Source organism: Saccostrea cucullata, unplaced genomic scaffold, assembly GCF_032062105.1.
Source record: "Saccostrea cucullata isolate Sc308-1 unplaced genomic scaffold, CSIRO_AGI_Scuc_v1 ctg808, whole genome shotgun sequence".
Classification (NCBI taxonomy): domain Eukaryota; kingdom Metazoa; phylum Mollusca; class Bivalvia; order Ostreida; family Ostreidae; genus Saccostrea; species Saccostrea cuccullata.
The window spans coordinates 22,399-94,487 of NW_026917926.1; the positions used below are offsets into that span (position 1 = coordinate 22,399).

A 72,089-nucleotide genomic window follows, 5' to 3' on the forward strand; every position below is an offset into this window, starting at 1 on the left:
TTTGGAAAAAAAAATATTTTTTTTTGGTGGTGGGGGTTGTTTGTTTGGTTTAGTCAAATTGTTGTCAGTGTTTTTTTTTTTTTTTTATCAGGGAAGTTGAATTGTTTTCTCTGCCCCCCCCTTTCTGTACACACCTTTCAAATCAAGTGCTAAGTAAATTGAACTTATTTCTAATGCTTGGTGTTGTTTCTCTTTCAAATCTACACTAACTGACCTGTATCTAAAAGTAGCTGCAGAACTGCAGCTCTCCGAAAAAATGTTTTGACAGACCGCAGAGCTACAGCGCCACCCATTGTAAAAACAGTACATTTATTGAGCACAAAAAGTTGAGCTTAGTTCTAGATTAATTCTTTCTAATTCTTATCTCAAACGTGAAAAAGATTTATAAAAATCCCTTCCTCCTCTGTGAAGTTCGCGTATATTTGCCATTTGCACGAAGTGCATTGGACCAAATTATCTTGCAAACCAAAATTGCAGCGCGGCATAAATGGACGACATTTTATATGATCTCAATTTTGAGGCCAGAAGGGGCTGAAGGGCTATTAACAACAATTATAAGGAATGTTTTGTTGTGGAAACAGTGAAACAGTGAAAGAATATTTTGGAACATGTTAGTAATATTTTGACAAGTAAAAAAACATGGAAAAATATATCGAGAACCAGCGCACTTTTTTGTGCGCAGTAAATGTATACAGTTTTTTTTCAATGGGTGCCACTGAAGTTCTCCGGTCTTTCAAAATATTTTTTTCGGAAAGCTACAGTTCTGCAGCTAATTTGAATGCAGTCCCATGATCTTTCTTTTCTATTCAAATGCAATTGAAATTATTTTTGTTGTTTCGTGTTGTATCTCTAACAAATAAGTTCTAGCTGACTTAAATCTGAGAGTATAAAAATGTCCCTCTACTTCCTGCGAGATCTTTCAGATTACCATGTTCAACTCCCATGAGTACTTTCGGTACTTTGATTAAAATATTGGGCGATTAGACGCTTTTTAAATGCTTTTTAAAATGTGTTTGTCTTTTATATTCTAACTCAGACATTTTAAATATTTTTCATAAATAATACAATGTATTTTATTGCAACTACCAATTAATCAGTACAGTGAATTGTGAAAACCATTTATTTGTCTTTGTTCCATCATGCGAAAAGTCCGGCGAAGGTCTAGGAGATAATTGATTGATTACTCAAGGTGAAGCCCAAGTAATTAAGTGTTATAACTTTTTGAATTGAAAGACGGTAGAATTGTTTGATTTAAGTTTCAGTTAGAGAGAATTTGTGTGTTTAGATTTTCTAATTATCACAACTTTTACTGTGTCGGCAGAATTTTTACTGTGTCGCATGCATGAAATTTGAATCGTTACTGTGTCGGAGAAAATTTTACTGTGTCGGGAGCAACACAGTAAAACAGCTCATGGAGAACCCTGGTGACATTACTTTGGATCAACCCTCGTATGGTAAGATCGAGTTTCTGTTTGAAGTAAAAGGTGCATTTATTAAATCTTGAATTTTTCTATGACACCAGTGAGAGGATTGCATAAATACCGCTGATTCAACCAGTTGTAAAACAGCGTAAACTGACCCAAACCAGATTATACACGAAATTTTGACACGAACTTGAGCCATTCCTAAAATAATTAGGTTTTCCTTTGGAAATCAACCAATCAGAGGCTAAATTACAAACAAAATTAATTAATAAATATATTCTATATCATTAAAGCTGACATGAACTCTTAAAAAGGCATCAGTTTTCATCTTTGCACGACTTACTACATTCCTGTACGCCCTTGTCCGACATATTTGTTCGATTTCGCCATATTTAATCGATGATTTTTGGCCACCTGTACCTGCTATATATAGCCTTGCAGAATTGTTTCACTTGAGTGATTTTCTAGCCTGACTGTCGACATGTACACATCTCCGATAGCATAGTTTTTAGAAGTCCATAAACTGACCAAACACATGCTTGAAAAGTAAAAAATCAACAAAAAATAGATTTGTACGGAGAATTAAATTATTTTTAAATGCATTTGCTGCAATATAGAAAATAATCTAACACGGAATACATACATGTACCCATGCAGGTCGAGAAAACGCGTCAAACGCAGTCATAAAAAAATATTTACCTGATTACTGTTATCGTAATAGGGATGTGCACACGTCGAAAGAATTATCCTATTTTACTTTTATTGAAAAATGCATATCAGAACTCATGTAATCCATTGCTAACTCAACAGTAAAAGATGCTTGGACACATGTGGCCCATGCCGATTATTTTATTTGGTCGGGGAAAATATCAAAGGTTGAAAGCTCAGTGGGGTTGATTGAAAAAAAATGCAAGTATTTTTTTCAAAATACTTCCTGTAACAACATTATTATAAAACAGTTACATTCCTGAAAATGCACATACTTTGTGGTCGGAGTGACACATTTAAAAAAAAATCTCAAAACTGAATTCGGCAGAAATGTCTGTCTTCCAAGTATATTTAGATAATGGTCATGTCAATTATTTTTGTTGTATGCACCCCCCATCCAAAAATCAAATGCCTAAATGTCAATCTGAACAGGGGATGACCTTTGTCCGTATGTGTATATGTTAAAGAATGTATAGATGTACGCATATAAATTTGTATTCTGGTTAATTGCTTTTAAGATTTGAAGTAAATTATTGCCGTACATCAAATTACTTGTTTTAGATTTGAGATTAGTACTAAAATAATCAGTTATAATTGACAAATGAATTTTGCGACGCAAACCAACTGCAGACATTATACATGACTTTGTATAAAATGTATATTAGAACTACATGTAGATAAACAATTCACAATTATAGCTTATGAACATCAGTTATAATACCCCCCCCCTTTCAGCCGCGCAAATACCAAATAACTCTTTCCACTTTTGATAATTTCCCTGACCAAAATCTGATCAGCACGGACTAATTGTATCAACGTCCTAGTGTGTACGGAGTAATGACAGTGTGTTAATATTGAGCTTTTATGGAGTTTATTTCTTTTTTTGTGATGCATATTTCAATAAATGGAATTTAGGGTGTATATCACTTGACTTGTGCACATCTTCGAACCGATGCAGTAACCTTATTTCCAGGTGTGGGTACGTTTACAGCGTTCGAGCGTTTCTCGATATGCATCAATTGCATAGGACCTGCAAATCAAAGATTTTGGTTGTCTTGTTCCATTCAAATGATATAATTTCAAAATGTGTTTGCAAATTTACTGCTTTTATTTCATTTTTATTCTGCATAAATTGGCGCACTGTAAAAATACATACTCATGCATCTAAATTTCTCTTCCAAACTTGCATTTTTTTCTTTTGATTCAAAGCAATAATCATTCAAAAACGTGATAATTATGTTGTTTATTTTGTTTTTGAAATGTCTTGATCACCTCCTGTGTTCTCATATGCTTTACCATCGGAAATGTGCAAAAGTCGATACCCAAACCGAAAAAACATTCAAGTGTAACGAGCGCATTGGGGTATATATCATTACAATGAGACAATGTATCTGAAAGAAATATGGCGGAATACGGGCATAGTTGGTATAAAACAAGTCGTACATAGATGAAAATGTTGCGTTTTTAAGAATTCATGTCAGCTTTAAATCATGTAGTCATTCAAGCTTTATGTATTTCAACTGGATGAAACTTAATGACAATGTGATTTTTCAATGAAGGAAAATGATTTAGAATTATTTTTTTTTCAAAATACCTTCTGCCATTTGATGCATTTAAAGGTTGGATTAACATTCCTTTTTCTGCTCTAAAATTGTTCATGAATAATAAATTTCAGAACGTGTATGACATTTACTTATGAATAAGTTATCGATAGTTCACGCCATCATGACAAATCAACTTGTCCAAATTGCAAACTGAAAGTGCATGTCATTAAGCATATCGTTTAGTGCAAAACTGGAACATTAAATCCCCTAAACTTTCCATAGTTTATCATTGGAGTTCACTTTAAAGAAATATATGATTAAAAATTTATTTATAATGTACTTTACATCATTCAATGTCCTTTTTTCTGACCTCATCCTCAATAGTTTTGAAATCCACCTTCGTTAATATAAACTTAAATGCTGTAAGGTAAGGAGTGACTTTATAATCGATAAGCTGTCATGAAATTTACATTTTACATGCAAAAACACTGAGAAATTGTTTTTTATAATAATTTTTGGGAAAATTTTCTTTACTATTATAAGAAGGAGGCGAAATTGGAATTTATCATATACTTACTACTAACAACTACGCACTACCAGACTATCGGGGTTTTATAAGAGAATATTCTAGTATTATGTCCAATAAAGTCTTAATAGATAAGGTTGGTATACTTTTTATTATTATGACCATTTTTAAAGTATAGATAAAGGATATGTTCCATAATTTAAAACGTGCTGCTGCTTTCTTCAAATCGAGAGCATTACTTACTGTCAGTACTCAAAATACTTCGTAAAAGTCAAAGATATTTCGACATGAGCAAACTAACTCGAAAATTTTAAATTTATGAAATATGCATCCTATATTAAACAGCGGGACTTTTCAGAAAGCAGAAGTAATTAATATCATAGAATTTTAATTTTAGCTAGGATATGCCTTTGTGATATTGATTTTTGTTTTATGACCTACATTCAGCATACAATGTATGCATTTATCACGTGACTGTCTATCGACGAGACCAAACTTAATTAAGTACAAAGTGATTATCGTATGTTATTTAAATAAGAATATGTGTATCTAAGTAATTCAATAAAAACAGTTTTATAAAAATAATTTCAGTTTTAGAAAAAGTTCCCGATTTTTGCACATACACTGATAAGTCTAACATGTCTAAGGAGAAAAAAAGAAAGAATTTATTATTCACTTTATTAGCCTGTGATGTGATAGTAAGTCAATCTCCAAAGAAAAAAAAATATTTGTATGATCTGTCCTTAACTTTAGTGGTTTTGGTCCCATGCCTCAAGCCCAAGGGGATGTGGGCAGGGGAGTACGAAATTGACAATAATCATGTTTATCTTTAGATGTTTATATAGGAGTTTCAACTTTCTCTAGGGGTCGGTTATATGAACGATAACTCACTACTAAAACATGTTTAGAGCAGGATCGGGGTACCTAACTGTTTACATGCAAGGCAGTTTTTAGCATTTCTCAAGTGTTTCTTTGGTCTCAGTAGAATTCTGTGGTTTTAAAATTTAGCACCAATGTTAAACGTATTTACTGTATAGTTGCGGGCACCATTTTACTACATATAATTAAAAGTTTTATTTAAAATAAAAAGTGAAATCTACCCTGAGGCTCCTTCTTAGTTCTAACCTAATTAAATTTTCACTTTCGGTCGTTTCCCTTCGTGCTTAGTAACACAAGTAAGATGATCAACTGCTGCATGTACTTGTAAAAATAAATATATTTATATAGGAAGCGAAAAAGCGCGAACACAAAAAACATGATTTTTCTTCTTCATAATAATCGTCAGAGTTAAAAATATTGAATATAGTCTGTTCCCCATTCATTTGACCCTGTTATTTCAGGTAGAGTGAAGGCATTCTCTTTTTCATGGTCAACACTTTTGTGTACAAAACAATGTAAGGAACCCCTTTGTGTACATAACAATACCAATTCTGAAGCAGCCTATATGTCATTCCTCTAAACGACAACTCATAAATCGGCACTAAGTTTGTCATTTTTCACACCTGAGTTACCTATCCTTTAAACACAACGTTGGAAAAGTCAATTATAAATAATTAAACTTTTTTATGGTGTAATTAAATGTATGCATAAGATATTATCTTTTTTGATAATTTCATGTACCTATAAATCTATCTATGCAATGTTTTTTACCATATGTGCAACTTGAAAAATTAGTTGAAACGCCTAGTTTATACTTAATTGAAATTCGGTTCCAGAGAAAAAGCTACATATATCCCAATATTAGCGAACGACAGACGAAATCTGACGAAAGATCACGAACATAGAGAGATAGTAATAGGTTATCTTAGTCACATATCATAATTATTGTTGAATCTGCATTTTATGTTTTTTTTTTTATTATTATTTTACACAACAACAGGAACAACGATACAGGAAAGGTAACTCCTCTGACATATATATTATATAAAGCTTATGTACTTTTAAGTTCTTATGTACTTTGAAACAGTCGATGGAAACAAGGTCACTGGTATGTAGAATCTTATTCTATACATACAAATTATTTGATATTTATATAGTAAGCTTTGTATGATAGGAAAACTTTGTTACAATTGAAATGGCGTAGGTCAGATTTGATATCTCTGGTGTTTAAAACGATATTAATAGAACATTGCTAGTAACATATGTTTCCTTTTTTTACTTCGTCCGATATTATCTTAATACGTTGTATGTTTTTTTTTTTACCTTGACACGTATGGACCATTTACATTTATATATTTTGAAGAGGTTTTGTTTGATCGTTTTTGTGATGTTTGATCAAATTCTGTATACCCATTATATTGCAATGTAAATGACATATAAAATTCAGACCAGTGTTGCTGTGAAATAGGAATATTTATCTTTAGTTTATCGACGCAAATGTTTGCCTGGTGTCTTATGCACACATTTGATTCACTGTTATCAGTTTTGAACTGTATTTCATAAAACTTATTGGCTGCATTCCTCTTTTCTCGACTAACCTGTTTTTTTTTTGTTTTTTGTTTTTTTTTTAATTTTTTTTTAACAATTTGAATGTATTAAAATGATTTCATTTATTTATATTTATATCTCAAGTAAGTATGTTCATTTTAAATAAAATATTAAATACAAACGAACATAATGCTTAATTAATAAATCTAAAAAATGCGCAAATCAATAAATGAATGAATATAAAGCAAATTATAAGAGAAAGAAATTATGATTTGATTTCCAAATATTTATTACTACATTCAGGATTACATGTAACTTTCCCAATTTTCGATATGTGATCTGTTATAACAATGAAGAAAGAGCCATAGCGCATTTGATAGTCACTTTCGCCTACTTTAGAAGTGATTATTTAAGTACATTATTTAACCAAAATTTGTCATCGTTCAATATTAGTATATACCTGCGTTAAACCAAATCATACAAGAATGATACTCAAATATTAATAGTTACCTCATATGATAGATATAATAATCGTTCGGTATATATGGAGAATATAGTAAATTTCTGTAAACAATGACAAACTGCAGCAAAAGACCACCCTTAACCAGAAAAACAACTTCTGAATAATTTTATTTGGATATGACCGCACTTCATTACATTTAGATTATTTTGGTTAAAGGTAGTCTTCATATTTACAATGTTGAAAATATGAATTTAATTTTCTTCTCAAAATTATCTTAAGATTCGAAAAAAATGTCTTTAATTTATCCTTCCGTATACAACGTGGCGTAGTGGTATGATTTCCAAATTGTAACTATAATAGTGATTGTGAGTTCGAGTCTCACAGTGCGTGATTCATATCTGTGATTTTTTCTCTCTCTCTCTCTCTCTGTCTGTGTATTTTTCCTATGTTCTCTTTTATTAATAATAATACATGTATAGATAATGAAAGAGATACTGGTATATAATATTACATTATACCTTGAAAGTATCTCGGGGAAAACAGTCCTAGACTATTTTAATGACCCAAAGTCATAGCTGCTACTTTGTTTTATTTTTTTAAATTTCTAAAAATATTGTTTAGAATAAGAATACATGTATTGAACAAGTAAAATTATTGTTATGTAACAAACACGCAACTATGAAAATATAACACAAGTCCACAAATGATTACGTTCTTGAATTGAAAAGGTACATGTATGTGTATCTATAAACAGAAACAGGTGATTTCCCTTTAAATACTTGAGTCGGCCGTATCATCGGAAAGGCAGCTATGGCTCTTTGAATGATTCAGTAGAAAACCATTTGTTTGATTTTAAATAATAGTTTGCTCAGTTTTGTCATTCTTTCGTTACACAAAATTTATAATCATTATTTCCATTTTGTTTTTCAAATAAGATAAATTGAAAAAAAATATCTTAATCATCCAGAAGAATTTTTAAATCATTTAATTAAATCTTTTTAACGATTAAAAAAAATCGAAAAATGATTTTTGTAATGTTCAAATATACCGTATAAGTGGAAATTTTAGCGAGACGAAAATTTAGCGATTTATCCTTAAAGGTACTTGGACACAGATTTGAGTCAATATTTTCTCTATAATATTACGACTTATTTATTTTTTAAAATAGCATTTTACGAAAAAATTTATCAAAAATCTTATTTCAATTAAAAGTTATTAAAGCTTTATTATTTCACAAATTTAAACATTGTTCTTAATCCTAGGAAAAGTGGCAATCTTGTTGTGTATTAATGAGAAATATGAAAACTTTCATCGAGAAAAATAATTTTATTCAGAGTAGAAATGTTAGAAAGCAAAACTCCTTCACAAGTATCGTCATTCCGAACTAAGAGTTGCGTACAGAGTTTAACAAATCGAGCACACTCGTGTTATGTACACAGTTTTTGTAAACAGTGCACGAGTTCTATTACTGTTTATGTTTACAATTCACCTGGTGCATTCGATCGTCACAGTCTGCTTTCCACAACTGCACGAGCTGCTAAAATATTGTGTGTTTGTTTTACTTTCGAACATATCTACTCTGAATTTTGTGGATTATAGTATTAATATTTTTCATTTATATACAACTAGTTTGCAACTTTTCCTAAGGATTAAGAATAGAATTAATTTGAAAAAGAGCAAGGATTTGTCAATCAAACCCGCCAAAAAATTAGAAATTTTAATTTTTTTTATATGAAATAAGATTTTTAATTAGTTTTTCTGTGAAATGCTATTAAAATATATAAGTCATAATATTATAGAGAAAATCATAACTTCAAATCTGTCTCTGAGTACCTTTAAAAACAGGTATTTTATTTGAAGTGAGATTTAATTTTAGCGATTTTAAAATTCTCATTAAAGAAGCTATTACAAATAAAACGCAATTAATTTGAAGCGATATTCAGTTTTAGCGACCTCAGCACCCTCGCTCATATTAAAGGGAACGTTTGGTCAGAATTTAAATTTTTATATATAAAACTGTACCTGTCATATCAAAAGAAAAGCTGCATCTAACAACACTGCGCTGCTGATAACAGCAGTTAAATTGGATTATGATAGGTTAATTGGAGCAGCATGGGGAAAATCTTATCATGGCTGCTGCTGACGTAGTGTAGACAGATTTAATGCTAGATGTATAGAGTCAATGCCCTTACCGAAAATATTGCCTTCCTGCAAATATTTGCTGCAAGTATGCAGCAAACATTACTGCAAACTTGCAGCAGATATTGCTGAAAGCTTGCGGCAATGTATCTTAAGAGAGCTTGATTCTGTACAAAGCCTTGGTGTTTGCTGCAAGTTTGCGGCAAGTCTGCAGCAAGCTTGCAGCAAAAGTTTTACCATGCAAATGAGGTTTGCTGCAAGTCTGACCATAACAAGTGTTCTTATCAACTGAAATTTTATTGTTCAAGAAAAAACAAATCCTTATCGTGTAATTTATGTTGAAAAAGTAGGGTTTGTTTTCAAAATAATATTACTATTTTTACACATGTAGGTATACATGTATAAAGTGCCGACAAAGATGCAAAGATACATACATTTATGATGGATTTCTTGAATAACTTTATCTTCATTTTCCTTCTAAGTGGCATGGAGGTAAGTAAACCTTGCACACATAATAGCTATAATAAAAATATCCAATCATAATTTTCAATCATATTAATTTTATGAATAATAGCAATATTTGAACTTTGCTGTTATAATGATTTGTGAGGTATCACAATTAATGAACTCAGTGCTCACAGTACCTCTATTTCAACTTATATTTAGGATTAAATATTTCCAATGGTTGTCTTTAGCAAATGCACAATATATCATGTTTCTTTTGACGGCAAAGTTGTTTCACCAATTTAAATTATTTGACTCATTTTTGTATAGTTTAAACAAATTCAAAAATGATTTTTTGATATCAATTCACGTAATATAAAAATAGTGAGAAATATTCAAATAGGTTTCTACATTCATAGCGTATAATAATACATGTACGCGTCTGTCCTTAAGGTATTCAGTATTATTTCTCAGCAAACGTTTTGATTTTTGCCTTCTTGTATTTTATAACAGCTGTATGGTAGTACATTAGTAGTCTGGGGTACATGTATCAAATATTTTGATGTTATGCCGAAGAGAAAAATACCTTCTGCCAATTTTTCGATTATAGATTTTAATCTACTTTGATAGAGGAGGGTGTTGAGTTCAAATTTAGATGTCGAGTTCTGTGGAGTTTCAAAGCTAACAAGGGTAGTAGTTAAAAAATGTCCAACAGATGAAGAAGGATGGAAGACGGCTTCTAAACAAAAAGACTGTTCATCATACCAAGACAAATGTTCAGGAAATTTAACATATCATTGTGTCATAAATCCCTGGCAGAATTTAACAGTGGAGGTTTGTGCCCCACCTACTCGCATTCGTGCAGGTAAATTTTGCAAAAAAATGAAACTACTTGTTTACTTATTTACTGTAATTTAAAGGTTGAATATAAAAAAATCAGTAAAGTTATTTTTATGCTTTCGAACATCAAAAAGGTTCGTAAATGTTAAGATTTTGATCATTTTCATACATACTCAGACTAAGGAAACTGTAAAATCACGTTTTCGAGGTTTGCAAAAATATCGTTTATTTGTTGGAATCTGAATTCTTGGTTGTAAAATCACTGTCGGGTATCCGCGCCGGTTGTGACATGTTTGGATGCAGTGAAAATGGCGGAGTCAATCAACCGCTTCGACTCATGGAAAGGATTTAGTCTTATTAAATGGAATCTGTAGTATGTGATTTTACAACTAAGAGACAGCCTGTGTTTAAAAGTAATTATTTATCCTGAAGCTCTGCCATTAATCCACGAATTTGATGCAAAGAAACTGTTCCGATGGTGACATGCTATAGAACAACGTAACATGTTTGGATGCCAGTGTTTACAAAACTGTGTACGGTTTGGATGAAGTTCTGATACGGTTTGGATGAGATTCTTTGATATAAATCATACTTAACATTATGGTTTAAAATGTCAATTTTAACACTTTTAAAGGAAGGGGCGGGGTTTCCAGATAATTTGTTTGAAAACTTACCTAGAAACATCTTTAACGAAGAAACAAATGGTAACAAATCAGGACTTTATTAACCATATTTCGAAAAAAGGGGGGGGGGATGACAAACAAATACTATAAAATGATAACTTGACTGTATTGCAACCCCGCAAAAAAAGAGAGTATGTTTACAGGCCTTTCAATGAACAAGTTCCACAGCAAGAGGCTAATTACGGAAAATGGTGTAAGAAGCCGACCCCCCCCCCTTTTTTTAGCCCTTAGTCAAAAACTGATTCCTGTGGGGTTTTTTCATTTCATTCTTTTATTACAAAATCGGACATATTCGGTTTATATGTACAATACATACTATTCTCTGAATATATTGATTCATGAAATAATTATTTACAATAAAATTAATAAATATTATAGTTAAAATATCTAGTACAATGCAAAATAAAAGTTTATAACGAGTATCAATCCTGGCATATTGGCGTTGGAAGCAAAATGGGGGGGGGGGGGGGGGGGGGGGGGGGGGCTAATTGATGGACCAAAAAAAAAAGAATTGGAATTTTCCAATCCCGAAAATCTTATTTCCTGTGTGCGGGGGTGGGTGGGAGGGGGGGGGGTAATTTCTTTCTCTACCATTTTTTCAAACACAATATACTGCTTACCCTTTTTTGATTATATGCCTGTTGAAAGGGGGGGGGGGGTTGTAACCAACGCCCCAATGTTCAATGCATGCCTATTTAATGATACCCCCTCGGATTTAATGCGTATGTAATATAGAGTTCTTTTCTTACTATTCTCATACTTAGAATATAAATTTACATTTGAATGGGCATAGTGAGGGAGAATATAAAATATGTAATCAATGTAGCAAGGTTATTACAAGTTTAAAATCTCTGCAAAGTTGGGTCCGACATTACACGATCTGTCGCTCAATACAACTGTGAGCACCATCTACATGTCCTATACTCGGCACTCAGGGTCATTGAGCAGTGACGGATCTTTTTCGTGCCAGCACCTACTGCGACACGGGACCTCGCCTTATATTGTCTTATCCGAAGGACCGTTCTCTCCCACAGTTGGATTCGAACCCGCGACGTAAGGATTGACTCCTTACCTCGCGACTCGAGAGCAGACACTCTAGCCAGTGCGCCTCGCGGGCGATGCAAGAGCATCAACGAAAGTTCGAAACGTGGGATAATCTGCCTTATAAATGGGACGGGACTGATGACGGGATATGCATTATACGATTTTTTTTCATTTTATTTAACACGTTTTACATTTATTTTATGTCATCAGATATGTAGTATCGTTTTTAAAGAAAAAGGAGATGTGATCGAAAACTTTCCTTTAAATCGTGTGGAGAAAAAGGGATCAACATTTTTATTAAATTAACTGTAAAAACAATGTATGAAGAAGGGAAAGGTGACTTCTTATGTGCCTGTAAAAAAATTTTATGAATTGATACTAATATATATGTTATCATAAACACCATTTCCTTCATGTAAGGGTGTATTAAATAAGCAAACTGGTTCGCATAGCTCTACAGGATTGAGAAATTTGAAACTATAGACCGTCCAAACCGTAACATATAGGTGTTGAATTTGCATCCAAACCAGAACACTCCCATCATCCAAACCGTACTATATTTGTTATGGGTACATAAAATAAAACGGGTTTAAAATACATTTCTTGTATGGGACATAAATTACACTTTTGATATCTTAAATGTAAAATGATTTTTCTTTCTTTTCGCTGCTTCAGATTTTAAATATATTTGATATTATTTTAACAATCACGAATTAAAACTTGCGAAAGGGGTATGAATGTCAAGTGCATCGATAAAAAAGTGCATCAACGAGTTATTTAATGAACTCTATAAACAGAATTGAAACACATCATTTAAATTAACCAGATATCTATAGAATTTCAATAAAAAATTGAGAAAAAAATTCATATTTACCAAAATATAGACCTGGAAAAGGTACACAGTATTCCACGTTTGTACATTTTACGCCATTTTCACCGCATCCAAACATGTCACAACCGGCGCGGATACCCGACAGTGAAAATATTTAGTGGAAATGCATATGTAATTTTACATTTCGTGGTAGTCATAAATTTGTGGGTCTATCCATACTTCGAAAACAACGAAAATTAGTGATTTTACAGTATAATAATTTAATATCATTTTAGGCGTAAATGAACCGCAGAAGGTACATCAATTGCTCTGTGGTTCAAAGTTCATTTTTTTTCAAACCTCGACTGCAACTGACGTAAGTCAATAAAAATAGAGAGCAACTGTTCTTTCTTCAAACGCTTGACACTATATACAATGTATAAGAAGCAATTTTCACGGGTCCTTCGGATGAGACTTTAAAACCAGTCTACGCCCAGTGTAACCAAAAAATTAGTCCTCATTACCGTACAATTGCCCTGATTAACTGTACGAATGCAGAGTTAAAATTAAAGAAGAAGGTATGGTTTTACAATGTAGCTTTATTGCGCCCTAAAAATGTAATGACATCAAAAAGTTTTGAAACTGGCTTAAATATTAGTTACGTATATGACTGTTATAAATCTGGAGCCCGTTTTGCAAAAGGATTTACGACTTAAGACCAAAATTAATTCTTCAAATAACTTCTTAATTAACATTTTATCAAAAATTATTTTAAACTTTTTAAAAGAAATGTGGTAAAATATTTCTACACAGACAATTTTACATAGAATTATTAATTTTTCAAAATTTTACAATCATCTGAATGTTTTGGTCTTAATCGTAAGTTCTTTTGTAAAACGGGCCCCAGGAAAGAATATGGCATGAAGGTTTACCATTCTGCAAATATGACTGACGTCATTAATGTGAAGCATTTCTCCATCTTTAAGAGAAAAAGCCTTAAAATTGCACATTTCAAGGGGGGTTTTCCTTTAGAAAACAGTGTACACAGCCGTCGCCCACGTTAATTTTCTGATATTTTTTGCAAAATTAAATGACAAATAATATATCTCAAGATCTTTGTGGGCAATGCCTGTGGACATTGTTATCTGAAAGAAAATTTCATCGAAAATTTGTTGTCTTCTGCAACTTTTTAAGAAAATACGGGAAAATGCACATGTTTATGATGTCATAATTAGCATTTAAAAAAATGTGAGAAAAATGACTTGTATGATTTTTCTGCATTTAATTTCAACTATTTAAAAAGCATGAGTTTTCAATTTTTACACAAGTTTCATTTTTTAAAAATCACAGGCAAAATTTGTATGGAAACCATACCTTCTTCTTTGACACCCTTTACCGAGATTTTGTGGCGTCTGTATATGAGTTAGAAAATATCACCTTACATGGGACGTAAACAACATTCAATCAATTATATCATTTTTAAGAAGTGCTTTTACTACTTGCGCCATGAATTATATCTTTCTTTTAATTGATCTACGGATTGCCACATGTACATGTATTGCTTAGAATAAGCATTACAGAATAAATGAATTTGCAGCATTTGCGTTCATGGTTGAAAACATTTCAGAAAGGTAAATTTAGATATAATAAGCCGTAAAGACGATAAATTCATTTCTGCTGTTATAAATACATATTTCATGCTTTTTTAAATTGAACTGTTTAAAGTGAAATAAGGAATGATCTATGTCTTTTCTATTCAAAGCTTCACCGCATTTATCTCTTTTTTTCTGTTTGTTTTACGTTTGCAGAAAAGAAATTGTTCCTACCAGAATCAATTTTATTTGAACAAAAAATACACAAAGCATTCAAATATAAAGAAAAAGGGAATGAATGTCAATGTATAGCTCTTGAAAAAAAGGAAATACTTTACATTAGTTTAATATTACTTCCTTTAGACATTTATTCTCATAATTAGCCTTAAGAGCCGTTGTGACTGATACAATGTAATGTTATAAATAACGCAAATGATATTTTAAAGAAATAAAAATGAAAATATCTTACTTTAAAAATAATCATGGGGAAATACTATGAAGTACGAATAATGAGGCGGTTTCAGTTAGAAAAAAAATATTCTAAGGACAAAAGTTTAAAAGTTAAATCATGCACCAATGTGATGGGATAGGGCGATGAAAGGTTGTCACATGTGTATCATATAAGTCAACGAATGCATATTTTAATCAACAAAAAGATTTTGACTTTAATTTATAAATATACCTGTAACAATTACATAATGGGGGTGGGGTGTTATGGACCATTTTGGGGGGCTACAAAATGCAAAAGGACAAACAAAGAAGAGTCAAGGTGTGATTTTTATAATATTTGACATTGCTGAATGTCTCCCAGAGGTATTGGGTATTCTTCGATTTAAATTTGTAAGACTACTTTAATATACAAGTGCAAGACCTGTACTGACAAAATTCAAAATTTTTAGAATAAGAAGATCATTTGATTAAAAACTAGGAGTCAATTGCGTAAAGTTAAAAAAATAAATTTTGTAGATGTTGCAATATTTAGGAATATTGATGTATATTGTAATTTTTATACAGGTCACTGCGCTGAATATAACACAAGAGGAGGAAAAATACAAGAGTACTATCTTCAGAACTGTAGAGCATGTCTAAATGACTATATGTCAACGGAGGCCTATAAGTGTAACATTCTATTAATTTTTTTTATTTACTCTCCCATTAAAACATTTTAAACTAGCTGCGTCGTTTTGCAGTATCTTCTTAATATTTTTATAGTATGAAACTAAATTCTATGTTATGATCAGAGGGGTCAGATATAACGGATCTCTGTGTTGTACCGTCTGCTAGAATAGATCAGTCATTCCACGATGTTAATATATCACGATTTTTCAAAAAGTACATATCGCTATGGTTTAAATTTCACGCTAGAAGATATTAATTTAGATTTTGTCTAAGCATTTAAAAGTTTCTAAAAAAAAAGAACAACAAACTAAAAATAACATTCAGAATGGGTTTAATTTTGCGGAAACATGAAAAATCGGGAACATAGTGAAATTAAAATCATCGTGATTATTTGCACATCTATAGCATACGGTACATGTAATACTTCACTACGTTAAGACCCAAAATTCACATTATTATAACGTGTACCCAGGTTATGTTCTTTGTATATATTTGTATTCTTGCCCTCAACCTTCAATTGCAGGTAATCTGCGTGAACTTATATCAAACGGATTACATGTATTTAAATTAATTCAAAGGAACCCTGGGTATTACAATATTTAACATGTTTCATTAGATGCAGCATTTGACTGATTATGTGGATGCATTTCAAGATTTATATTTTTAAGCTTGCTATTTTGAAGTAAGCAAAGGTCCTACATGAACCGAATTAAAAATTTATTTCAATGCAACAGATGCAACCATTCTGTGGTTTTCGAAATGGTGTACAATATTATACAATGTTAAATGCTGTCCTATTGAGCTTGGCTTCATTTTTGAATGATGCATTAAAAATACACATATTGGACATATTTTGGAATTTCCTTCGTCAAATTTGTTAAATGACAAATGAATAATTGGAGTTATTTCCAACACTGTGAGACTCATCTATATCTTACATGTAAATCTGATGAATGCAGCCTTAAACTATATCAGATATATGGTAGATTTTGTAGGGAACTTTTTAAAAGTAAATCAAGTTTTTATACCATTAGCTATACTTTTATCAGACTTGCATAAATGTTCAAATAGCTCTGTACTTTACAAAGTCTACCTATAATGATATCTTGTATACCTATTTAAGAGGCGTGGTTTATTGAACAGGTCGCTCATAAACACAATGGAAAGATCACGAAGGCTCTTTACCCTATTTGTTCTCAATATATAATGAAAGGTTTCTTAAACATGAAAAAAAAAATAAATATATACAGAAAAAATCTTTCACAATGTCATAAATGCTATACATGCAGATTTTATACTTGTATCTTACCAAATTTTATTTCATTGTTTACTTTTACAGACCAAGAGTGTTACTCACCCGTTTTAAGAATGTATAATAATCAACAGACAGGACAGCAAGCTCAGAAACAGTATAGGTAATCCTCTTATACTCAATACGTCTTAAGAAGTCAAATATATATTTATTTATCGATAAAAAAATAAATTAAAAGAGTGTGGTTTTAATAATAAGATATGAAACAATAAAGGAACAATCACGTCTTTTTTTCTTTCTTGTAACAGGGACATCAGCGTTGGAAGCAGTCTGACTTGCTCGAAAATCAAATATTATGTTCTGTTAGTGATAATATTGTTCATGAAATATATTTGAAATCAATAAGATTTAACAATTAACATGCTTAACACGAAATAAAATTATTTCGAGATGAATAACTTAAAAGTTAACTGTCATTTTATGACCAAATTTTCTTGCACACGATTTCGAGATTTTATTTGATACATTTACAAAGTAAATGTGCTTCACATCCAGGCTGTGATAAAAAACATAGGACATGTATGCATATATAACCTCCTTTCTTTTCCTGCCGTACAATATACAAACAATTAACAGTGAATGTTCCACGTTTCAAAGTCTTTCTTTATTCCTCACTAAGATATTAAAAGTAGTGAAGGAGAAACTTCAAGGGTACTGTGCAACAATGTATTAAAGAAGCAGTGTAAATCATATGTTGATACTTAAGAATTCCCCGGAACTTTTGGACAATTTGAAGCACAAGATTTTTCCAAAATCAACAGCTTAAATACTTAAAACTTGTCAATTTTATACACAATCATTCCGCACGATAAATTTGAATCCAGGCTTTTTGATATCATTGACAGTTGCTTTTTCAATAAAAGAAAAAATTTAAAACCTTATTATTGGTCATTTCCATTTGACATTATTTTTGGTGTTTTAAGAGACCAACAGGCATGTTTACGAAGCTATCTTAAGACTAAAAAATGTCTTAAGATATACTTACGACATTTTTAAAGACTTAGTTGGGTTTTTGAAAGTATCGTAACTTAGGAAAATTCTTAAGAATAATCCTAAAGTAACGACAGTTTTTGACATATCATTAGTCTATCTTAAACTCAAATGGCCGCGTCCAAGTTGTTGCTGGCTCAAAGAAATCATCGTATCAGACGTGACAGAGTATTTAGAGATGCGGGAAGAATTTGAAAGACTGATTACAGTACATCGGGACGATTAAAGACGGTAGTGCTCGAATCAGAAGTCATCTTCTCACAGGACGTTCAGCTGTTAAAATTACCACTGTAAATATATAGATTTCGTTTTATGTTTGATAAAACTATAAATTTTTGTTGATGTGTTTATAAATAAAAACAAATGTAATACAATTTGACTAATAAATGATATTGCGCATTATTAATATATCTCTTCATCTAACATCTCCCAACCCCCTGCAACCTCAACGCTGAATATATCTTTTAAAGATCATGGATTTTTTTGATATATCATGTGGTTTCTACAGATGTTGAATTATTGGACAATCATACAGGTACTGCATTTACACTTGATATAGGGAGGTACATGAAGCATCGATTTTGAAAGGTGGAGCCGTAGAAAAAGAATCCAGCTTGCATAAAAAACCTTGACAAACGAAAAAAAACATATAATTTTCTAGCTCGAAAATTGTATTTCATGCTGTGGAGGAGGGGGGTAGATTCCAACTTCTTTTAGTGCCATATTTTCTCATACACTGCTACATCCCCTTTTTTTACTATACTACACAAAAAAGTGGGGAAGGGGAGGTCTTTCAATGAAGATTTAAATGGTAAAATGTAAAAAGTAAATTTGGACCCCCATAACCCCCATTTAAAATTCCAAGCCTGCATGCATCTTCTTTCCAAGAATGCCCATTGTTAGAATTCTTGTGAAATTCAGTGCCTGACGCAGACGAAGAAAATGAAAGAAAAAGTGAGCTAGCTCACATACCCTACGCTCCCCCAATAGTCGAAGTGCGGAAATTTCTTGAAAAAAGTACAGGAATCGGAATTTCTGGGAAATATGAACATATACACATTGTGTCCTAAATATCTGCAAAGTTTGACGAAATTCTCTGCCGTGGTTTATAAGGAGTTGCGCTGACAAAAATAAACAAGACTGACGGACTGACACTCTGACTGATTGACGGACGGGTAAAAACATTATACTTCACACAACTTGTTGCATGGGATATAATAAGAACTGCTCCTTCGACTCACCCTGGGTGTGTTTTTTTTTTGGTCGAACAACAAATTTTCAATGAATAAGGGCTCCACAAAGAAAATTGGTGCGCTTTTCATCGTTAAAGAATTCTGAATGATCAAATGGCATTCTATTTGATCCTAAATGCAACCAATATTACAGTATGTAGTCGACTTAAGATGATAATTAAAAGATATTATTTATATTTAAAGGTTTTTAAATATTATTTTTTAAAATTTTTACTTTAAAATATGTTCATTGTGATGACATAACGTTTACTATTATATATAGCAAAAAACGACGACTCCTGATTCCTGACAATGCTAAAAAAAATTTGCGTGTTTATATGTCATATTAATTTAAGACGTCTTAGCTTAGGATAATCATAAGATAGCTACGAAAAACACATTAAGATAATCTTACGATAATCTTACGATGATCCTAAGATTTTTCAAAGATATGTTTTACGAAATGTTTTATGAAAAATCTTGGGAAATTTTCGTAAACATGCCTGCTGGTCTTCCAAGAATCTATTAGAATTTCCATGAGTACCAAATGCGCCCCGTTATAAGCAGACCTATTTTTGTATTAATATAAAGTAGATTTGTCTTTTTTTTATCTGTGCATAATTTTATATTAAAAAGAAGAAAACACTTACTGGGGCCTTCAACTCGACATTTAGATAAACCTGTGATGTATGGTTAATTAACATGGGTTATTTCCATTTTTTATACGAATATCAAAATGAGCTTGAGATCAAAGATATCACGAAGTGTGAAACATTTGTTTCATATTTGGATATTTTACTTGAAAATAAGGTTAATCGTAATCTAACAACCAAGCTCTATGATAAATGTAATGACTTTCACTTTCCTATCGTCAACTTCCCTTACATTGTACTTATGTAGCAATATATATTCATCGCCTGAATACGGAGTTTATATATCTCAATTAATTCGATACGCAAGAGCGTGCACTACGTATGAAAAATTTCTAAAATGTAAATTCAAAAAACTGTAAGGTAATTTATTGAAAACAAGTTGATGAAACAAGAATATCAGGAATTTCGTTCAATGTCATCATTTCGTAAGTTCTATGGGTCTATGGTCTAAACAATGACCTTGTCAGCAAATACAATTTATCATGAAGTCAAATGCTGACTGACTTTTTCAAACAAATTGTTTATTCATTATTTATATAATGCATTGACGGCGGATTGTTTTGTTATTTCCCAACCATGAAAAGAAGCATATGGCGGGTGTGACCGGTCGGCAGGGGATGCTTAGTCCTCCACGGCACCTGATTTGATGTTTTGGAGGTCCAAGTTTGTCCACTCCTTGTTTTTTTTTTTTTTTTTTTTTTTTTTTTGACTTTTGATTTTGAAAACTGCGCAGGTACGATAAAGTTTTCCAGAGAATATTGTAGTGTTCTCTGTGCATGCACTTCTCTGAACTAAAAATGCATGACGTCATAATTGAAAATGACTTCAAGTCACTGCCTACTTGAGCTGTAAAGATGGGAAGAGTGTCATAAACTTTACGTATTATTTTTATCTTCATATGAAGATGTAGAATAATACACTAAAACTCGTTTAGTACGAACACGGATAAAGCGAATTCACGGTTTTGGCGAAGTTCTTCTGGCCATGGGTCACCGGCAAAATCCTTAACAAATCTTTGTAAAATTTCACGGTTATAACGAACTCTGATATAACGAATTTAAGGATACAGCGAACTGATTTTGAGTCCCGTTGAGGTTATATATAATGAAATTTACATCCATTATAATGAACTCCCAGAGATTATTTAAAAAAGTGATAAATTAAAGTGACTCTATTTATGTGTAGCATTTGTATATAAAATATATAAAATCCAATTCATAATATAACCATAGTTATCGAAGATTTTTTTTTTTTTGATATTTGCTTTCCTAATATAATTGGTAGTAATACATGAATGAAAACATGCATATTGCGAATTCGCTATTATGGTTATACAAATTCGTTTTACGGATATAACGAATTATGGATATAGCGAATTAAATTCAAAAGTCCTAAGGGCTTCGCTATAACCGAGTTTTACTGTAGTTTGAGATTAACGTGTTTTCATCATTTTTTTTTTTAATTTAATATAACCGAATAATTTAGATAAATTTGATTCATTACTTTTGTTTCAGAGTCAACATGTTCAAACTAAGTACGAAAATGTACGTGTGACATTTACCCTTTTTTTAAACCCGAGGATAGAGACAGAATTTATAATATGTGTATAAAAGAGCCTGGCGCAGGTGATTAATGAGGATTTATTTTTAAAATATCTTTTATGGAAATATGTAAGAAGAGTTTCCCCTCTAACTGAATCCTGCTGTGGAAAAATATATGATGACTTTGCTTTCAAACAGATGATATTCAGCAGAAAATACCCTCAGATTTGTCGGTAAGTTGAAATAAATTATACCAGAGAAATAGTATAACTTTTCCCAAGCACGTTTTGGGTTCACAAGGGTCCCATGAGTTTATTTATGCGACAAAAAGTTATTAATACATGCAGGCACGTAGTGTCGCTCATCGGTTTTGAAAGTGGGGGGCCAACCAGAGGCCAAATTCCTTTTACTTCCTATTTTTTGGCATACAATACTACATTTCCTTCATATCACTATACGGTCGTAAAAAGTTGGGGGGGGGGGGGGCAAACAACCTTTCAGTGGACATTTTCAATAGTAAAGGTAATGCCTATCCCCTCAGGTTAGCCTTCACAGGGAAGAAATTGATCCTTAATGGTTATCAGATCAAATGTACAAAATATACTGTCTCAAAATTAGTTTCTAGTGTATATCCTTCATCATTTTAGCTAAAGTTCAAAAACATATTCTAATATTGAATCAACTATAAAAGCTTTTCTTTATGGGAAATGTATTGTTTCCTTACTTCTTATGACAAGAAAAGGTGTTGATGAACAATTTGTGGGTTTCAAATCGAGCTTAATCGAAGCGGCTGAGAAGCCCCGAGGGAAAGACGCTGGCTCTTTCATATATACACAGGATGTTACCTGAGTTTATTTCCTGTTTGCGTTTTCCTAAAACGAAACAGTTTTTTCCCACGTGTAGCTCAATTTAAATACATGAAATGAAGCATGTTTTGTTGAGGACAGGGTCCTCTCAAATTCTTTCTCTTAAAATCAATGTTTTAATAATTCGACAATTTAAATATACTGCGTGTTTGTTAATCAAATGTTATAACGAAAATACATGTAGCACAAAAATCTGTAATCTGGCGACAAAAAAGGTCCAAGTAATTCAATTAAAAAAAGTGAGGGGCCTGTATTTATTGGGGAGAAAAAAATTTCTTAAAATTTAAACGTATTTGTTGACGGAAGAAAAAGAATAAAATATCGTGTAATGGTATGAAAAAAAATGAGTCAGGCCATTTCTAGGCAGTAGATCGGGAGAGAGGGCAACCAAATATTTCTATAACAAGTGGTCTGATAAGGCTAGTACATGTTCCATCACATACTTACTTAGTAATACTTTTTTTTTTTAGCTTTAGCACTTTTTTGAAAAACAAACATAGTTTTCTCGGGGGGGGGGGGGGGGTTCTCTCACTGTTTTTTTTTTTTTTTTTTTTGCGAAGATAGACATTTATAGCATATGCAATGGACCTTTCTTTGCAAACATTGTGCTCATTTCTAAATTTCAAATATTTTATCAAGCTTCATATGTTCATTGAGGGAGAGCTTACAATGTTGTCGACATAATGTTGTCAACATAATGAGACATAATGTGTTTTTATGTCCAAACATTACTTCATACAATGTGTGGGTCATTGCAAACAATTTATCTATTCATGTGAGGTGCCTAAAGGAATCCTATAACTGCCTATTTTTTTCTATCTAACTGCTAAACAAAATAGACATGTGTACCAACTTTCGAATGTAAGACATGTAATTACAATTTGTTTTTCATGCACCGCATACTGTAAACCAAGTATTATACGCGTGCGATAAATATCCGCGAGTTCCGCGAGTACCCTTTGCTCGCGGATATTTATCGTCGCAAACCAGTTGTTCATTATATTCCCATATCATGATTTATTTAGAGTTTTTTGCCCTTTTTTCAATACCGATCCCGACGGTTCAACAAGTAATCACGGAAGAACTTTACTGTTAGTGTACAAGAAGCAGTTGAAATTTAATTACAAACATCCAGAAAAAATAAAAACGAATGGCAAATCTAAAACTATTTGTCTAAAAATGAATAAGATGTCAATAATAATTTCAGCTTGTGTAAGTATTGTTCATTTATTGTTCCAGACGAGTCAGATATAGCCTGGTTAATTACGGCTAATTATGGCCCAGTCCTGCTCTGTCCAAACCATTTATAATAATTGCCCCTTGGCTATGTAGATCTTAGAAAGCGTCGATTATCCAATTAGTATGAGGCACTTTTACAATTGAGAGTTTTAAATCAATATTTTTTTTAATCTCCTTGATTTTTTTTTCCGATTTTCGTTTTAGGGTTGTGAAAATGCGTGTGAAGTCATTTTACCCATGCACTTTAGGGGTGGATATAAGATTTTAAATGGACACAATGCACAGAATGTCTTGAATAATGCATAAGCAGACCTCACGCTACCATTTTACCTAGTTTATGGACGGATATGAAATATTAATTTGATTCAAAAATACTCGTGGTAATAAAAAAATGTGACCACTCGTTCGCGGAAATAAATCGTCGCGGATTAGTTCTCTAGCGGTCACTCGCGAATAAAAAATGACGCGTATAATAATTGGTTTACAGTATTGTTTAACATTTTATTAATTAAATGCTAAGCATCCTCCTTGCAGTGCCCCATTTGAAAATAACTTCCATTGCCACAGAAAAGAGACCAACCGTAAACACATATGTTTAGGACATTTTTTATCTTTTTTCTAATTGAGTTTTAAAGAAACCAACAAATTATCAAGACTTGTTCCATGAAAAATTATATATACTGTATAGGTGGAAAATAGCTCGCGGTGTTAATATTCGCTATATTCACGGTGTTAATGAATCCGTGAATTCAAGAAGCAGTGAATAAGTTTTCAATAGTTATCGATAAGGGAGGAAACTTTTATTATATACCAATTTCGCGAATTTTAGAAACCGCGACTGTGTCAGAGAAGAGAAAAACGTGAAAATTACAACCCGTGAAATTAATCCCCTGTACAGTAATCATGGTAATAAACACATCTATCCACAGCAGATATATGCACATGCCAACCACGTGCTCAGTGGAATGATATAATCGAAGAAACTCGAGCTGTAAACAGAACAGTTTCTTCCGATTTGCTGGAGTGGGGTTACAATCGCGTTTTTTTCATTAATCAGACGATGCGATGCAACAAATAAAAGTAGTAAGTAATATAACCTAATGATTATTACTTAGTAATTTCTTGTCTTGATGTTATTATAGTCGCATTTATTCTAAAATCAATATTATTCGAACTCTGTGTGACAGAGGAATGGCGGACGAAATAAACACATGGCCTCAGGAAGACCCCCATATGAAAAATTAAATTTTCAAGAATTATGGATAATGACAGGAAAAAAGCGAAAGAAATGGTTGTAGCCATATTATCAATGAATCGAACTAATACCATTTTCAATGCAATTTTCATCTCGTGAATGCTGTAGCTGCGCAGTTCTAACATGATTCATTTCCTCCTAATTAAAACAAACTAAACTTGATTATTTCCTTATTTTGGTCTCTAACAGTAGGTAATGAGTGCATTAGCACTTTGAGTAACTTTGGGCTAGTTCAGTAGAGTATTAAGCGCATTCTTGGTATTTCTTATTTTACACAAGACTAGATCCAATATGGCTTGTACACCCCCCTTAAGACTGCGAAATATTTATTATCCACGACAAAAAAGAAATACTTGAAAATGTGTTTCATAATGGAGTTTTATGAAGAGACTTACTTTTACATTTGACAGCTGACTTTTACATTTTAGTGATTGGAGTTTGTCTCTGTTAAAATTGTAAAAGTCAGTCGTCGATTGTAAAAGTAAGTCTCTTAATAAAACATTGATATTTTTTCTCAATTTCTGCATGATTGTGTAACTTAAAGTAGAGATACAGGGAGCACTGAACACTGCGCTCATTAAAAAAAACCTCGCTTCCTATTTGATGATAATGGCAAAGTCCACATTTTTGCTCTGAGCGACACAAAATAAGTGTCAGATCAAAAAGTAGAATAGGTTGCTCATAATGACATTTTGTAAGTAAAAACTTGTGAAACTATCATTAAGTTTTTTTTCTTAGGTATAGGAGGAGTTGCTAATAAGAGATGGATAACCTTCAATATAAATGGTTGTGCCTTTGTTTTGCTACGGGAAAAGTTGAAATACGTTTCAGATAAAAATGTACGATAGGAGGTTACAATTGCAATATTAAACAAATTTAAGATTCCGTGAAAGTCTCTGATTAAATTTCATTCATTGGTATATGAGGATATGCGCTCGGAGATGACCCAAAACGTAACGGACATTTTTTTTTCAAGTTGGGTCTAATCAAACCCGATTTGATACTCCAATTTCTATAGTGCAATAAATGAAGCTTATTTTAGTTACATTATGATATTAGAAAGGAAGGAAAGATTTTACTGTATCAGACTAGTATTAGAAACTAAGCCCAATTGTTGTTTTTAAAAAAAAGCATCGAGTCTAGCAACTTAACTATTAAGACTAGGGCTACAAAATCCGTGTGATCACCACAAATATATAGATATACAAAGAAGTAAGGCACATAAAGAGTAATTGTTAGGCTCAACACTTGAGACGACAAAAATAACTTCCTATTCAAAACAAGAGTTGTTGTTTATCATCTGCATTAAAAATACGTCTGCAAACCCCAGATTCTACGAGCAACACCCGTTTTCCCACTATTCCTCAAGTACAAGGTGAGTGTTTCGAAATATTATCAAATATACAGTGTGGGGCAATCATGAGGGACTGTAGTCATATCCCCATGTGTGAGTATAATGTAGTTACTCTTTGTTAGTGTAGGACAATTTAAATAATACCTAATCGATAGAGATTTCAACATGTAATTCATATATTGATTTTCATATGGCATCATTTGTGATTTTTGTTTCTAGGATATTATTTTCATAGGGCCCATGGCACATTTTCATTACTACAATACAAGTATTTTACGTCTTTCTTCATGCAAAACTACAGAACTACATTTTTTGTGCTATAATTTATTTTATTCTCTTTTTATATCCGTTTTGCTTTTAGCAAAATAATAATAATAATAATAATAATAATAATAATAATAATAATAAAATCATTCTGTGAATTCATTCTAAAATTAAAAGAAACGAAAAAAAGGCGCAAGAATTCAAAAGAAATTATTTCATTAATTTATAGATTCGTCTTTTTTTATCTAGATCAGTTTCAGATTATTCTCCTTGGAAAGCAGAACATCTGCATGATGTAATCTTTTCCACATGGTCACTGCATGGTAAGGAAAATCAGTGGGCTATTTATAACGATCTAACGAGTGTTGAATTTAATTCTGGCTAATAACTTAACGCAAGAAGCACAAGGAAATATTTATGTAGGCTGCCGAGAGTTAGCTGCAGAACAGTAGCTCTCCGGAAAAAAAGATATTGATTTACAGAAGAGCTACAATTACACCCATTGACAAAACTGTATATTTTTTGCGCACAAAATAGTTCGCACGGTTCTGGATTAATTCTTCCAAAAGTTTTACTTTAATTGCAGAAAAAGCTATGTTTCAATTTTTTTTACTTCTCTATCAAGTACTCTCGCAGTTTTCATCTGTATGTGCGCGTTGGACTGAATTTTCTTACAAACTAAAATGGCAGTATAAATAGGCAAAACTTTCAATTATCTCCCCAGCACTATAATGTCATTGTAAATTTTATACATAGAAAAAAGGGGGATTAATTAAGAAAACAGAACATGGGAAAAAACATTGGCATTTATAGTATACATGTGTCTTCAGTTGACCCCCTACTAAACATAAAGATTCTAAATATACATGAAAATAAATGTGCTACATTGCTGCCTGCTATTATTTATTGTAAAGAAACATAATTATGTATAACCTAAAATATACTATAGAAGGGGTTTTTAACTCCGTCTATATCCTATAATTAAACAAATCAGAAGTATAAATTGTTAACAATCGGCGAGGTTAATACATGTAGATTCGAGTTAGTTTTTCCGATCTCTGACGGGAAGACCCGAGATGATGCGACTGAGGCACATGCTTTGCCTATCATCAAATATAGATTTGACTTCATGAAAACAAAGCACATATAGTGTAACGTATATGCTTTTATACCCTAAAAAATGGGACCTGTCGTTTTGTCTCTGGTAAATGATTTGCAGCTTAAAAATGAATGTCAAGTATAAGGAAAAAGGATTTGAAGAGTGGGCTTTGGATTATACTCATTGAAATATATAGGGATTAATGGCAATTTTTAGAAATTTTTGACGCTGTCTTTTACGTTACATTGTCGTTAAGTGTGCTCTGCGGTTACACAACATGTTAATTTTAAAATGAAGTAAATTGATTTCTGGAAAATCCAATGTAATGAAACTTCACACATCAACAAAACTTTTTTTTACATATTATATTGAGCTTATTTTAAATTTCTACTGAGCAATGTAACGAAGAATGACATCGTCCACAGACTTTTTGAACAACCCTCGTATAAGCTAGCAAACGTTAAAAAATATGGTCATAATTTTGTTATGGATAGTATTATAACATTTCCGTGTAATAAACTCTGCTTTTGGATTAATGTTGAACGCACATGGACTTGACAGGACATTTTTGGTTGTATTAGATAAACAGTCTTAATTGCAAACTATAGTCTTTCCTAATTATGTACACGAAGCTTGTAATACGAGCTTTCATTTATTACAAGGTCAGGTGTATATTTCCGTGCGTCCGACTTGAGTAGTATATTGATGATGTATGTTTGGTAAATGGTAGGTAGGGCAAGTGGAGGGGGTTTTTAGCAATATAAGGTGGGTAGACAGCATAACAAGATTTATACAGTATTGCTAGATTTTTATCAGAGGCAGGATAAAGTTGTTTGGCCATGTTTACAAAGAATTTATTTGGGAACTTAGGAAATAAATTCGTTATCCAGGTCCCATCAAAGGAGTACGGGAATTACCCCCAGATTGTATTCCATAACCCTTTGGCCTCAAGTTGTATGGAATAAAACCCGGGGTAAATTCCCGTACACCATTCATTGAACCTGGATAACTAATAGCGTTCGCTTCTTTGCTAGCCAAAGGTTTTCGGCCCGCTCTGCTACCTAAAAATGTTTATGGAGAGTAGAGTGGACTGAAAACCCTTGGCTAGCGAAGGTGACCTTCTAATAATCCGTAAAATTGTGTTTTTGATGACCATGTGGCAAAACCTATTTGTAGTATTTTTAAAATGTTTTACCTTACATGAAACAATTCAAACAAGGCATAATTTAACCTTTGTATAAACAAAAATCTTTTCTTTTATATATATATATATATATATATTTTTTTTACATTTTTTGTTGTAAAAATGTAATATATCTGAAATATATATAATATCCATGAAAAAGGTATTATCCTTTGATCCATGTATCCAGTTTTTTCCTCGTTCTCATAGAATTCTCCGAATGATATCCAAAACATTCCATCAGTGAACTGCACCGACGAGATAATTAGTTTGAATGTATTTTAAGATTTGCACAGGAAGTTGTGTTTCTGTTTTTGTATTTTTTTGAGTCACACTTATATATATAACATTGATATGGAGTTAAGCTGACTCAAGAACAGTGCCTTTTAATGTAGTTAGTATATCTTGTTGCGCAAACTTTGAATGCATCAAATACTCCCCGGTATCTTTCGATAAACATTGTGTTGAGTAAAGGATGATATTCTGTGATGAACAATTTGTGCCTCCCCTCCTCTCCAAGTAAAGCACTGATGGAGATATATGTTTATTTTAAGAAGGAATGCCATAATATCTATTTACCGTAGTACATTATTTGAAATCATTACAGGAATGATCGTCAAATATTCGGGACAATTTTACGTTTATTTAAACAAAAATTAATCAAATGTCTAACTTGCACGCATACTCCCGGGCATCCAGCATGTGGATTTCGTTTCTGTTTTAAATGAAAAAAATTCTCCAAAATATATGATTTCCCCGTCAGCCACATCCATGAGTCAGTTTATGTGAAGCATGAAAAAATTACCAGCACATTTTTAAACTTACAGTGTATAAGAAAGGAAGGAGGGGGCGGATGGCACTAAAGCAATACTAATGTAACTACAGGTACTGTGAGCAATGAGCTCACTAAATGGTAACCCCTGCCTCCCATATGAATATAATGGCAGTTTACATACTTTTACAGTGAGAAACCCAAAATTTATATCGGATCAGAAAGTTAAATAGGCAAGATGTAATAAAGATTCTGTGAAAGTTTCATCAAACTTCATTAAGTGGTGTGAGCGGAGTTGTGGATAACAGGTGAGTTCCCACAAGCGTAGCAGACGAACGTACACACGGGCGGACATACCGATTACTATATACCTTGCCGCTTCTCACATGTCTCAAGCGGGGGTTATAATTATAGTACGTATAGCGCTGCATCATAAACATGATAAACAAGACCCGGAAAAGTGATGCATTTTTTTTCATTTTTAATACACTGAGAACACTGAGTAGTAATTGACACACATTTCCTGAGTTGGTGAAGCATTTGTATAATTGCTGTACATTCTACATGCAGTTTTTGATGAGGAAAACAGAGCTCCAGATAATTTTTTACCTTAAAGTGTATTTACTCCCTGATTTTCAAATCAATGCAGATTTTGGTTTTCATTAAAATGATTAAAGATTATTTTGTTTATATATACTGTAAATGTTTGACGTTTATTTTGATTTTGAGCTTGTAATCGAAGTTTTGAAGAAAGAAAAAAACGTTAAAATTCGGTTACTGTATTTATTTAAATAAATTTTGAAAATACCAACAAGACTTTTTGCTAAGATTCTTTTTTGACAAGGAAGATTGTACAGTAGGTCAAGCTACCATAGAGTCAGAGAACTTTTCCTTTGTTTAAGATATCGTATCAAGAGTAAACTGAGAGAAAAGAATCTTCGTTAATATGGCAAGTTGAGAGGGATGAAAAATTGGCTATGAACCCATAAGAATAAAACAAAAATTATGCCAAGTGTATAGTCTTTCTACATAAAAATGGATTTTTATCTAAATCTCCCGAAATGGATCGTCGTCGTCATTACTAGAATATTCCTGGTCACTAAAAGGCTTTTAAATCTGTACTTCGTTTTGAGAAAAATCAAACACGGAGTTAACCTCAATTCGTATCGTTAAGTAAGTCGTACCTGTATTCTTCAAATTGTTGTACGCAGTACTTTCGTGATGTGATGCATATCTATGATTGCTAATGCGTAATTGTACGCTCTATTTTAATTTTCAATGCATATCATGTAAAATTTAATGCGTATTTACGCAAATACGCACTTTATCTGGAGCTCTGCGGAAAATGTTTTCTTACTAGCTGTGTCTAAAGAGAGGCAGTTTTTCAGTTTTGAGATAGGATATTTTTTTCTTATTTTAATTTTTTCCTAGAAATAATAGAAATTTATATCATATTCGCGAATTCAAAAGGTGTTTTTATTTTGCTGAATAAATGTATGGGGATGGTGATTTGTTTTGATTTTTGAGAACACAAAAAATGGAATAAAATATCATTATGCATAGCTAAAATTGCATGACTCTTTGATGACTTTGTATTCATATGAATTCAGATAATATATTGAGCTTGATTTAGCAGAAGACAAAATTAAAATCTATTTCCAATGAATTGCAATATGTTCCATCATGTATGTTATCATATGTTTCTTGTTTCATCTTTCTGCAAGGTTTCTACAGTTGTACGCTTCCTTATCTTTTGATTCATGTATGTCAATGTGTAGAAAACAAATAAGTCATGATCAGTAACATAGAAAGACATATCACAAAAACATGAATTGGCTTCTCAAAGTATGGGAAATTCATGTGTCTCCCTGAAGCTTTCGCATTAAGGATTTTTTTCTCTCGTTACATTATTTTTCTGTGATATCTATTGGAGAAAACGTTAGTAAATTGTTGCTTTTATTTGCTGTCATTATTCAGTTTTCATAGTAATGCTTATGTACATATATGTTGCCAATTCTTTTGGATGAATAAAAAATAACAAAATGAATCTTCAGTAAGCAATTGATTTAACTTTTCTTAGGCATGCCAATGGATAACGTCTGGGACGTATATTTTTTAATTTAGGGTTGAATTGAATTGAATTGAATTGAATAAGAATCTCCAGGGCTTCCGGAACCCGTCAGCTTATTCGTAACTGGTAAAATGGACACCTATGGTAACTTGCGAAATATTTTTTTTTGAGGGAAGGCTGAACTTTTATGAAACAATATGTAATTCCACAAGTCATCGAACTACCTTAACAAATCACTTAGATTTTGAAATAATTAATGGTATATTTGTAGCACTGTTGACTCGGTTTCTTATTCGGAACTGGCCAAATAACTGTACTAACGCCAACCCCAAACAAACCCAGATTAAGGGTGCATGTACATGTATCTCTATCTGCAAAGACTGACGTGTAAGCTTTTCTATTTTTTTTTGATTAATCATGACTTATGAGAATAGGAAAAGATAATTTAATTTTCTGCAAAAGTTTAATTCCTGTTGTGGCCTTAGCTTGTCCTAACCTGGAGTTTGTAACTTAAGCCCCTGTCACACAGTCATAATTTCTACCTACGATTCATCACGAATTCCAAAATCACAGCAAATCGGGATTTATCGTAGAGGTAGTCGTAGAATATCTTTCTTAATCATGTTGGATCGCAGCAAATCGCCAAAATCGGCGATTGTTTTGGGCATGTTCAAAACAATCGTGACATAGTACATTTTTTAACTATTCGTAGACAATCGCACATCACCCGCACTGCACTCGTACATATACATGTATCGTAATAAATCTTCGGCATTCATGCGATACTCAAGGAACTTCGTAGTACTTGTGACACTGCGAGTGTCTTGCGAACTACTGCGAGTGTCCTTCGAGTTACTACGAGTGTTTTTTAAATTGATAGGAATCAAGAACGATTTTCCCGCGAATATGGTACGAAAAAGGACATACGATTTATGGCAAGTACTATGCGATTGAACTACGAGTTATTACGATGTACATGTAGACAGACGTTGGCTGATGTAAACACTGTCGAAATCAAAATACTACCTTAAAATAAAACAAAAAAAAGCTAAGAAAAGTGAAATAAACTGAAAATGCATGTGTCACAGAAATCATTAGGACCATTTTCAATAAATTCAATAAAAGATGGAAAATAATCAAAAGCTCAGAATGTAGCTTTTAAACTTTTCAAATAACTTAACTATTATGTTTAATGCTTTTAGACAAATAACCTTTTATTATTTATGCATAAACTTTCATGTATATTTGTAAGATATCGCCATTAATCATAGGATTATCGTGTACAATGTATATAAAGTATAAGTCACATTATCCAACGATGGGGTATACGATAAGAAACCGATGCGTTTTTTTTATGAAAATGGCGTGGTTGCCGGCCGGGCACCACTAGTGATCGGACGGTGACTGGGTCTTTTTTTTGCGAATCGGTGGGGTCATCGGTAGGAAATAATTCGTAGTTAAAATTCAGCGATGCCTCCAACGATGCCTCACATCGCTCCTCATCGGCAACCCATCATTAACACATCTTTCAAGGATCGGCCGATGTATGGCCGAGCATCGTCCAATATCCGTTGAATCTGAGGTCATCGGGGAGTTTAGTGGTGTTCAACAGATAACGACCAATCATCGGTCGATGTTCGACCAAACATTGGCCCGTAGTCGACCGATGTACGAAGAATGTTCACCAATGTATGAGCGATGTAATATACATCGGCCGATTATCCTGGAACATCGTTTTAGGATTAGCAATGCATCGCTGGGCCTTTGTAAGTCTGGCCGGCAACCACGCCATCTTTATCTTAAAACGCATCGGTTGCCCATCGTATACCCCATCGCTGGATAATGTGACTAATACTTTAAGGACTACTTGGCCGATGTGCACCGATGTTGGGGCATCGTTAACACCACGGATTACTACCGATTACCACCGGTCTACGGCTACCGGCCGGGAAATGTGACTTACATGTAGGCATAACGTGACACATCGTAGTCGTTCGTACGAGTATCGTAGGTAACCGCGTTAATATTTCATAATCGTAGAAATATCGTAACCAGTTTGTAACTCTGGCCATCGCCTCAGTTCGTACTTTTAAGATTGTACAAACCTCGTACTTTTTGCACAGCCATCGTAGACAAATTGTTCTAGATCTAGCAGCAAAATAATCCACACGCTCTTTAAAACTCGCAAAACTAACTTGGCGATGAACGACGATTTTTAACTTTTTTTCCCCTTATTTGTGGGCAATCGTAGCATAACAGTTTGACACGGCCTTAAAATAAACTTTAAACTACCTGGTTCATGTATAAATGTACCTTTATATTGAATGACTGATCAAGGCTTTGCTGTTTTTTAGAGGAAAGTATTCAAAAATAAAAATTTATATATTCCTATGAATAATCCTAATTTCCTGCTTTGGTTCTGCACTACCTCCACCCCCCCCCCCCCCCTCCCGATAACATAATTCGAAACAAATATGAAATATCCGAATATCCTCCTCTTGAGAATGTTTCCATATAATTAAATATGTCGGAGAGATTATGCATAACTTTGTTGTTTAAAGGATTTTTGGAAATATACACATACCTTTGATTCCAAGATTCCCGAACTAGCCACCGATCGCTGTAGGGTAAAGGTCAACTTAACTCTACACCATGTAATGAAGTTTAATGTAAGTTACATATTTTCTTGAGAGATTTCTTAAAGATACCATTCAAAGAGTAGATCAATTCTGCAATGATCAATATTTACATTTGCGCTGTTTTTCTAGTAAGGGGTTTTATTATGTTAAAACTACAATAGTTAAACTCTTAATTTTTATACCAAAAACAACTTACATTAACTTCAGTGCACATTCCAAGTTTAGGGAAAACCTCACATTCAGGTATTTTTTAGGGACCGTCTCAAATACAGGTTTATTTAATTGTTTAATTGATTGGGGGGGGGGGCAAACAGGGAAGATGTTTCAAGTTACAATTTACCATCATTTGACTACTTCAAATAGTAAATCAAGTACTTAAGTCTTTATGTATATTAACTATATTTCTGTAAAATAAAAAAATAGATATTTTTTCATTTGATTATACCGTGTTGAACGTCCCATTTCAGGAATTTTAACTCTTATTGAAAAGCGTACGTTTCTCCTGAAGGATAATTGAGAATATTGAGGAATAACAAAAAAAAATATTCATTTGAGTTCTGAAGATCATCAGGGCAATGATGGTACATAATTAAATGACATTAATGAACATTAACCTGCTTGATATGAGTACATTATTATATTTCTGTAATTGTCATTGGGACTGTGATGAATAAATAAAAAAGAGCTTAATAAGCAAATCATGTTTCTGACGCGTATTAGTTATAAAATATAAAAATAAAGTGATTTTTCAGAAATATCGAAAAAATGTTATCTTCTTTCCGATTTCTCCAACTTCCGTTAACTCTTTTCCCTGTTGTAACAAGAAAATACTTAAAACTATTATATAATGCTGACTGGTGTTTATCATATTTATTGATAGACCATTATTCAATCTTCTTTCCGATTTTTCAAGCTTCCGTTAACTCTTTTCCCTGTTGTAGCAAGAAAATACTTAAAACTATATATAATGCTGACTGGTGTTTTTCATATTCATTGTTAGACCATAATTCACACACTGATTTGCCGACGCATTTTTTCTCGTTATTTCCCGATCATGACAAGGAGCACTCGACGGTCACACTTCTCCATGCCACTTAATCCAACATTTGATGTTGTAAAGGTCTATGTTTGTTTGCACTTGAAATGTATTGTTTCATCGACTTGAGATGAAGCTTCTATACTATTCGATATTTTAAAATTTCATACTATAATTTGACTAAATTTATTCTGATGGAATTATATATTTAAAGGAAAATCTTATTATTATCCTAAAATTATAAACTCTTTCTGATTAGTTTTACATAATTCTGTTATATTTTTTTTTTCGAATTAATCTTTGGCAAGTTGTTTCAAAATATTCATCGTCGATTTTTGTTTGTATATATGTATTTTTAAGTTGATACGTTTATGGTGAAAGCATATGTGTGTATATCTATATGTCGTAACATCGTATTATTTTCAAATACCTTTGTATAAGGAGTATACACGAAGTATACACTGATATTTCACTTTGATCATTACATTACGAGTAAAATGCTATAAGAATCAATGTGGCATATATTGTTGGAAAAATAGATAACAATACGTAACCCAATTTAATTGGTATCACTATGCTTCATAATGTTTGTTTACAGTGACTGTAAAGTTTATTTTTTCTTACTCACAAAACTCTTTAAAAGATAACCTGATTACCAATCAGTTCTTTGTCATAAACGAAACATTGAAACGGAAATCCCCACTTAAAGTGAACAACAACTTAAGGCCTTCGCCACATAATGGATTGATGAGTGTGTTGTACCCTAAATGTATGAGAGGAACCGTGAAATTCAATGGTAAGAATTAGTGCTGTGCGATATTACCGGTTAACCGGTGTATCCCGATTTCATTCTTCACAATACGTATTGCGGTATTTTTTTGTGAATACCGGTTCGGGTTCGATATGCTATTAATTGTTACAAAAAGAGCTATTTCCCCTTTTCAAGGTAAAATATGGCGGCAAGCAATGTGAAGTTTGATCGGAAACCAAAGACATGTCTGTCAGAGACAAAAAGACGACAACTGTTACATATAAGCCCTTCATGTTAAAGCAGAATCTGAATATAACAACTTGATTCTTAAAGTTGTGCCACAAAAAACTTAGCTTGCCACTTACATACACACAACACGATCAGGCAGTTGCAATATCAACTCGAGAATACATGTCATTTGAGTTTGTGTTTTCATTTAACATTGATGAAAAGAAAAAAATTATTAAAAATTTTATATTGTGATATATTGCAATACAAAATATAATATTGCAATATATCGCGATACGATTTTTCAGCCGCGATACCCAGCTCTAGTAAGAATAAGATAATTTGAATTACCGTATATATATTCGCCTATAACTCGGACGTAGAGTTTTAGACCAATATCTAACTCCCAAAATACCGACTTATAGGCGAGTATATACGGTAATCAACCGAAATTTCTTATATATAACCTACATTTATTACACCCTTAATGCGTTAGGTTTTCGGGGAGTTTTTAGATCTCCCTTCAACATATGCGTTAAAGAGTTAAGCTACGTTTTGTATTTCATATGAACAAATGATCAAATATTAAACACATTCAATAAAACTTTAATTAAAATAAAATATAAATTTAAAATATTTTTCTTTGTTCAAAAAACTCACGAAATGTTTTAGGCACATTGTAATCAATACGTACATGTCAGCATGAGACGTATTTTTTTAATATATAGTATTTTTCTTTTCAATTCTGTCTTCTACTACATAAATAGCCCTCCAAAAATATCGTTTTCTAAATTTAGTCTGTGAAATGCAAAATGCACATAAATTATCAGTTATTTTCCCCGTTCCAGTCTCTGTTGTATTTTCTGATTTGGGACACTTCCTTATAATTCAAAGTACTGAAAAATTTAAGGAAAAAATGATGAAAAAACATTTTTAAAATAAACGTGAGGGGTTTACCACGAGGCACGAGGAAAGAAATAATTTTCAAAACATTTTTTTTTCCTTCTGTGATCTCTCTAAAATGCCTAACTCATAATTCCTTAGATATCCCAATCTAATATATAAAGCACATTTTAACATAACTAACATAACTGCCCAAAGTGAAGAAATATTAATATAGAAAGCACAAAGAAATTCACTTTTATATGGATACCTACTTCCGACCCAGCCCGGTGTTGAACTCTCGACCTTCGGAACCTGTCTCCTGGCAGTACAGGAACAGCACGCTAAAGCGCTCGGCTATCTAGGCAAGTTATAAAACTTGCTTTCGATAGCCCTGTTCCACACAACACAGTCATTTAGAATAGAAGTGTGATACAGTTATTTGGACTTTTGTTTTAACAGCGGATTGTTACCAATACACATTATAATGAAATTAATTATTTTCTAAATAAAGCACATTTTACAACAAATCTAAGACTTACTTAACTGCGCTTTATAAATGATAATTGATGTACTTACAACGGGTATTGGTAATATTCCTCTGTTAAAACTAATGGCCATATAACTGGATCTCACTTCTTTTCCTATATCGTATTAACCTATGGATTCGAAATACATTTCAAAATCTATTTTTTAGGGAAAGTATCAAAAGAGCATTGGACTCCAGCATGAAACCGGAATACCAATCGGTGTCCTACATACAGATATTTTCAGCGGTCTTACAGGTATGCATCCCCAACTCCTTTCTCTTGCAATAAAAAAAGCATTGGAATTAATTTATATTGTTATTAGCTTTAATTTTGAATAAGGTACAAGCGCTATGTCTTTTTGTCTTACCTTTAAAATTGCATAAATACTTTTGCCTTCAAATAAGGTTTAATCAGTAAAGCTGCTTTCTTTTTTTTTATTCGTCGTATTCAAATCGTTTATTAACTTTTTTATCATTCGTGTCGATGAAGAATCCATGACTGTTAAATGTGTAAGTTTCCGTCTAGTGAAACCCGGACGATCTCTCGATATAAACTTTTAATGACCGTGATATGCGAAATCAACATATCTTAGATATCTATAATTTTTTTTTTGAATTTGTGTTATCATTTCTTGTTATGTCTGCTGTAAGTGATTCGTCATGTTTCGAAATTTTCATTTGAGTATATTGCGTACATATTCTTGTATAATATTGATTAATTTGCTTTTATGGATTTCAGACCAAGATTATTTTATTTTTTGACATGCTTTGGGGGTGCTTATGAACTAAAATGATTAATTTAAGATTGGTGTTAGTGTATTTATTAAAAAAAATTCATTCCGTGAAGATTTCCCTTAAAAATATTTCTGCTATATATCTCCTTACATTTATTAAGACAAAATGAAAAATTACAAGGTTGACCACCAAAATGACCCTCAAGGGAAATAACTCGTAGAAATAATATATCCAATGAAAATTAGGTTTAAATAAAAGTCAAGACTTTCTACTTTAAGAGGGGCTAATTCAATAAAGAGAATTAAAATATTCGTCGCACATACATTTATTAATGACCATGAAAGGCAGTATAGTAAATTCCAAAATAAAGAGAATTAAAATATTCGTCGCAAATACATTTATTACTGACCATGAAAGGCAGTAATAGTAAATTCCAAAATATCGGCATCAAAACAACAGAAAGGAATCAATTAACATATTAATGAAATTATTAAATTTGTATTTCTATATACATGTAATACTCCCTTACTTATTAGTAATACAGTTGAAGTTTAGGCCTCTTTGCTTGTTTAAAAAGTTGTTTTGTTTATTAAGAAGGCGATTTACTGATTTAGCAACACAGTTGCAGCATATTCCTCTTTGAAAGTGTCAGACATTTTAAAATTTATCTAAGTCTTTCAAAATATATCTACTGTCAATAAAAACTATTCAAGATAGTTTTAATCCTGATATTTTTTGGCACTGAATTCCTTTCGATAATGGGACTGTTATTTTTTTTTCGTGTAAAAAATCGGTGTGAATGCATACTAAATATTTGTTTTACTAACATTACTGGGTAACCCTTAATTTACTAATAATATTGTTGCTTTTCATTTACATATAATGGATTTCTAAAGGTTTGGTATGTGATGGTTTATTACATTGTATTTATGCAAACGTTTTGAAAAACGAGCCTTCACGTGAAGGAAAAGATGCAACTAAAATAATACATACAATGTAGATTCCTTGCAATTGAACCCCCGAAAACAAAGCATTACAACATTGATCATATCAATGACGATGGTTCTATTTTTGCCAAATCATAGATAGGTAGAGCTCAAATAAACAAAAATCTAGCCTGAGCTTGAAATAATTTGAATTAAATACAGTGTGCATTTGGAAATTGACATGTGAGGAAAATAAGCTTATAAAGAATGTGTAGGGTTTTAATACTGAGAAAACTTGCATTTCTAACCTTACAGATCAAATAATAATAATTAACTGTTCTTTTCATTTTAAGATACTGAATGAGTAGGCCTCTTCATGGTTTTGTGTTTTAGGTGACAATTTCGTCAGCTTATATAGTGGATACTGAGTACTGTGGATTTTCCAAATCAACACAAAATATTTCCACATCGTGCCCTGTAAATGAATCATCATGGATTAAGGCTGCGAATGAGTTTGGTTGTTCAAATCATAACGACAAATGTGGAGGAGATTTGAAATATCACTGCCTTATTAATCCTTGGCAAAATGAAACCGTGGAAGTTTGTGCACCTGCAACAAGTATTCGTTCAGGTATCGCTGATTTTACAATTTTGAAAACTAGTTAAAGACACACTGAGGGCGATGACTCTTGCGATTTCAATTAAAGCTTTAACACATCGTTTTTAATTTTCAACGTCAAAATGATATGATTCCGATGTACTTTAACAAAATAATTTAATGCAACTGCTGATTTTAATTTCTATTTCTTCAGGAATACAAATCCCTTACCTTGATCGTGTTTGCTCTGATCTTATTTTGTACTGTTTTATGGACTTTGAGATTGAATACTGTTCGTTATTTCCATATCTTCTCACTAAGCACTTAGCGCAGAGTTCCGAAGTAAGGAGTTTATCTTAACGTTGCGGGTTCGAACCCCACTGCTGGACGTTGAAATGGATGAAAAGGTATAAACTGAAATCCCATGTCTGGCTGAAAAAGATCCTTCACTGATCAATGGCTTAAGTGCTGGGTAGAGAACAAACTTTCCAACTCTCCACCGGCTACTGGTGAAGTCTCAATAGAATTAAAAAATTCTTGGAAGGCACGTTTAAGGACAGACAAAACAAAAAACTTTTCTAGAGTTTAATTACATCTCTAAATACAAATATTACGAAAACTTGTGCTCTAGAATTGACGTCATCTCGCCTACTATGATGTGATAATGTAGCACTGATTTAGTTGAGGTAGAATATTTTGTATGCTTCCTTATCCCCCCCACCCCCCTGTGTTTTTTATTTTAAAAATCTGATAAACATAGAACAATTACTTTTTATTGTCTTCATACTGTTATACAGTACTAAAGGAAACATTTATTTTCGATGGTTGTCTGTATATGGATCTTAACATTCAAGTCCTAAAATCGGGTTCAATATTCAACAGTTCTTGAAATGTAAACTGATCCTATGCTTGTTGTTCATGATTCAAAGAAACATCATGTATTGACTGATACAGATAATATGTCAAAATTCAAGGTCATTGAGAAATAAAATTAGGGAAAATGCATAAGGACTAACAAAGGTACATATACTACCAAGAGGTCTTAAGCTTACTTTAATGCCTAGGTCACATTTCACGGCCGGTTGCCGTAGACCGGTGGTAATCTGTGGTGTTAACGATGCCCCGATATCGCTCCACATCGGTCTAGTAATCATGAAAGTATCAGTCATATTATCCAGCGATGGGTATAAGATGGGCAACCAATGCGTTTTATGATAAAAATGGCGTGTTTGCCGGTCGGACTTACAAAGGCCCAGCAATTCATTGCTAATCTTAAACCGATGTTCCAGGATAATCGGCCGATGAATATTACATTGCTCATACATTGGTGATCATCGTTCGTACATCGGTCAACTATGGGCCATTGTTTGGTCGAACATCGACCGATAATCGACCGTTATCTGTTGAACACCACTCAAACCCCCGATGACCTCAGATTCAACGGATATTGGACGATGCTCGACCATACATCGGCCGATCCTCGAAAGATGTTTTAATGATCGGTTGCCGATGAGGAGCGATGTCAGGCATCGTTGGATACATTGCTGAATTTTAACTACGAATTATTTCCTACCGATGACCCCACCGAGTCGTAAAATAGACTCAATCACCGTCCGATCACTAGTGGTGCTCGGCCGGCAACCACGCCATTTTCATTAAAAACGCATCAGTTTCTCATCGTATACCCCATCGCTGGATAATGTGACTGATACTTAAGTGTGTATTAATGCTGTTGAATTTTCGAAAAATATAGACACCTAAAATAAACAAAATTGTTTAATGTTCTAGGTCACTGTGCTGAATACAATGCACGAGGAGGAAAAATACAAGAATTTTACCGTCAGAACTGTAAAACATGCACACAGGACTACATGTCAACTGAAGCATATAAATGTATGTATTCAATATTACTTGTTCTATAAATTGTTAATGTATCACTATTCGGGGTTGCCAATTGTGTGGTATATATTTACTTTTTCTATAAATTGTAAATGTACTAAGATTCGGGGTTGCCAATTGTGTGGTATATTGCCCATTTTTTTTTACGTAAAGCTATCGTCTCATTTTAGCATTTGCGAAATCGCTTATATACAATTTATCATTACATTTCATATTCCTTTTTCACTCTTTATTTACATAGCGCTTTATCAATAATCTAACTTTCTGTTTAGCTTAGTACTTAGTATTCAGATTTTCTTTAAGGTGTTATATTACAGAAAATTTATTTTTGAAACGATTTTTCCCAAAAGAATTCTTAACTTTGTTTTGCATTTATGGTGTTAATTTTCTATGTATCTTTTCCGTTAGCCAGATCGTGACAATAAGCACACGATCGCCACCGATCGACAGGAGATGTTTACACCTCCATGGCACCTGATCCTACCTCTGACGTTTTGGAGGTCCGTGTTTGCTCTGCTCCTGATTAATATTATTGCAATTGACCATTGCTGTTAAATAATAATTACAGATATTACCCCAGTTTAGATATTTTTAAATACATTTATTGCGATGCACCATACATGTAATAATGTATAGACTTTATGGAGATCGATCAGTCGTGGGTCTTTCCATGTCTGAAAAACAAAGAAAATTACCCACCCCCATCCTAAAGAAAATTAGTAATTTTGCAGTAAACGCCCTCTCTTTTTACATTGTATCTTAAAGAACTTTTTTTTCTTTCCTTTTCCTTGTAAAGCTGTAAAATACGGTTGTCCTTTTCTTCAACAGGAAACGAATTAAAGCAACAGTTGATGCACTTGAAACCAGTTGCAGAGAATCAATTTATTTTTTTGTGTGTTTCGATTATAAAAGATGCAGACGGTACAAGATTTAGTTTTGTTTAAAGTATACCATAAATCGATCCTCAACTCAGCTATTCCTAAAACACTCACTTTAATAAATATGAGACATAGTTTCACAAGTGTAAGACGCTTAAGTTGTTACCATTTAAAGATTGAATATAAATCATGTATCATGATGAAAAGGATGCCTATGACCCTGAAATAAGTTTTGTGGCCCAATCATAATAACTAGAGACATGTATAAGAACATCTTTTACGATGAATATATGCTTATACATTAAATTTTCTTGTCAATATAAAAAGAATAACCCAATAGTTTTAGTGAATTCTAATTTAAAATTGAAGATTTTTAGCATAAAGAAACATTCAAATGGATTTCTACAATGTATTTATGCATATTTTTTATCCTGCAAAATATCAATTATATTTTTACAGACCAAGAATGTTACTTAGAGGTATATATGCAAAAAGCAATAGTGCTGCAAGAACATGTAACGCGAACAAATCAGGAACAGAAACAAGAATCAGAGCAGGCAACAAACAATGGTATAGTTAAAATTAATAATAAAGAGATTGAAACATTGAACAAGTTGAAGCAACAGTTAATACAGCAATATGGAAATCAAACAGAACAGGATATGATTGGAACATACTCTGATCAGGAAATCGAATTAAGGTAAAATTTCTTAAAGGAATGATTTACCATAGTTTATTTTAAATAAATGGAAAAAATGCAGTCTAATTATCAATACAAAGATTTCCACTGTAGGTCATCCGACTCGGGCACTTTGAATATATAAACTGTATTTTCTTTTTATGTTTATTTTGCTTGATAAATAAACAAAGTTAGAAATACATAACATGTACCGGTATCCACTTGTAATATACCTTGATCATACATTATGATTATATGTTTTTGATGTATATTTCTTTCCCTAGCAAAAAGGTTACTTATTTCACTCTTTTATTGTAACAGAGCCATGGCTAATATCAATAGTGGAGGCAGTACCACAAAATGGAATATTTTACATCTTTTTGCCATTCTACTCCATTTCAAAACTTTATTTTAAATTTATCGTCTTTGTCCTTGCCATAAGATTTTTGAATATGTATACAGTAAACATGAATGTTGCAAGGTTTCGAAGAACTTGTATCAGGGAGTTGAAGCTGAAAGAAAAGAACCCATTATAATCTAAATATTTTTTAATATTTATATATGTATGTTTTGACAATTCATTCATTTTTAACGACGACGCATTGTCAATTTACGACGAGTATTTTTACTCTTATGTCAATATATCCTGGTGAGCTTCAAATACTGTTAAAGATACCATAGAATATTACAATATTTTAAAATAAAAACGAGTTAATGGTAATCTTACAACCAAGCTCTATATTAAACGTAATGACTTTAATTAATGTTTTATATCAATCCAAAATGTTTTCTAAAATTCAACTCGTATGTCATCTAGATCAAGTGCTTTATATTTTTTTCATGCATATCCCAGTTCTTTCTCGAGACTATGTATGCTTTTACTGCTTTTTTATCTTATATCGAAGTTTTTTTGTGTAATTTATGTTTTTTTATATTATTATTCATTTTATTTACAGCTAGTCTTGTTCAAAATCTGTAGTTCTTTTATTCAATTGGTTTGTTACCTATTTTTTTTTTTACTTTTAGTCTTAGCGTAATCTATATAATACTCAAATTTATTATTTTCCAACTTACTGTTGACATGTAACGCCTCTAAAATAAAGTTGTTTTTTTTTTTGAAGATGTCTTTCAGTTGCTTACAAAACTGCTAATTTACTCAATATGCACTTTAAAATGCCCACAGATTCTCTATTTCGCTGGAAAATATAATGGATTGAATGGCCACGAAAAAGTCACCGAAAGTCGCATCTCAGTTTGTACTGGAAGATCTTTTATCTTGTTATATTTTGTGCAAGTAAATACTGTAACAATATAAACGGATTTTGTAACTCTTTGAAAACACAAATCAATAAACTTTATTTAAAAGAATTTCATTTCTTGATTATTAGTTTAAAAAATGGTAGTTTTAAGAAAAATCACAAATTCTTTTACTGGTAATTTATTACAGCACGACTATTCAATTTACTAAACAAAAATTGTTACACTTACGAGAGTTGTCCCGTAAAATCGTAGACAAGTTGTCTAGTGTGAATAATAAACATCACTGCGTTCTGAAATTTTCACTATTATTTAGTACATATTTTAGAAATATACATAGCAAATTTCAGATAAATATATGCATAAATAAACAAATTATGAGGTTTTATGCCATGTATTGTATCACCTTACGGCGCATGGTTTATAACGTCAATGTGTCTAAACCGGCGTCACGTTTTATCTTTGCTGAAAATGAAGTTGGATGAGTCCGACTTAAATCTAAGAATTTCATTGATACACACTCTTTAGTCTCCATAAACGATCGAAGAACCAATTTGCACCCTCATGCGATCTTCTGAAGATTTATTAGTAAGTTACGGACAATATTCTCACCATCATTCAACTAATATAAAATCTCATAACGGCGGTCTACAGTGACAGCGTCTTTTGCTATTACATTACATGTAGGGGTTTGTCCGTATCTTTTGTACTCCCCAGGAACTCGATTAAAAAAAACTTCGCTAAGAAAACTACCATTTCATTTGTATACTTAAGATATGGTGATATTTTCATAATCTTTGTTCTTCTATGGTCATTTCAAGTCTCTAAAGGTGTCATTACAACATCGAACTAAAACTGAACTGCTCTCCGGTGCGCCGTAACGTCATAAAACGTCGCCATTTCTCGTGTGTTGTGTTTACCACTTTCCCATTTCGAATTCTCGGGAAACTGCCAAAAATTAACCAAATGCCTTAAAAATTTTACAAAGACTACAAAATTGATTGTGGAATTGAATTAAGATAATTCTAATCCAAATCTTATGTATTTAAAACTTTCGTATTGAATTTAAACTTGTGTATTCTTTGATTTAATCTTGTTTTTTTTTTAACGGGCGCCGTAAGACTATACCCCCTGCATATTTAAGCATAATAAAATCTTTATTTTTGCCTATTCTTTATCAAAAAAATTATCTTGCACTTAAATATGATAAATAAACATTTACTGAAATTTTCAGCTTAGTGCGCCCATTACTTTTCGAGAAAAACGCTTTGTCCACGATTTTACGGGACAACCCACGTAAATGCAATGAAATTAAAGAAAGACATACGTTCATCATATAAATAACGATCAGCATTCATTAAAAAATATCGAAGTTCTTTTTTCTTTTTGGTTTAAAAGACCAAATAATTATCATATTTTCCGTCGTGATTCTTTTAAATAAGTCAGGTAAATTACATCACCGCTTACATTTAAGACTCTTTAGTTTCAAACCATCACAGCAGCATTAAGTATTCTTCTAGGCTGTTATCGTACTTGTACAGATACTTTGAGGTACAAGTACACGTTTTAGTTATTTGTATTATTGCGATTTTAATGACGTTGAATATGTATTAGCACTACAGTCTCTGTCTCAACTTTTTTAAAGGCGTTTAATGACGTCAGTTTGATTTTAATTAGAAAACAAAACATGATGTAAATACTAGCTTATGAAACTTAACATCCTATATAATGTATACAAAATGCTCCTCTCTACATATTAATTAACTATATCTATCATTAAAGTTACAAATTTTCTTTTACGTGGAGATGCCATTCTTTATGTTTTAAGAACATGTAGAATACGTTATTGATGATGTAATACGCGATGGATTTAGGGACTTCTCCCACGAAGGTACTTGTATATGGAACCGTATAAAATCCGAACCTCTCTTATGCATGTACTTCATACGTACGAATGTAAAGCAGAATAGTACTGTTTGACTTTCACGGAAGCAATTGTAACTTTTCGATATAAAATACATTTTAAGTTTAATTAATTGACCCAAAAAACCCAAACTAAATTATTTGTTGCTATTTCCCAAGCGCACAAAGAGCTTTATGTATTTTTTAAATATAAGTTGTCTTCTTCGGATAGTTTTCCCCAAATTTTTTGTCTCGTAAAGCACTTGTAAAAAACCAAAAGCAGATTATTTTTGAATTCGTATTTGGAAAATAATTAATAATAAAAGAATCTTTTCTGAATTCTTATTCTCGACAGACTGATTAATTGCATGTTGTTTATCGTTCCTCTAGAGAAGGATTAACTCATATGGAGACGCCACCACTACATATTTGGAACTATACTCGGCATTCTGAGCCATTGGGCAGGGAGGGATCTTTTTCATGCCAACACCTACTGCGACCGAGTTTTATACGGCCTTATCCGAAGGATCGGTCTCTACGTCCCACAGTGGGATTTATTTTCGACAGAAAAACTCGCTATTATCTTAATTTATTATTATCATAATTCATACGGGCACGAGTACGCTTAGTGAATGGTACGTTTCGCTTTGTGCACGGAAAGGTACGCTTTGTTCACGATACGGTACGCTTTCTGCACGGAATGGTACGGTTCGTATTTGAGGTGTAGTAGCACGGTTTAGGGTCTGTATGTATATATATGACACGCATCAACTTTAAATAAAAACACATCGCATTAATGTGTATCGGCAACACAAAATGGATAATATGGATAAGAGAGAAACAATATATAGTATTTCAATCACGTACCTTTTTTCAGAATTTCTTGATTAGTATACCCGCGTCTCTTTATTCACAAACTGAATAAAATTGCAGAGTATTTTTATTTCAAGTATGTAGATATGTATAAATAATATTGACGTTCGTACATGTATATCCTATAACCGTTAAAAACTAATACAGGTTATTCCAATTAAGAAGTAATAAAATCAATTTTCTATGACGCTTTCATACAATCCGTTATAAGTCAGTCTCGTGGTACATTGGAAAGGGAGTTTGTTTAAGGATTTTTACGTCGCAGGTTCGTATCCCACTGCAGGACATGGAAACCGATCCTATGGGTAAGACCGTACAAGCAAAGGTCCTGTATCACATTAAGTACAGTTAGTGTTGGAAGGAAAAAAACATCACAGCTAAGTGACCCTGAGAACCGATTAAAGGTCAATGATTATAGCCCTCCATCGACAAAAGAGAGCGTCTACATATGAGGGAAAGTTTTCGAGAGGGAAGTTAATTACAGACCGTATACCGTGCTACTACACCTCAGTACCGTACCGTTCCGTGCAGAAAGCGCACCGTACTGTGAACAAAGTGTACCGTTCCATGCACAAAACGAACCGTTCCGTTTACAAAGAGTATTGTACCGTCCACAAAGCGAACCGTTCCGTGCACAAAGCGTACCGTATCGTCCACAAAGCGAACCGTTCGTTCACAAAGCGTACCGTACCGTCCACAAAGCGTACCGCTCCGTGCAAGAAACGAATCGTTCCGGTCTTTGGTTAATTATGCAAACCACGCCCCAAATGATTCTTGAATCGTGTAATGACCAAATAAGTCTTTTTGGTTTATTTCTCGCTACGACGCCTGTGAAAGGAGGACGTTCATCGAGTGTCATGCATTTGGGCCTTCAAATGTAAAAATAAAAAAAAACTTGCCGAAGCAAACTACAACTTCAAAACAACTAGACAGAGTGCGAGACGATTCCTTGTTTGATATAAATTAGATCAACTGGTTGTGGTCAAAGGTACAGTACAGGCCACGAGTTTTTCCCGCAAAACACGAACATGACTAGGCACAGTGGGTCTCGAACAATGTCGGCGTCCTTGGAGTCTTTCATTTTCTTAGTATTATCAAATTAAATCAATTTCCTTTTGAAATATTAGTTGTTTTAAATATTCGAAATTTAACTATACATATATTTAAACTAATATTATAAGATGTCCAAAAATTCAATATAATCGTGCTCATGCAGAGGAAAAAAAACCTCTTTAAATGCGTACATGTACATGTTTTATAATCCTATAATTATATTTGACATAAAAAAAAGGTTCAATAGACTCTAATACCACTAAAATAGAACACGCTTTCATGAATTAATTCCCTGGTTGTCTCTAATTTTGATTTTAATTTTGCTCATTTAAATTATTCAATCTTATCGGAAACACGATCGTATTTGTCGTAAGTATGCATTGATATGTAGTACATATCAGATGCGCGTGATTTTACTAAAGAATTATTTTTTAAGAATTGTAAAACATATATAAACTGTCTAGGGTAAAATGTAAAAAAAAAGATACGTATTAGACTCTCATATTAATTCAGTTAAGATTTTTACTATAGGCGAATCATAAGTGGAGTTATACTTACACTGAAAACCTGTAATCATGTAAAATATGGATTAAAATATTACATGCGGTAAACATGAATATTTCTACTGAACAGACAGAAATGATAATCTAACTAATACAACTGTGATCAAATAAAATGTGCAAACTGCAATATAAATATCACTTCATTCTGAAATACATCTTATGAAAAATGGAAAAAAAACAGTTTGCGAAAATATAAAGATATTATATGGTTTGCTACACTGTACCCCATCCCCTTTCTAGAAAGCAATACAAATTAGCTTGCTAAAAATTGACATTTTCCTATATAATCCTATAGTAAATGTGCATGTATTTTGAGACGGTCCCTCAAAAATACCTGGACGGTAGATTTCCCCCAAACTTTGCATGCACACTGAAGTTAATGTAAGTTATATATGGTATAAAAATGAAGAGTTTCGCTATTGTAGTTTTCCCACAATAAAACTATAGTCGGCCCCCTTAAATTAATTGTCCAACTATTTAATGAAGTAAACTTTGAAAAATTCTTTGAATATTGAAAATACACAAATATCGTTAATATAAAAAGACCGAGAATGAATCCCTCCTAAACATTAACGATAAACGCAGCGTACCAACGACACATTGGATTTGTCCTGGTTTGTTCAAAGACAAGAAAGACTATCAGGTTTAGAATTGTGAATTTGATGTTTGTAAGACAGGAGCAGGAGATATGTGTTTTCTTCCTATCATCGCAACCGAAACCTGGAACTGATTTGTTTAGCATTAGTACCAACGACAATTCTCATCCATAATCCGACAGTTACATTATAATAATTTCAGTCTATCAGTCCTGTATGTCCGCAGTGTTGTTTTAAAAATAATTTCAAGTTTCAAGTTTCTGCTCTCTTTTGATAAACCGGAGTAGAGGTAATCATTTGGTTTTTTTTTAATTTAAAAGGTATACAGAAACAGACGGTAGTACTGTTTGAAAGATATATCAATGTGTAAACCTGTTTGTTCTTGTCAAATCAGAACACAGAAAATAAAAAAAAGATTAAATCAGGTTGCATTTATAAGTCGTTAGGGAAACACTGTCTATTAAAAAGATGCTTTATATTAAAGAGTTTTTTTCTTTAGTCGTGGATTCATTTATGTTAATTGAAGTATAAAAAATGGTTCCTATCATTGATTTGAGGTCGGTGAACAGTATTTACACCAATGAGTTTGTTGGTATGTCCTGTGTAAGGATTTCTTCTGAAATCTAAACTAATTTGGAAAACTCCATGTAAAATGACATGTAAGCAATTTATTAATTAAATTTAAATAAATGTATGTTTTCAGTGCAAGCTTTCCCTAAAGCTCATAATTAAGTTTTTGAAATTGGAGATTCATTTCATTATATTTTGATATTTCTATATTCATGAAAAACATAAAATGTTTCTTATTGAGTTTATATTTATTTTCTAAACAAATGTAGCCTTCCCTTGAATTTCCATCAGGTTTTCAAATGCATTTTAGGAGTGTTTTATGTCAAATTTTTGAAATAAGTAATTTCCCTTTCGCAGGAAAAGACTTAGTACGAAGAAACATCGAATGATCGATATATTAGATTATCGAAAAAAATCCAGATTATTTATCTGTAACAAGCCTGAATCTACATTATATATAATACAGATAAAATAAAACAGATTTAGAAATAAATATAACATACTTCCATTGAACATACAGCTGTAACATTAAGCCAGTGTTTATAGTTCCTATATGATTCTTTTTTTTGAAGAAATAACTACTGAAATCTTTGTATCATAAATTCTCTTTCTGTAAACTAGTTCCATATCATAAGAAATTAACTTAGGGTTCCAATGTATTTTTTTAACGTGAGCTCCTCTTAAAACATGTGTATAATTAAACACTATGAGTGAACATCGAAAGACACTAACCATTCGCTTCTTGATTGATTGATTGAGTGTATGTTTTTAAAGTCCCTCTTGAGAATTTTTCACTCATATGGAGACGCCACCACTTGCCGGTGGAGAGCTACAAATTTTATCCTATACAAGGTACTTAGGGTCATTGAGCAGGGAGGAATCTTTTTCGTGCCAGTACCTACTGCGTCACGGGGCCTCGGTTTTTACGTTCTCATTCGAAGGACCGTTCTCCATGTCCCACAGTGGGATTCAAACCCGCGACGTAAGGATCGACTCCTATTTATGCGACACTAACAATATTATCACAGATAATTCAATTTATGCCACTATGAGAAATATATTACATTTTACACCTTAGAATAATTCCGCATATCCCTGCGCAGTCTGCAGGAAATGCGCCTTTATTGCAGCGCAATTATCATATAACCTTTCATTGCGAAATCGCAACCGTTGCTTTTCTTGACAGAGTAACCCAATCAAAATCCTTGATTTTGTTGCGCCATTTTTGTTAGCCTGGTAGTGCCTTGAAAAAAAAAAAAACCACCACCCACCTTTTTGGGTTGTTTTTTTTTTTTTTTTTGGTTTTATATTATTTTATAACTTGTCATGCGTTTCTTGGATTGGCGCAATTGTTTGAAGGCCTCCAAGGATTAACATATTTATGTTATATTTTATGCATATTTACATGTACTCTGATATGTTCACTGCATGTAAAAATTTCTAGTCAGTCTCAGGGGGATCACACTTGTACCTTTCACCTATGTACATGTAACCTGTATTGTTTAATATTAGGTGATCCCCCTTACTGATTTGTTATACATTTTACTTTATGTGATTAAATTCCATGACATATTCGACAAAACTGCATATCTGTGTTTGGTTATTTTTCACTGCACTATCAGGCTGATATTTCTCATAGGAAGCATAAAGATTTTTAGAGCAGACCACTGATCTTGGAGATTGATATTTTTTCTATTACCTGCTAAAGCGCTTGAACAACCTGTATACTGATCACATGCCGTTGCGCTGCAATTACACACAAAACTGCAATTAAGTCCAAACGTTGGATATTGACAATCTGTGGGAGAAAATTTTAATATGCTTTTACATATACTTATAAGAAATCCATTCTTTTTAAAACTATTGTCCATGTGTACTACGATATGAAAAATGTATCATCGAAGCATGTCTTTAGTTCACACAAGCCTTCAAAATATAAATAAATAGCCCTGATTAAAGATCTTACATATCTGAGATTAACAACTGTTTGTTGTTTAAATATACACTCCATAAAAATTCAAACATGTCATTGAGACCTGCAAAGACTATAATTACTTTTATAAAATTTATTTTATAAAATATCAATATTAGAAATATGTTGTGAGGGAGGGGAGTGGATATATATTAAACTTTGAAGGCTTAATTACTTAACAGAGGTCTATGTACATAAAATTTAATATTTCTTTTCGATTTTGCCTAATGTTCAACGTAATAATAATTATTAAAAAAAGAAAATTCTTATATACATGAAATACTCTTATTTATGTGTACCTGTACAAGTATTATTTTCTTTATGCCATGTGTACCCTCTATAACAGATGGTTGGTCTGTAAAAATAAAGTTCTTTGGAATTTTTCAAATTGTTTTTCATATGTATACATCTGTTGATTTAATCGAAATGTTTTTCATATGTATACATCTGTTGAAATTAATCAAGACTTTCTTTATATGAAATGAGAACTGATTTGTGGTGTCTTGCAATGATAGCAAAAGCCTTTTACACTATGTATTATAGAATACATGATCGACGGAAATAGAAGATAAAAAATACCAAATAAGTATAAAAATCATGACAATTTCTCTGAATGCCTGGATATCTATTATTTTTAAACGTAAAATATATTTGTTGATCAATTTGCAATTAGAAATGATTGCTGATATTCCAATTCGCTTTTCCTGCAAAAATATTGGAGATTTGACAATTTTCCTTAATATATAATATGATCAACTTTTCAAAAATTACATAACATTGTGGATTCAGAGATACTTTTATGAGTAGTTTTGATTACTTAACTCCTAATCTGATAAACCTGAAATCGGTCTACCTTAAACTGGTAAAAGGTCAAGGCCATTTATTAATAATAAAAATCAAGTAGGAACATCTCTCCTGTGTATGTATAGCGCTAATTTGCTGGTTTTAGATGAAAAAATATTAAATTCCCCCTTAATTTCTTATTACCCATGTTAAAAATTGTTGATTTAAGCAAACTTGAATTCACACAATCTGAGGATCCTATCATTATATTAATATTGACTGTGTTGTTCTTAAGAAAAAGTTTCCAAAAACAAATTCTTGTTCAAGATTATTATCGCTATATAGTAGCTACTACACTTTTACACCTTTTAACCCTAGGTCGTGACTTGAAAAAAAAAATAATTTAATTTACTCTGTATTAAGACATTTGCAAACATTTAATCTCTTCTGGCAAACTGGTGGAAGGTTTTAAAAGAGGCATTAAATATTTTGTATTTCATTATAACAACGAAATAACTTGTCATTCAAACAAATGTTGATAAACTTTGTAGCAAGTTATAATAAATCCGATGCTTCTTGATTCGACAAAATTGTGAATACATTACAGACAAGTAACCCGACGCTAGGCACCTTTTGATAAAAAAAAAACAACTGAGAATGAGTGTCTTTAAACCAAAAAAGTTTTAAAATTCGAAATACCATTTCTTTTAAAACAATATTTATTTATGTTAAATTACCTTATGATATGCACATAATTTTTCATGGTTGGATTTATGACATGTACTTCTTTATATTACTATATGTACACTTTTAAAAGCGGGCTTCATATTTAAACAGTTTTATGCGCAGAGAAAGATGCATGAATATTGGTTACAAATCATTTAAGAAATAAAGTCCGCGTTTTCGTGAATGTTGCAGAATAACCTCCGAGGTCGAGAAATGTTGTTTGAAAGATAAAAGCCGAGGCGCTAGCCGAGGCTTTTATATTTCAAACAACATTTCGAGACCGAGGAGGTTATTCTGCATCATTCAGGACAACAAGGACTTTATTTCTATTCTACCAAGTATGGTACAATCGCTAAATTAGGGATAATCGTTTCCTCTATAGAGAAACGAATTAGGTCACCATGTCTAGATTACGCTGTTTCATTTAACACCAGGGGTAAAATTTGTTTGCTTACCTGTACATAGAATGCAGACGATTTGAGCTTTCGTTACATTAAAAATAGCCTTATTATATTACAAATATGTTCGTAATATGTATTGATCAGTTAAAAAGAATATACAATAACAAAATCATGTTCCTGTTTTACTGCTAAAATCAAGTTGTTTAATGTGTAGGGAGGTCCGTGGAATAGCCCCGCTTAGCTATAAAAACCGACATTCATCTGCAACTTGATGCAATTTACAGTGTTTATACTGCAAAAGACGACACATCGATGCGGTCTAAACAAGTTTTTCATTCTACAGCCAAACATGCATTTGAATTGTTAAGATTTGATACGTGTTTCTGATCTGATGATTTTTTGATGACGTTCGTGATTTATTGGAGAATAATGTCCGGCGGTTTCCTTTGAAGTTTACGATAATCATGGTAGAATTATAATTACATTACATAGCCCGGACTTGGGTAGCACTAATTTCTGATGAAGCCAACAGGTTCATACCTAGTGATTGCGCTAAATTTTGAACATACCAATTCATATACTAGTACAGATTCTTTTCCAAAAATATATTACATGTAAATGAAAAATATTTGCATATACGAAAATGTAACCTTTTTAAGTATCTAAATAGTCGTTCAGATAGGTTATGTTCCTAACAATATCAATTTTATTTGAATCAAACTTCTAAGATACCTGCCCTATACATTTAACGCAGAGCTTAATTTTAATTAGATTGTGGCACATGTAACAATATGAGATTTATTTTTAGATAGCACCGGTGTAACGTTGAATTTTGACCCGGGTTAAAAATTGACTCCAGGGTCATTTTTCAACGTTGAATAGCGAGACAAAAGGTGTTGAATTTAGACCCTAGTCCGTTGAAAACTGAGCCGGGTCGTGGAATTTTGATCATTAAACCGGTTCGAAATTCAACAGCATAAAAACACATATTTATGACTTGGTTTTCACAACTGTGATTTAATCCAAAGGCGTCGGGAACGGGGGTGGCTAGGGATGCTTACTCCCCTTTTTTTGCAAGATAGACATAATATAGGCATTGAACAATGTGAAATTGCTTTAGCCCTCCCCCCCCCCCCTCCCCCACGTTCAACAGGCACGTTACAGTGTAGTCAAAGAAAGAAGAGTAAGTGGTAGTGCTTTAAACATTGAATCCTCACCCCCACCCCACCCCGATAGGATTTTTGGATTTGGACTACTAATTTAGACAATAGAAAAATGTTTTTTACTTGTCAATTTTTTTTTCAATTTTGATTTTTTCAGATAGCCCCCCCCCCCCCCCGCACCTGCACTTTCAATATTCTTAGAATAAAATATTTTTAAAATATCTTAGATTTCAAAGTTACATGTATAGCTTAAAATCGCAATATTTCATGTAATATTTATTAAAAAGAGGTACATTTGTATATATGTAAATCCTGAATATTAGTACACGTAGTTACACAATATTCAATTTAGTTCAGAAATTTGTTTATTTACATTTTTTTTTGGTATCAACACTTCATTTATTTTAATTTTAAATTCGTATTGCATGCATTAGTATTTGGGAAATGGTGAGAGTTTAACGCATGATGCACGTATGTACGTTTTAATGCTTATTTAGTTATGCACAACATTAATAACTTATAGTGTATAACTTGAAAAACGGATTTTTTCAGAATAAAAGGTTTAGTGATCTTTTTCGAATAATTAATCATACGGTCCAGGACATCTTTATTTTGTTAAGTAGAGGATGTAAAAGGGGGTTGATCTCCTCTTTTTGGGATTAGTACCACATACATTTGAAGAATGTGGGGTTTTTTTGTATTTGTGACTGGGCTGTTTTCTTCATTTTTAAGTTTTTTTTTTAATAAAAAAATATCTTCCTTAAACACACAACCCTGACTTTCCACGTTATTTAAATTTTGTAATTAAGTAGGCAAAATATAACATTGACCCCCCCCCCCCCCACACACACACACACACAAACCGGAGAAACACATGATCATAATTTGTGAGGAATTTCTGAAGCGGCCCTTCCATCCAATTAGAGAAACATGGTTTGGATTTCAACACTTCAACATTCACAATTTTTCAGATAGAGGGTTTTGACACCATACATGTACCCCCGCCTCCTAGAAAAACTTTAGATCTCTCTCTCTCTCTCTCTCTCTCTCTCTCTCTCTCTCTCTCTCTCTCTCTCTCTCTCTCTCTTTGAAGAGGAATGCGTTTTTTAGTTGTTTAGATCAAGGACGACGTTTTTTTTAATTCTTTATATCAAAGATGGTTGGAAGTGTAGCTTCTAGTCCATCCCAGACTATAATTCTAGTTCTTATTCTCAAGATTATGAAAAAACGATCGATTTTTAAGCCGAGATATATATATCTACTGAGAGATAAGTTTGTTACAGGGATTTCACCAATCTTAATTTAAGCCAGCATTATGTTCTTATTCGTTTCACTCAAACGAATATAAAACATTTATGAAATAAACACAAACTCGTGAAATAGGATATGAAGCGCTCTGAAAGTGCAGTTTCATTATTACACACAATACATATCAAATCTCTTTTTCTATTGTCCTCATTAATGTCCGAGTTTTACAGAATAGAAAATAAATATTTTCAACAAAGTATAAATCTAATATAATATTCAAAACTAAGCAATGGGCGGGTGGGTAGGACTTATAAGACTGCACAAAATAGAGCCTTCGAATGGCTTTCCCTATACAGAATTTATTTTACAGTCACTAATACCCGTGCTATGAATATTTATGTCACCTGACTGGGTGACCATCCTAACAGCCAATAGATGACAAGAATAAACAAACACAAACACGTGTTTGCGTAACATTAATAAATACGTTTACGTTCTTATTCGTTTCACTCAAACGAACATAAAACATTTACAAGTAACAGCTTTTTAAAAAGCTTGCCTGACTAAATCAATCAATATCTGCATGAGGAGTGATAAATCTTTTGAGCAATACTTTTGTTTTTAAGAACCTTGCGTAAATGAAATCTTGATTTTATATAACTTTTAGAAAAAGCATCGCTACACTGCATACTGAAGAGTTGGTATTCTATGGGGGTTTCCTGCAAATGGAGTGATCTGCCCTTGGATCTAAATTGATTTGGAACCTCTTTGTAACACCTATTATAAAATCTTTTTCCAAATCATGCATTGTCAACATTCTTAAAGATGGATATAATTAAATACACTTTTTGTTCGAGTGTATTTTCTCCACTGAAGTAAACAGTAGTTATATGTGTTAATTATTTTTTTTTTCCAGAAAGGGGGTTTAGTCCCACTATCATATATTGAGAATGAAATATTTATTAATAATTCACTACTTAGACCTGTGTGAAAGAAAAATACAAGATTTGGCACTTATTTATTGTGTGCATCTGATCAGAGACATGTATATTGTTCATGCATCTGGAGACCATGACTTTGTTGAGATGCGTTGTTTATTATTACTCAGTATTATTGGACTAGTCCATTTATGGAATAAACCTACCGCGGGATCGGGAAACAAATTAGAAAAGTCATTTCTTTTTTAGCATTGCATGTCCGTATACTGATATATTATACGATGTGCTGTTTAAAAGAATGAGATAAATCAATAATTTGTACACAGAATTTCTAAAACATTAGAAGGAGGGTAAAAGGATAACTCTAATTCCATGGAATTGATCGAGACACCCATTCATACAATAGAACAATCCAAGAAAAAGGCGCGAAGAAAGCAGTGTCATTTGGCGCGAAAACAGCGATTCACCCCTTTTGTAGATTATAAATGGACTGATCAAGTAGTATAGAAATGCAGAATAAAGGATATACACGGACATGTTGAAACGGTGAATCATATGGAATAATCGTTCCATGCAAAAAGATTAGAGGAAGTAAACACTACAGTATTTTACATCAGTAAAATCATTTTTTTTCCCTTGAAAACCGTTTCCTTTAAAATGCAGGTAAAGAATTCCAATGTTAAGGTAGGTCCACACTTTTACAGATCCGGTTTTAATTTTACACACCAAAATAATATTTTGATTATCCTTGTCTATTGATATAAAATCTTTTTGATGATTGAAAATAATGTAGCAAGTATATATTTGTTTATTATAGTGTCATTGTGCACACAAAAGATTTAATGTACATTATTTATAGGAATAACCACTTTGCACTCTGTCCATAGGATTTATATGTAATTTAGTACATACACGGACAGAGAATTCTTAATTGCCTTTATGGACCGAAAGCTTTTTAATTTTTTTTTAACAAACTAACTTGAGATCTATTTATCTTTAATTTTAGCCTATATCATCTTTTCAAATTTACTTTTTTAAAAGTTTTGCGAAGAACGATTGAAAAAATAGATATTCCGAAAATGGGGGTATAGGTGTTCAAAAGGCTGTTTTGTAAAAATTTTCTGGTCAACCATTATAAAGTATGTTTTTTTGCTAACCTTAGATATAATTCTAAATAATTGTAAAGAAAAAATAGCATATAAACATATAAGATTTTGAGGAATATTTAAAATAAAGATATTTTGAGCTTTTTCTCTGAAAGATTTTGACAAAATCAACATTAATTTTTTAGTGTTTTCAAATAGAAATTTCAAATATTTTCTTGACAAATGAATATATATGATTTTCCTAAGTTTTAACAATAATTGGATGTGATTTGGTACATAGCTAAATAAAATATGATGTTACACTTCTATATGTTGAATTTTGGCTGTTGAATTTTTAAAGGTATATACTCCGAGACATGTTGCATGAAAAATAACCTGCAAAGATATGTTTTTATGGGTGTTTTAGTTAGATTATGACTTATTTAAGATTTTCAAATTGAAAAATAAACAGTTTGACAGAAAATTCTGAAAGTACGGACCTACCTTAATCAGCTTGCGCAAAATCTAGCTCTCTTGGTATGATCCATTAGTTTCGGATTTTGCAAATATCAATCCTTATATACAGCCTGACGCCGTGACGTCAGGCAATGAAATAAACACAAACTCGTGAAATAGGATATGAAGCGCTCTGAAAGTGCAGTTTAATTAGGCTGTTTAAAATTAAAACTACGTTTAACGTCACCCGCGCGCGTAGGTTTATGAGAAATTCGTCTTTGAAAAAAACAAACAATTCGGAATTCCGTATGTCCGTTCCGGTTTGGTTCTTCAATTAGCGACTGAATTCTGCTTCCCGTAGTGACAGAAAATGTGCTTTGATAGCCGCAGTTAAGGCAGTTGGTGTCTTATTAATGAAAACTAGAGAATTAAAGAGTTTGGGACCATAAATGTAAGTAAAAAATAGATTATTTTATGATTATATTAATGAAAAAGTCTTGTTTGTTGATTTTTTTTGTCAGTTTTCGAATCATATATACAGACTGACAGTGATAGACTCTCAGTTCTATTGGCTGAACTTTTCATTGTATTTTGGAGAGAATCGAAAAACTTTTTTTACTGAGTGGAATCTGTGTCAAAAACCAAGATTTATATTCAGTGAAAAGCATCATTTAAATCTTACTAATATGTTTCATATTAAAAATATTTCTGTAAAAATCGAAAGGAACAGTAATGAGTAAAGTAATTGATTTCTTCATAATTTATGTATCTACAAATAGCTACAATTTTTGGGAAAGATAATATACTTGTCATAACCATTTGAGCAGGGAGAAGCTTACTGAAGATAGGGCCTTTCAAGTGGAGGAGAGTAAGGAAAGTGGTTTGGGGTATTCCAAGATGTGAAGAATCCTGTCTTTTGTGTGGAATTTCAAGGTATTAAAAAAAATCTAACAGCTATCAGTATGGTCCAAATATTAGTATTCACACTTTCAAAACTTAATGCTAGTAGATCTAGTACTAAGAAAAAATACGACATAATTCAATTTGAGGATATTTCAACATGAACACTTTTAAATATTGTCATCAATAATTTTGATTGTAGATATTGATCAACTTTTCCCACAAGAAGAAGCATTTGCCTCCAGGGTGCCATGGACGTGTGGCAATATAAATCCAAAGGACAACTGAGGCCTAGTTAAAAGCCACTTTCCTGCACATTCAGTCTTAGACTACATTGTTTGCTAACAATAGGACTCAAACTGATTTACATACTAAGGAAAAACTCTGCTAGGGAAATTAATCTTAGGTGTCATATCAATTAAATGCTCTTATTACTCAATTGTAATGTTTTTAATGTTCTGAATAGGTTAATTTGAATAAATTCACAATTGTTTGAAAATTTTGTTTGTTTATTTTTTTCCTCCCTCCCTCGTAGGTTTTGAACTTTAGATGTGACGTTAAACGTAGAATTAACTTTAAACAGCCTTATTTCGAAGATAAAGAAGATTAGAACTGAAACGAATATCCTAAATACCCAAATTTTTAGTAACTGAAAGTTTTTCAATTTGGTTTTCATTAACATACCCATCTTTAGCATTGTCCGAACGCCACCGCCCATGCTTTTTAAACAGTCTGTCGCAAACACCTGCGGCGGCTGCGGAGGTAGCGCCACCTGATCTCAGACTATGGACACCAAATTTACACTTGTCTAAACCAATCTTTTCAAGTGAATCCAATATGATTTCTCTTGCTCTTGTATAAGAAATTGGACGATTATCCGATCTCAGTTTATAAGTTTGGATTTGAGATCTAAACAAGAACAGAGGAGAATGCATGTCAGCGTTTGACAATTTTAAGAACTTTTCCAACATATTTACAGGACAGGTATCACAAAATGTTCTAGCAATACAAACTTTATGACCAGTTTTATAAACATCTGTTTTACTTTTAACAATGTTAATTTCTACACAAGAAGTCTGTATACAGATATCTGAGTAACGAATGTTGACTATTTTTGAAAATCTCCAAAATTCTGCAAAACCTAATAAGCACATACACAATGTTCTTAAATTATATAAATATCCATCCTCTCCAAATGTAGAAACCAGAGTTTTTAAATGTTCAGGCGTTATAAGCTCTTTTTTAATCACTGGTTTTGATGTCTCTCTAACTGCCCCTTTCTTACCAGTTTTTACCAAAGCTGAGTCACAAGGATCTATATAACCTGCTAGGCTATGTGCCCAACTGATGGCATGTGATCACTATAGCTGAATATATTGTGCCAGACGATTTACATTGTTTTGCTAAATGGATTATATATAGTGCAACTTTGTTTTCCGAAGCAGGAAGTGATTGAATCCCAGTGTTAAAGCTGCTACACCACTTACAAAAGGTATTAAAAGCGTACATGTACTGTTTTGCTGTATTTTCGGCCTTAGATGTTACACAATATCTTGGTAGTTCAGAAGCAAGTTCCGCTAGACGATGATCCTGTAATCCACAATTAATTCCCGTCCATCTGTCCACTTTAAATATATCTGAAAAATGTGTTTATTACAGCAAAAAATTAGCATCTTCTAACTTCAACATATTATATAATGTATCAGGACCTTTTTCATCTGCAATACACCCTGTCTGATGTACCAGGACCACTTGTCATCTGTAATACATCATCTATACATTTGCCCAGCTCGGCAAAAATCTTTGTTTAAAGTGTACCAGGGCCTTAACCATCTGCAACACACTATCATAAACTACAAATTTGCAGCGTCTAAACATACCACAAGTATTCCAGAGCCAAAAAACATAGAACCAAATAGACAGTTCTTGATCTGATCTTGACTGATTATCTCACTTGTATCTTTAAATAATAACACATCTTAAAACATACGCCTTATAAGATAGTTCTAAATCGAAAAACATTGGCCAAAAACAGCTGAGGGCCAGTTAGGTACTATCAAAATGCCATAGGTTTTGCAATTTTATACTGTAAAAGTGGTTATTTACGCGTGGGGGAAATTTACACTACTTACGCGGTAAGCTAAAAACCGCGTAAAATACCTCCTCGCGTATGGTCACAAAATTTCAATCTTTTGGAATAACTCTAGATTATTACTTATACTGTTAGACAGCTTGAACCAGTCGTATATTTATCGTAGTATTGAACACACGTGAATAGATAAATATATTACAAACTGTGATGGAAAACGTAACTGTTTAATATGTTACACTTGTGCGATGAAAAACGCATCTTCATATTAAATATTTTAAAGCAATTAACGTCACGCAATTAAAGCTTCATAGCATCGATACTCATTTTCATTTCCTTTGTAAATTCGTTCATAATCCTTCTTAATTTCAAATGATTAGTCCAAAAAGTTAAATAAACTCACAGTCACTAAAATCATACCTAGCAAATTAATTGCCAAAACTTGAGACGCAGATACAGGTAAGTAGATTTCACTTTGAAGTTTGAGCTAGCGTTAATAATTACAATAAAGCGCACACCAGTTGTTCACACTTCGTAGCATTTGACTGTACATATCGACGTTTTTATTTACCAAACAGTGTAAACAGTATTTTTGTAGTTTGTTTGTAATTATTTTTAATTTTTTTTCTTACTTTTTTCAAAGCGTAACAACCCGATGTTAGTTACGATATTGATGGCCGCGTAAATTTTTCTCGGTAACTCGTGCGACCGCGTATATTATACCCACGCGTAATGTTTTACAGTCACAAACGCGTACTTAACAACCAGTGTAAATAACGACTTTTACAGTAAATGTTTTAAAGTAGAAACTATCAAATGAATGGGAGGAACTAGCCAGTTGTTTCGCCCACCTAATTCTGTGTATAACAATCTACAGCCTCTGATTCAGGATTCCAAAATTTTGAGTTGTATCTAGCAAGTTTACGATTGTTAAAGTTTGCGAATCTATCTGCTGAGAAAGGACCAAACATAGACCTAATAAATTCAAATAATTCATTAGTAACTTCCAAATCATCGTGATCCATAATTTTACTGAAAAAATCTGCCTATTCATTTTCGGAACCCATTGAACATCAAGGGAAATTTTATTTTCGGCACACATTTTGAAAATATTTTATGCTAAAACTTGTAAGTGATGCTTCATGCTACCAGAGTGTTCTATTTTTGCACAACTTTGATTATCTGTAAACCACTTTACTGTCATATTTTTTTTAGTTCTTTCTTGAAAGAACCCAACGCCAATTCTATGGCCTTCAACTCTCTCCATGTAGAACTCATACTTTTCTCATGTTCTTTCCACATCAAATGGAACAACTCAAAATTAACTTTAACTGTATATGCACTTGATGCTGAATTACTTGCATCTGAATAAATGATTACGTTTTTTTCTTTTAACAGAATGTAAAAATCTTGTACTGTCACAACGCATACATTCTACCCAAAATCTTAGTTCTTCAAACACTTGATCTTTATGCTTGAAAAATAGCTTAGAATCCCATGATTCTTTGAAAGCAATTTCCATAGAAGAAAACCTTGTCATAATATTGCAAATGTTACCCATTACTGGAGTCATAGAAATGATCTTCCCCACTACTCTTGCAAGTTCCCTCGCTGTTACATCGGGAAAATGAGTGATAGTTTTCTGAAGACAAAAGATAGCATCATCGATTCGTCTGTCCGGAACTGAAATAGAAAATAGATTTGAATTCCATGTTAAACCTAACCATTCAATGACTTGTTTTGGTATGAAAAGTGATTTCTCAACATTGACCACCAGACCAGCTTCTGACAACGTTTTCTGAATAAATTGAGAATCTAAAAGACATTGGTCTTCAGTAGAAGCGAACACCAAACCATCATCTAAATATAATACAATCATAATGCCATTTTTTCTCAAGTATTTCACGATGGATCTTAAGCATTTAGTAAAAATGAATGGAGCTGACGATGGACCAAAAGGGAGAACCGTATAGCAGTAATACTTTTTTCCCACTGGAATCCTATATAAGTCTGATAATTCTCAGCTATATCTATGTGATGATATCCTGATTTCAGATCGAATTTAATACAGTAAAAACCCTTTTCAACATAATCTAATGCCGTCTTCCAGTCTTCAAATTTTATTTTACCATACTTGACATATTTATTTAGCCTACTGAGATCAAGGATCAATTTCTTTTTGTTTTTGTTTTCGGCGACACTCAGTGTTCTACACACAAATGGCTGAAAAGGAACATCTAAAATACGTTTGTTTTTCATCAAATCTAAATTTCTGAATTAACAAATTCATAATTGTTTATAGCAGACTTGATATTTTGAAAACACATAGATTTGAAACGAAAGGAATTTCATATCCAAATTCAATAACTTTCAAAATAAAAGGATTTGTGCCAATTTCTCTCCATTTACTAACATTTCTTTTCAAATTGTACTTTATCAATGACATTTGTTTTAAATTATTTTTCTGAAGGCATTTCACCTGGCCAGCAAGATTAGAATAGCTTGTATAACCTGTATACTTATCATTGACTTTGTGACTTGTTTTTGGGGCAGTTGGCTTTCCAGTGTCCAGTGGAAAAACAGTTGAAGCATACGTCCCTGGGCTATGGTTGACGCCTTGTGAGTTTGCCACGAAAGGACTGCTGCTGATATGTAAATGGCTGAGATGTAGCAGTAGAGGAAGAACCAGAAGTAAGCTGGGCTGCCGAGCCTGCCGCTGCTGTCGCTGTAGAAGCTCTGTAGGAGCCATACGGCCATACGCTTGTTCTGGGCTTGCCTTTGCTGCCTAAGGGCTCGGTTTTCAGCGCTTCTAATTTTCTTCTCATCGTCAGAGTTGTCGGCAATTTCTCTGGACTGATACTCGTTTACTGTCTTCCACCCTGCAGGAGATGAATCGGCAATACGAATGTATTTCTGTCGCGTTTTCAGTTTTTTCCGCAATTCGCCTATTATTGACACTGATTCACTGTCTTTATTTTCGAAAGCTCTTATCTCTAGTTTTTCTAGACCCTCAAAAATTTCAGCATTAAAATCGTACTGAGCGCGATTCCCTTCAGATTTAGTCTTAAGAGTAGAGTTTTCTTTAAGTTTCTTAGCAATAGACTCCGACTGTTCTGCTTTAAGTTGACCTGAAAGGTTTTGAAATTGTGACGGCAAAACTCCTGTAACAAGCTTCACCACGTCCGAAATATCCAACGGAGGATTACTACCAGTAGTTTCCTTTGTAACTTTCTAATTATCATTAGTCTCTAGCAAAATTTCGTCTCCAGAATCGCCCATGACAGAATATGATGAATGACGAAAACGTGTTGACTGCACGAAATAGAGCTTTCGAATGGCTTTCCCTATACAGAATTTCTTTCACGGTCATTAATAGCCCGTGCTATGAATATTTATGTCACCTGACTAGGTGACCATCCTTACTGCCAATATATGATAAGAATAAACAAACACAAACACGTGTTTGCGTTACATTAATAAATACGTTTACTTATATGTTATGGTCGCTATATTGATCCTTTCACAAATACAACCTATCATTGGCTTCATTTTGACCGATGGGTTTCATTCTAATTTTAAGGCTTTTAATTTTTTTTTAATTCTTATACTGAATTTGACTAAATGGGATGTTCTACCCACCTGATCAATATAATATTATACATGTATAGAGCTTTCTATACACCAGATTTCCAGGATTTTTGTTTTATGCCCTATTCATAGTTTTGTAGTTATTTATGGATGTGGATTTTAGAAAGTATTGTCAAAAAATAAAGTTGTCATGCTTGAAGATAACTGAAATCGTGTAGTGATTAGAATGTACAATATATACACGGGATGATAGGTTTATTTCTATTATTTTTGAAAGGGAAAAAAGTTGAAACCGAAATATAAATAGATACTGATAAATTCCGTAAAACACGAATGATAGGTTTTTTTTTTCAATATTCAACGTTACACCGGCATCAAATCAGACGCGTATCATTACCGTCACATTTTCAAAATTATCAGTACCACTCTATACTCAGTACCGCAGAAAAAGATTACATTTCATTAGTCAGCGGCTTATAATAATAATAATAATAGTGATTGGATTTATATAGCGCTTTTCTAGCATAAATGCTACTCAAAGCGCTTTACAATCATTATTACCCCAGCAGACCTTAACAATCCAGAATCTTTCTCAGGGCAAGCTGCCGTTATAAGCACTAAAACACTAACATTCTGACAATATCTTTCACTGTCTATAGCCAGGTACCCCTTTTACACTTGGGTGGAGTGAGGAAATTCGTGTAAAGTGCCTTTCCCAAGGACACAACGTCGACTTGCCGCGGCCAGGATTCGAACTCACAACCTTTCGGTTTGGAGTCCGGCACCTTAACCACTAGGCTACCGACGCCAGTTACATTCATTGGACTTGTTTGTAAAGCTCAACAAAGTGGGGGCGGGGTGGGGTGGGGGTGGGGGGTGAAATAAGATTTTGATAAAAGATCTTTTTTCTATTAATAAGAAATCTAAAAGTGTTAAAATTAAGCATTGTTCATTGGTAAACACATTGTCTTTACATAAGTTGTAATTAAAGCTTTTAATTACCTTTGCTTGATTTCGCGTCTGAGAGTCTCTTATTTGGACTATAATAAATTGAACTTAACATATTCTGTGCCATTACTAGCTTTGCTTTGATATGTAGCGGTAATGAGTTTAAATAAGCAATAATCTTATTGATAAACTATAGCGGTCATGATCACCTGAAATTTCAATGCAAAGTGATGGCAGTGAACTTAAATTTTTGTTAGCGTTAATGTTGACCTCCCATATTCAGACCCAATTTCAACAAAGGGATTTTTATCTCCTTGTCATTGCATATTTATTTGCAGGAAAACTGATTTTAGTAATGTAATTTTAATTAAAGCATAAAGATAAAAGGAAGTTTTTTGGTTTCATTAAAATAAAAAAAAAAAACTATTCTTTAGCAAAATTTATCCGACTGTCTATTTAAACAAAGATATATTTAACTCACATGTATCAGAAATAGAGGAAGGTCATTAAAAAGTTGCTAAATCAAAAAAAAGAAGGGAAACAAGATACACTTAACTGATGGAAAACATATTAAAAGCATCCAAATATTTTACATACCCGTTACAAAAACCTTTTCGTTCATCTTTGGAAATGCACATCAGAAATAATGAGACTATAATACACACTTTCAAGAGAATCATTCTCGATTATCAATGTCTTTCAGGATATCCGTTAAACAAATAAATCATGGATTTTATTCCGGCTTTTGGGATTTTCATGTATTCTAGGGAAATAAACGAAAATAAACTTCCCTTTAAGATAAGCTCAGGTTTAATTAGTTTTTTATTTGGTCGTGTTCAAATTAATAAAAGCACAAAAATGCATTCGAAACCTGCAGTGCTACAAAAAGTAAACGTAAAATGAGAAAAGGGCAACTGTTCACACTCTGCACATATTCTTGTGCAAATTAAAGTAGATTTGTAAAGATTATCACAAGTAATGAAACGCAGTTCCAAGTCGTTGTGTTTCGCTTTCCAATCAAGGAATAGGAATCATGCAAACTTTGTACATCCAGATTACGAAGCAAGCCCTTTCCATGTGCACGCTGATACGGTTGGCGTTACTTTAATACTTTTACGATATTAATGGCATAAGCTTGCTTCAAAAATGAAGTTAGTGCCATATGCCATTTATGAAGAGAGCTTAAAAGACGCAACATCCCAGCTTAAAATTATTCACTAAATATGCCCTGTTGTGGTGCGTATCTAACAGATAATTAATTAATCTAAAAAAACAAATATTTTTTTTTCTGTGTTTCAAGATTTGTTGTTTTAAATGTTGAACTAAAGTTTAACATAAATAGAGGGTAAAGAATACAGACACAGACTACTATCATTTCTTACTTTTATCATAACAGTATTCTTTATGTTTCAAAAACGAAGAATTTAGTAAGGGGGTCATAACATCATTTCTTATGGCGTACTACATTACAAAATAAACTATCTTTATTTCTTTCATTTCTCCTTGAGACGGATTCTGCATGTTTCTTTATTGATCATGAGAATCTTAGAAAATAGTATTAAACATGCGAAATTGAAAAAGAAATGTAAATAAGGTATGGATTGATTATGTTACCAGAAACCAAAGAGAACGACAGACAAATGTTTGCACCACAAGATATGTTTTATATCATGGAGAGAGCCAAAAGTTGTACTACAGGCGACATGAACGTAAAAGAGTGTTCGATTTGAAAACATCAGTCTTGCTTTAATGTATAATCGACTTGTTCTATTACAGTAACACAATGATAATGATTTGATAATGAAAGAATTACAAGCAAATTAAATTCTGCCCTTTGAAAACCTTTGGTGTATCCTTACCTAGAGTTCCAAGTAAAGCGTTCGTCGTGATAAGTAATCATTTTGTTTTCTAGCCAAGACAGTGAGTAGTAAGTGTCACGAAGAGCGAGGGTCGTATAGAAACCTACAGACCTATTGAAAGTTACTTATACAGCTCATAACTGTAATGAACAATGCTTAAATCTATAAATGCATTAATTGATGCACACAAAAATTAAGGATTTAATAGATAAAAATAAAAAAAATATATTGATGAATCACATGAAATATAGCTGTTAAATTGCAAATGGATAAGATCATTACGTTTTTCTTAAATGAATTAACTTATAAATGCCTAAAACCTGTAAAAACTTAATATATTTACCATGGTATTTTATCTAATTAACAAAATTAATTATTTTTCCTATGTATTGCAAAACGCCATATCATTTCATATTCTGAGCACTTAAATTATACAATTGGTAATTGGGATATGATGTTGATTAATTCGCTTAATTAATTTCACAAATAATTGTCGACAATTTATTTAACAAAGATTGTCATTTTTAACAAACAATCAAACAAATTCATAAAAATCTAAAAAAGACATATACGTATATTTACACAAGATCAGAATTTTATAAGAAAATATTAGAATTTCATCTATAGCTTCTTTGCCTCAAAATCGAATCATTAATCACTTTGTATCTTTGAAATGAAACATATATCTGAATTGCCAAAAGACATGTGGTTTATAACATTCATATGATTTTTTTTCACTGCTTTGTCTATTTTTCACAAATATAATAAGTCAGTGTATAACATGATTTGTCATTCCAATCACCCAAGTAAAGCACTTCGATGCAATTTTCACGTGAACCCCCGTTAGGTTCATTTTTCATCCAGTTTGTGTAATTCAATGCGCTGTTAGAATGTTCCCAGTAATACGTTCCCTCTGAATTTACATCTGTTCCTCCTATCCACCATTTCTCCCCGAAGGCTGTAATTTCAGAATAAAAAGGGATAAACCTCCATACCTCAAAAACGAAATAAGGAAGCATTGTATGTATGTATGATTTATAAACATGATTAAGTATACATTTGAATAGAATGTTAGATAAAGACATTAGACTATTATACTTAATGTGGACCTTCCTTCGTGCATATTTTTGTAACTAAGATTGATTACAGTGACTTTACTTTGCACAGGTATTTTAGATTAAATAAATCTAACACATTAAATCATCAAGTAAGATCATCAGATATAGAATTATGTGAAAATAAGTATAGCTTTCGAGAACAGAATATGGTATCCCTAAATGCAGATTGAAAATGACTGTCAGTTTCAACAAAGAGTGCAAAAGTGATAAAATAAAATAAAACCAAGCTAAAATTATAAATTCATAAATTTAAAAAAAAAAATAAAAACAGATCGAACAAGGTGTGTTTGTGAAACCCTGATGCTCCTTATGGCAACATAGCAAATATTGATACCAAAAGTAGAGAATTCTCACTGGAAATACAATTGTGAAATATGAAACAAGGCCTAGTTTCAAGGGTTGCCATAAGTACGGAAATCGTTAAGGTCATTGGTATCCAATGAAAGCTAGTCTAGTTGTTTATATACCCTAGCTTGAAAAAAGTGATGGTTTAAAGTGATTGGAGTGTCCGTCTGTTTGTCTGTACGTCTATCTGTCTACCGTCCGTCCGTCTAGCTGTCTGTACGTCCGTTCGTTTGTCACACTTTGGGATAAGTGTCTCTTATCTGCAGCTCCTCTTAATGTACGAGGGCCATTCAAAAATTACGCGGACTGTGCTATTATTTACTCTTACAGACGTCATATAGTTACGAAATTTCACAGAAATATGTATCTTGAAGATTCCAATAAATTTTCGGCAAAATTTCTGTATTTTAAAAAAATTCCACTAAAATTATCGGTATGTTGATATCGCTGATGGAGTGGTACGTAGGGCGACAAAAAATTTGAAGCAAAAGCATGCGGAATCCAAAAATTAACTCATTAATTTTCTATAATTCGCGACATTTTTCGACAATTTTCTCAAATATATCTTTAAATTGTTCTATTATTATGTATTTAGATTTCTGACGTGATATTTGAAGTACTAACAGAAATATATTGATTTTTCTCTGATGCGATTCCCGTGAAAACGACTGTGAAAATGGCGTCTCCTGAATTGACGGCGCACCACACTTTTGTTAAACTATGTGTATTGCTCGAGATATCGCCAACATAGATCCAAAATATGCATAATAAAACATGTAGTAAACTAGGGCATTCGTGACATTCGTCCACAAAAAGCAAATTGAAATTTTAGACCGTTAGACCTCTGTAAAATGGCTTTACAGGAGGACGGGAAGAAGATTATCAACGAAAACTTTATCCGGATTGTAAAGAACGTGATTGAGAGTCACCAATATCACACCATATCTCATAAATACCTGCAGTTTTTGGTTTTAAAACAAAAAAAAGAATATTCTTTACTTGTTTAATAGATTTTAAGCTTGACAGGAAATGGTTTTTGGATGCTGAGTAGATAAGGTAACTCAAACTGTACAGGTACTCGTGGGAAAATGTTGAGAAAATGAAAGCTCAATTACATATTTTTTTAAAAATGCCTGTGACGTCGAAGATTTTGCTGCTCCGTGACTTAATGATATGTCCTGAAAGATCACTCAAATTTGATACCAATTTACAAAATTTTGATACGAAAATTTGAAGACCATATAAGTAAAGATTCTTTTATATCATGTGTGACATTTTGCCCGATTATGTCGTCAAATATTTTTTCTGTGCAACAAGTCCGCGTAATTTTTGAACGGCCCTCGTATACCTCTGAGACTTTTACAGAAACTTTGTTACATATTACTATGATTGTACACTCCTATTTTCGGGTTTCCCAGAGCAAAACATAGACTGCCGTTATAAATATATGGGACGCGGAGGTATTATTTGGTGCGATCAGTACTCACGGCACTGCTAGTTTTACGTGAGTGTTAACAGTGGTTATTCAGAACTGGTAAAATGACAGCTGAGGCTAAATCATATACTCATTAGGGATATATTGTTTCAGTTTCCCACAAACTTTGAGTTTATTATACGTTTCAAATTTACTTTCATTCTGACTTTTGATACCCAAAATGTTTAAAATGTTTTACATGGGGCTGATCTACAATTGATATATATTTTTTTGCGCGGCATAGTGTTACACAGCAAAAAAGCAAAGTTTGGTAGGATTTTAAGAGAATTATTAAGTTTTCTTACCCAGTTATTTTTTTTTTGTTTATGTAACGCCACTTACATCAGCGAAGTTTCAGAAATGGTCAACATTCGGAACTGACCAAACTACTGTAGCATAAAATTGATTCAAAAAGTTTTCATGTTGAAATTACCCGACGTTTTAACAAGTTAATTGTGCATTTGTGTTCAATAATATAACAAAAACAACAACAAAAATAAAGATGATACATTTCTTACCTCTGTCACATAAATACAATATGAACAACTAGGTAGCTAAACGATACTAGTTCAGTACTCAAAATGTTCAAAGAGAAAACAAAAAAGCACCTTGGCGTTGAATAAAGTTTTGTTCTGCTTCAGTTTCTATGATCAGGAGATGTGCTCCCATCGAAATGCAGCTATCCTGACAGAATAAAATCAAATATAAGTATATTCACTAAAGGGAGAATCAATGTAATTTATTTTAACAGTAACTTGATTCGAAGGGTAGTATCACATCGAGTTGACAGGCGCGGATCAACAGATC

The 72,089-nt window shown here is 32.6% G+C and overlaps 2 protein-coding genes and 1 long non-coding RNA gene across 6 annotated transcripts in view; 2 read left to right on the top strand and 1 right to left on the bottom strand.

Annotated features, from left to right (window-relative positions):
• Positions 1–6,157: 6,157 nt before the first annotated feature.
• Positions 6,158–44,743, top strand: LOC134263172 (uncharacterized). Of its 4 annotated transcripts, none has more exons than XM_062745719.1 (6): positions 6,158–6,189; positions 9,623–9,723; positions 10,306–10,540; positions 15,660–15,764; positions 17,104–17,179; positions 17,325–17,672. In XM_062745719.1, the coding sequence occupies exons 2-6, from the start codon at positions 9,670–9,672 to the stop codon at positions 17,410–17,412; spliced, it is 558 nt and encodes a 185-aa protein (XP_062601703.1). In that variant the 5' UTR covers positions 6,158–6,189; positions 9,623–9,669; the 3' UTR covers positions 17,413–17,672. The 4 variants fall into 4 exon arrangements, with proteins under 4 accessions (XP_062601703.1, XP_062601641.1, XP_062601573.1 ...); XM_062745657.1 differs by lacking the exons at positions 15,660–15,764; positions 17,104–17,179; positions 17,325–17,672 and adding exons at positions 41,708–41,812; positions 43,156–43,396; positions 43,697–44,743 and having other exon boundaries at positions 6,174–6,189; XM_062745589.1 differs by lacking the exons at positions 6,158–6,189; positions 9,623–9,723; positions 10,306–10,540; ... (1 more) ...; positions 17,104–17,179; positions 17,325–17,672 and adding exons at positions 26,203–26,299; positions 37,829–37,916; positions 39,715–39,952; ... (1 more) ...; positions 43,156–43,396; positions 43,697–44,743.
• Positions 44,744–59,205: 14,462 nt separating this feature from the next.
• Positions 59,206–60,309, top strand: LOC134263106 (uncharacterized). Its single transcript, XR_009991191.1, has 3 exons — positions 59,206–59,412; positions 59,789–59,894; positions 60,064–60,309. It is a non-coding gene; the product is annotated as an uncharacterized LOC134263106 (long non-coding RNA).
• An 8,782-nt stretch (positions 60,310–69,091) lies between these two features.
• Positions 69,092–72,089, bottom strand: part of LOC134263441 (hepatic lectin-like) — a 23,408-nt gene continuing 20,410 nt past the window's right edge. Inside the window, exons 4-5 of the mRNA XM_062745822.1 lie at positions 71,891–71,966; positions 69,092–69,303 (exon numbers count right to left, since the gene is read on the bottom strand). Of these exons, the coding sequence (XP_062601806.1) occupies positions 69,092–69,303; positions 71,891–71,966 (288 nt within the window). The remainder of the gene's footprint in view (positions 69,304–71,890; positions 71,967–72,089) is intronic.

What these genes read in the sequence shown, in the direction of transcription:
- LOC134263172 (XM_062745518.1), top strand. Translation starts at nt 36,038, where the DNA reads ATGTATGAGAGGAACCGTGAAATTCAATG. An exon ending in TATTTTCAGCGGTCTTACAG is followed by an intron (nt 37,917 to 39,714) that starts GTATGCATCCCC and finishes TTTGTGTTTTAG; the next exon opens with GTGACAATTTCGTCAGCTTA. An exon ending in TGCAACAAGTATTCGTTCAG is followed by an intron (nt 39,953 to 41,707) that starts GTATCGCTGATT and finishes TTAATGTTCTAG; the next exon opens with GTCACTGTGCTGAATACAAT.